The following is a 72,089-nucleotide window of genomic DNA, read 5'->3' on the forward strand; positions in this document are numbered from 1 at the left end:
GTGTATGTAACATATAGAGAGGTTACATTTACACCCATATATAGTTGTGATTTACCACCAGGAAATACATGCAGCATAAAATATATACATATAAACCAATAACAATATAAAGCATTATACAAACTGCACATATTTGGTTACTCTGTGTTCAAAATTAGAGAATTCATATTTGGAGTAATTATCACAAGGTTGTACTACTTGGAAGAAACTACATGAAGAATTTGGGGGTTTTATGCCTTGGTTTTGCCATTATATTATCTGTTTTTATATAAAGATAAATATTCCAACATGCAGTTGAAGGAGAGCCCTATATGCCCTGGAAGAATGGAAAAACAGAACCCTACAGAAAAATAATCCCATGAATTTAAATTAAAAAAAAGTTATTAAATCAACAAATTACAAAAATGGGAAGTTTAATCTGGATTTAAATTGTTGAAAATCATTACGTGGTTCATGATATCTTTAAGCCATTACATGTATGTTTTGTTTGTATGACCCTAATAATGGCAAGGACTATCATAAAGGATACATTCAGGTGCGGACCCAGCATCTCCTTTATTGTAGGGTGCAATCATATCCAAAATGGTTTCATCCAGACTACCTCATATCAGGCATATTGTACTGTCATTATAGTCATCTGTTACAACTCACATGGGGTCAGTAAAGAATATAAGACAAAATACTTACTGGTCTTTCATTTGGATCGATAAAAAATACTTTTATGATTATCTCAAATTCTCCCCAACCAGTCTCCGTAATTTCATAAGGGGGCTTGGTTACAACTAGAATTACAATAGAACAATTTTAGAATTATTGGAAATAAGTACTATACTTTGATAGCGTCAGAAGAAGCGGTGGGAATGTAATATTACCTCTTAGGGGATTTCCATAACTTTCGTGCAATTTAAATTGAATTTTCTTCACATAGGCAGACATGTCCTAAAATGTAATAAATAAAAAGATATACATTATGTATAATAAACACTGTCCTGAACATAGAGAAATTACAGTTATTTATAAGGGTTAACACATCACATAATCTTGGGGAATAAGGGATAAACCATATCTGCAGTGTAAATATGTTATATCAAATAAATCCATTGATAAATTTAGATATTAAAGTGTAAAATGTGAAGACAGAAAGTCTGATTTGATGGCTTTGCACACTCCAGGGTGAGAAGATAGGAGTGTCCCCTGTGGCAGCTTCAAAGAGCCCCTGCTGTGAGATATAGCCTGGCCTGGGATGGAGTTTGACACATGAATAGACTTTTAGGAACCACTCAGCATGGTGTCTGGATCACAGAGCCCATACTTTATATAGACAAATAGAATTCAGTTTTAAAATATGCCACTTAAAAATCAATAAAAAGTAGTGATCAACCACATATTCCTCCATAGCATGATGAAGGGCAACTCATGCCAAATTCAGAATTATGCCCCACAAAATGAGGATAAGCTCTACGATTACACTGTATCTGGGCGTGTTTGATATCAAAAGATGGACCAATTCACAGGGGATTTATAAATAATAAAATTGAATCTGTATGACGCTCCACAGAAAAGTTAGGTCACATAGTAGAATTGGTTAGTAAATCAGGCAACATGCACATGGTGATTGAAAAAAGTGTCACAGGCCACAACCCCCTGGGGATAGGAAGTGGTGTGGAAGTGTCTTTAAAAGGCTGAGACCAGGTACAGCAAATTGTCAGACTTTGGGGACATCAATTCACATTGATAGGCTGTCCATCTTTCAAGCCAATTTCCCTTGGCCAGAATATACCACTTATCTGTAAGTTATTCTCTGAATTCAATTCCTTATATTTTAAACTGTGTTAGCTTGTGTATGTTATGTCAATCTATTAATTGTTTTTTTTTTTTATATCTGAATACCCTGTACTTTTGTATATTAAATCTATAATTTAATATGTTGCGCCCTTGATACTCTAAAGAATCCATTAGCCTGTTAAGTAATAGCTTGATCAAGATAACCCATTGAATGCCAGTGTGTGTGATTTGTTGATACATTTGATTAACAAGCTGTGTGTGCTTGCATTTACATAACAGTCTGGAGGTGTGAAGAGTTAACCCTGTGTTTGCTGGTGTGGGTCTTGCTAGTCTGAGCAGCTAGAAGCCTTGTGTGCCAGTGTGGGACAGTATATTTGGTCCTATTGCCCATATTCAATAGGTGGTGGCGAACCTGAAGTGTGTGAGGTGAGAGCACGGTTTGGGGGCGTTTCAGTAGGTCTATAACCTGTGTGATAGGTAGAGAGAGAGACTGCGGGCTGGAATCGTGTGACCTCATACAGCAAACACCCCCAAAGTCACGGCAGCTGGGAGCGTGTTCGTGACAATCACACACGCATACTTTAAATTACCTTGTAGAAATTACCTTTCCATCTCATTAAGAACACTGCTTAAGTTTCCAACTATACTACACAGCAAGACATGTTATGTACATTGAGCTTTCAGTGTAAATGCATAGTAATAATTAAAACAATTTGCATTTTATATTCTGGCTGCTTTCACTCGGTATTTTCCAGTTAATAGAGCTATGCAGTTTCTTACCTACCAATAGCTGATTTTGTAATCACCTTCAGCGTTCTCCCCAAAAAATGTTGCCAGCCAGGTGGCATTAAGAAGTAGTCGGGTGGGGGCAGTTGTAATACTTTGCAATAATATTGAAAAATGTTGGAGGTTATTGTCCACAACTGCCAGGACTGGTGGTCAGTGGTCTAACACACAGTGCTGAGTGTAGTGCTCATATAGTGTTTGTTCCAATAGGAGAGACAATGGTTTATTCTATTATAAAAGGACTCTGTAAGGCTCCAAGAGACGGGTGGCAAGTGAAAACAGCCGGGTGGAGCATCCGGGAAATAGGTGCTGGGGAGAACACCGACCTTACATGTTACCTTCCAAAGCACCAGGTAACAGTGTTCTTATACAGTGTTCCTAATAACAGGGCTTTAACGGAGTTTGCACAGCACATCATTCCTTGGAGGACTTCCTGGCAGCCCTAGTAAAGGTGTTAACTCCCTATTCATCTGAGCAGAGACAGGAAAAAGAAAACCTTCAGAGTATATGGTGTAGCTCCTCCTCTTCCTGTCCCTTTCCAGCTGAGTAGGCAGTTATTTTGTGTTTCACTATGAAGCTCACCTTAATTCCTAGAACAGGATCTGGCAGGCTTCGATATCACAACCGCAGGCAGTGGGCCTGGCGCAGCAGGAGGACGGCTATCCTGACTAATGTAGTAAAAAGTAGGGTCAGGTGTATTGCTAGGAGAAAGAAGCGCAAAGAAGCGACCTTTGCGTCAAAAGGCAGCAAAAGGTCAAAGTCCTGTCACATGCGGATTCAGGCCAGGACAACTGACCAGATATGGATTAGAAGCCCTCCCCAAAAGAAGCTGACGGACACAGACCTTAGGTAAGCCCTTAGTTATATTTGTGCACACATCGGTAATAGTTATTATGCTTTTAAGTATCTTAAACCTGTAAGTAAAAAGATGCTGAAAAACCCATCCTCCGCCCCATAAAGTCTAGAGCATGTGACCATTCTCGATCTGTCGATTGTATACCTCAAACTAGGAATGAGCCATGTCCCCCATCACAGCAATTTAAATAGTTAATGGACTGGATTATTAAAGGAAGGTACTACAAGAACAAGATTACAGATGGGATTATATATGAATATATAGAACGAACTACACAAACTCATATACACTACTACTACTACTACTACACTGACATACACACACTTCTAGGGTTTTAACAAGGTACAGGAGAGAAACATTCTTCAAAGGAAGAGAAGTAATAGAATATAAGCATATGCACTGACACTGGAGGGAAGTAGGTTGAGAGGAAATTTAAGGAAAAATTACTTCACAAAAAGGGTAGTGGATGAGTGGAATAGCCTCCATCAGAGGTGGTAGAGGCTAATACAGTAGAGCAATTTAAACATGCTTGGGATAGACATAAGGATATCTTTACAAAGAACTAAAGGATAAAATAGGGTTTGAGGCTACCATAGGTTAAAAGATAGGCAGACTAGATGGGCCAAGAGGTTCTTATCTGCCGTCAAATTCTATGTTTTTATGTTACTACTACACTGACTCCCATACACCATGGGCCTGAAACTTCAATGGATGCATACTAGGCCGGATTCATTGAGGAGAGTAGGGCAAAAGGAAGGAGCAAATTTGCACCTTGGCAAAACCATGTTGCATTGGCGACGGAGGTAAATTTAAAATATGACGGCAGATTTATAGTTGGGGTAGGGCATGACCTAGATTAACTTTACATTTCAGTGTAAAAATATAGCATACTTGCCAACTCTCCCAGAATGTCCGGGAGACTCTCTTGCATTTCACATGAGTCTCACGGACTCCCGGGAGAATGTGGCAATCTCCCGCAAATCTGCCCACTTAGGTCCAAAACGCAGCGATTCACCGGGAATCGCGGCATTTGGCCCTGCCCCCTGCTGTCAAATGATGCATTTGCGGCATTACATCATAGGGGCGGGGCTCCAGAAGTGTCATTTTGGACCCGCCCCCATAACGCCCACCTCCCACGGCAGGCTCCCGGAAGCCAACTTTAGAAAGTTGGCAGGTATGAAATATAGCTATTAAGTATTTGTGCACTACATGAAAAAAAATGATATACTGCAATATAGTAAACAAAATACAAATATATGTTTTGTTATTGGTACCTCATTACGATAGGGTTTCACGTAAACAGTCCACTGGTGGGTATGTCCATCTTCTTCTCTTTTCTTGCCAAAATATCTGGCTACATTGCCATAGACTATAGGCTTCACAATTGTAATTCCCTATTATTAATAAAATAGTTTAAAAAAATAAGTCACAAAATACTAAATATTCTGAATTAAAATAATCACATTCTTATTATTGTATTATTTTTACTGCCGTAGATTTTTTGTTTCCTTTGTGATCATGAGACAAATTGGTACTTTTACATCCAAGTCTATTCAGGTACATTCAAGTTTAATATTTTTACATTACCAAAACCATATGCAGGAGGATTTCCACTAACAAGGCATCAGCATTCCACAGTATTTTAAATACCCTGGCAAGATTAATATAGCAATCAGAACCAGGGATGACCAAAAATTCAGAGTTTAATGGTATGAAGCTAGAAATTATCTGGCTGCTAATGTCTTAGTGGAGCAACAGTTAAAAATGTAGACAGGCTCCACAGGTAACCATCATAAAATATATACACCATCTACAAACAAGCGGATATTTAGAAATGTTTAGCCATGTGTTCTTAACCAGTTTAATTCCTACAATTTAAGTCTGAAAAAACAAAATACTTTTAAAGCAGTACATATTGCCTGTTTAAATATTGCAAGATTTGCTTGGCTCAGAAGACTGCGCAGTTCTACAAGTAGTACTGTCAAATGAAGAGCTTACTCTCCCGTGGATAATATAAACTTATTAAATATTAAACATTTCATGGGTAGTTTATGTCTCCTATTTGATACTGTTCTTTAAGTAATTATGATTATTTTGTATTTATAATTTTTTTTTTTACTGGGACTACAGAATCTACAGTCAGACGTCTGAAAATTCTAATTGCAACAATTTATTAAAAAAAAAAAAAAAAAAAAGTGTAAGATGTAAGCACAGTGCCGCTATTCCTAAAATATACCCAGTTATCATATTCACAATGACAGTTGCATTTTTACAGGACGTTTTAAAACACGCGTTTAAGGCAGTTTCAAAACAACTCTAAGGTGCAGTACCAGTCACCCCATTGTGATTTCTTTCCTTACATACACTGCAGATTGTAAGCCTGGCTTCAAAATTATTATTGCACCCAAAACATTGCGCCTGCCGTTGCTCTGGCACCTGTACTGTACTCTGTGATGGATTACCACCATGTGCACACGTGAATGCCGGTCACGCAAAAAGAGATTTAAAGGAGAATTGAACGCGCTATCATTAGCCTAATGCCCAAACGGTGTGCAGGCAACCTCCGGACAAAGCCCTCTGGGGTACGGAGACCCGTCCACGCCTGCATATGCAGGAGGGTCCCGGGCCCCTCACCTTAACTCTCCCTCCGGAGTCCGGGCCGAATTCAGCCATCCTCTTGAACATATTGCTGCGGGAGGCGGCCGGGGAGGGGCAGGGGCAGCTCACGGGCAAGCCAGCGCCACTCACCGCAGGGAACGACCAGACAAGGCCGAGGAGATAGCAGCCACTGCAAAGACTGTTGTGGGAATTTCAGCGGCACAGATCGTGAGAGAAATCCTGGTGCAAATCTTCCGCAGTAATCAAACCCCCTCCTATTTTATTGTGCGAATGGTACAGTCCAGCCAGATACACACTCCTCTTTGTTACAAAACCAAGCGCGCCTATAACTAAAATAAGGGGTGGTGCCACGCACGGGCGTAAGGCAAACAGACAATAATAATACCAGCAGTGCACTTGGATGAATAGCCCCTGGATTGTGTTATCTGCTATAAGTAGTTAGAAAACTATGGTTATGGCATAATAACTGTAGGCAAAATATGTAAGAACCTCAAGTTCAAGATTTCCAGTGGCAAAAACCGGGATTGTCCTTGTAAAACTGCTAGCTGGATTCTAAACCACACTGTATGACTATAGATCATCCAGGATATAATATTAAGCAACAGTATAACATCATTATATGTACTGCTTAGTTTAATTTGATTCTTCCGTTAATATATGCAACACAATACATAACCACTAGTGATTTTTGTTTTTTCAAACACAAGATATTTACAAGCTTGCGAAAATATAAATATGCAGCACAAATACCATTTCTTTACTAATTGTTATGTTTTGTGGCTTTTTACGTGCAATTACACCCTCATACTGTTAAATGCACAGTTTAGCCCACTTTGGTGGCTTAGTGGCTAGCACTTCTGTCGCACAGCACTGTGGTCCTGAGTTTGTATCCCCGACCAGGGCCTTATCTTTGTAGAGTTTCTATGTTCTCCCCGTGTTTGCGTGAGTTTCTTATGGATTCTCCGGTTTCCTCTCACACTCCAATAACATGCTAGTAGGTTAATTGGCTCCTGACAAAATTAACTCTAGTGTGTGTGTTAGGAATGTAGACTGCAAGCTCCAATGGGGCAATCTACTCTTTCAATTAATGACAAAGGTAATCTTAGTCCTGGAACAAATAAAAGAAAATACCAAACTTATACTAACTTTTTCCTCTATAAATATATACAAGAGTCTGAGTTCAAAGCTGCACCGTCACAATTTGAGGCAATTTGATGGAGTATTTCTTGCGCCATCCAAAGGTAGCACTGGCAGGAGCAGAGATGTGGAGTTGAACGGACCACTTGGTTTATGCAAGGTTTGGGCTTCGCTGCCAGGAGTCCACAGTAATAACCAATAACGAAGCACCAAGTCAGTAAGGAGCAGAAAGGTCAGGCAAGCCAGAGTCTGGTACACTACCTGTTGAGAAGCACCATATCAGAACTAAGAGAAGTCAGCACAAGCCAGCATCAAGAACCAGGAAAACCGCCAGGAATGTGGCGCAAAATAGGAACCAAGGGAATAGTCCAACTAAGCCATGATTAAAACCAGGAACACTCAAGGAACCAGTCAGGAACAGCTGGGAAAACAATCAGCAGATCAGGGATCAAGGTACAGAAACCTGATAACTGCCATTGAATAGTTCACAGAGTCAGGTTTAAATACCCTAGCTCATTTTGAATTATCCACTCCATGACATCAGCGGTCATGTGACCACAAGTCTAGTGTTCTCAGTTTCCAGCGCTGTTTTTTGATTTTTTTTCCCTTGGTTCTATATTGAGACCCCACAGGTCTTTACAGCTGCAGGCACTGATTCACTTATCCTCCCTATTGAAGCTCTATATTAAATTGCACCAGGATTTTTCTATATCCATTTTTTTCTTTCTGTGCACACAACCAGTTTAACTTTAATTAGCAAGTCGATACTGGTTAAGGTTCCAGGGTTCGTGGGCCAATTAAAGTTGTCTTTGGCTCAGCCACCCAATGTTCCTCTGAAGTAGAAGCACTGCACGATGATGCGGTCACATGTCCACCCAAAGATGTCAGGACGGTGATGCACATCATGACAGGCCTGAAGTTAGGGCTGGACTCGGGGGAATAATAGGAACCATCAATGAGGCAGGAAAAAAACATGGGTGCGATCACGAGCTGAAGACACAGGTATAAGCTTGTAACAGTTAAAAAATAGCTCAAAAGCAGGCGATGGAGATGGATTGTTGGGAAACATGTAGAAGGTGATTAAAATGCATCCATCTTGGTTGCACCGCCCACCAGAAATCACTCAGACTTTTTTTAAATCTCACTATTTCTATTATTTTCTCAACACTATTTTATTTCAATTATATATTGTACAAGCTTTGCAGTTTAGGATTATTTTAATGAATAAAAGTATACTTTGACATATTTTAATTTATTTATGTTCTAATGTTTTTTTTCTTTCTTATTATTCGTTCTTGGTTGATGTTCAGGGAGAGCACCACATATGAAAGCAGATTATGTGGATGTCACAGTTAAGAAATGTAGTGCGTTCCATTTGTGTTCCTGCATGTAGGAGCCTAGTGGCTAATAGGTAATCAGTTTTATCACTCTTTGGCCCCTCAGTGATGTCAGGTGCCTGAGTGAATCCTTAGAGGATGTAACTTAATGCTGAACCTAAGCTGTCCAAATTTGAGCTTCCAGAGTTTGAATGAGATCACGATCCTCTTTTGGCTAAACTGCGGCTATGCTAATTAATCTACCTCTGGTGATAGCATTATGAGCATCCCACAACGTGGGGAGAGAGAGATCCTCTGTAGATTTTACAGCAAAGTATTGTTTTCTATGACCTTCTATTTTTTCATAGCAAACTGCCGTTAGTTATTTATCTATTAGCTAAATGGTGGGAGATATGCAATTGGTTGGTTGAAGACATTATATGTTCACAGTAAAATACTTTGTCACATGCCAGACCTGGGGGTAAATGTATGAACATGCGGGTTCTTCAACACCCGCGTGTTCAGCGTGTTCGGCGATTTAATTTCAAGCGGCGCTGCATTGTAAAGGGAAGTTTTCCTTTACAATGCAGCGCCGCTTGAAATTTAATCGCCGAACACGCTGAACACGCGGGTTTTGAAGAACCCGCATGTTCATACATTTACCCCCTGGAGTCTGACTATTACTTACAGGATCCAGTATCTGGAACTCTCCCTCTGCTCCGCTGGTCCTGGTGCCGACTTTATCTCCCACTCTCCCGTGTTGCTTTCCCGCTCTGCTATAGCAGCAGGCATGCAGATAAATGAATAATTTATGCTTGCAGTCATATAAATACTGATATACCATCCCACCCAATTCAAATCCATATTATTTAAACTAAAGAGAATGGGAAAGGGGGAGGTGATGTAGAAAACGGGGCGGGGGGGGGGGGGGAGATGGGACTGGAGAGAACAATGGGAAGAGAGAGTGCTATAGAGAGCAAGGATGGGGTTATTCATAGGGCTGGGGTCTATCGGGGCTGGTGGAGGGGATATGTATGTTTATCAACTGGGAATGCTCCTAATTTAATGTCTAGTTGGTAGGGAATCGATCTTAATAAATGGGAATGTTTTTAATTTAAGGTTGGGGCTGGTCTGGAGGAAAAAGACTTATTTATTATACGTAAACGCTATTAATTTCATGTCAGTCTGGTTAGGAGGATAGAGGGTTTGGGGCATTATTATTAAGTGTAGGTGCTATTAATTTAATTTCAGGATTGAATGGGGAGAAATAGGCATATTTATTAAATGTGAATGCTATTAAGTAAATTCCGGGGCTGATTGGGTGTAAGGAAGCTGGTTTAGGGGGAGGAAAGCCTTGATTGTCCACTCACTGCTCAGCTTCCAGGAGGTGAACGACTATCTCTTTTCCAAACAGGACTCCAACATTCCAGGATCTGGCCAAGCATTAACTGATCTGAAGGCACAAGCAGTAGCACCAGGTAGTTAAAGCTACGATAACAGGTAAGAGAATGCAGCACAGGACTGGAGAATGATCTTGAGCTTGTAGAGGTTACACCTCCCCAGCAACATATATTCCCACTAAGATGGATGGGGGGTAGCAGGCCCGGCGCTCCCATTAGGCAAGGTTAGGCACTTGCCTAGGGCGCCGGGCTCTGGAGGGCGCCACAGAATTCTAAAATACTTTAAAACTGTGCGGCGACCGCTGACCATACCTGTCACAGCCGCCGCACAGCATTCAGATGCACAGGGAGGGGGGGGAGAGGCTATTTTTTCACCACCGCCGCCTCTCTGCTCCGTCTCCTCCCCTCCACTTACTAGTGTCAGTGAGTGGAGGGGAAGAGACGGAGCAGAGAGGCGGCGGTGGTGAGACAAGGTAAGGAGAGGAGGGCGACGATTTTTGCGGGGGGGGGGGGGGGGGCGCCGCTTTTTTAAAAATGCCTAGGGCGCCGTGGACCCTAGCACCGGCCCTGGGGGGTAGTGCCAGTATTCTATGTTGTCCTGGGCACTTAAATATCTAGTCACGGCTCTGCTTTGTATTCTCGTATCTGAAAGAGGTAGAGGTGCATCATCTTTTTCTTTAATGTGGAAGCAATGTATCCTAAAAATGATATCCCCCTATGTCTGTCCAGGTACAAATTTAGGTCGCAGGGCTTACAAATTAAGTAGATCTTCAGAGGCCTCGCAAGATTGATTTGAAGAGACGTCGGAGGCAGTCAGGCAGAGGAGAGATATCTATGGATTTCAAGATATCCTTGATTCTGATATTATTTATTTGTGCTCTGTTTTCTAAGTCTTCATTTTTATCTGTGAGAGCAGATACATCTGAGTGTATGGGGTGAGGTCCGCTTTGACAACTGCTTAGCCTATCTAATTAGTCTTATTTTTGTAACATGTATGTTTTATTTCTGATACAGCGCACTCTGGACAGAATTTCTGGACTATATGACTTAACTAGGACTAAAAAGTTGCTTTGATATCCTGTACTTGGTTGATTATTAGACTTCATACCCGTGGGTAGACCTAACCTTCGTTATTTGGTCCTGGGTTCAGACATCTCTTAGGACTTTGAAAGTTGTGCATCAAAAGTTTGTCCCATTTTATAGAGTAGCTAGTTGAGTATAGGGTACTTGCTTTTTGCTGTTGAAAGCCATAGTGTTTGGCTATAAGTTCTCACTATACTAAACTGTTGCACAGGTTTTAATGTGCCTGGAGACCTGTCCAAACATAAGCATCAAGAACTCATTCTTAAAAATGCGTTGGGTTTGCTTAAGAAACTTTAGTGAGAACACTTGCTTATAATCTCTTACTTTAACTTTGCCCTCTTATTTTTCTTTTCTCATTTATATAGTTGTGAGGGGGCTTATGCTGTTCATTCATAAATATCCAACCACTCTTCATGGTCTGGCTTCTCCTATATCTTTTGCTCTCTCATGTGATTTTTAACCTCAGTAGCTTAGTCACAGGCACCGTCAGCAGGTAATCATATGAACTTATGAGTACACGTTCGGATTCCCCTTTATACAAAATAGATGACCATGAATAGCCATTAGGTGGCAGCAAATCACTATTAGTGAGCAAACATATACTGTATATACTGCAAAGTGAGTGAGAAGTCTTTCAGATACTATAGTCCTTGCACTTTCAGCAGTATCTTGTTGAGAACGTGTAATTTATAGCATGAAGATGATGATTTAAAATATTATGCTATAGCAGAATGTGTTATTGCATAGAACTTTTAAATGAGCAAGCTGACCTTGTTTGAGGGAGTAAGACTACCTTTTTGTTTGTCAGCTGCACCACCTGGAGCACTAGGCTGAGACAACGGGCCATCTTTAGCAGTTTATCGTAGGCTTGTTACACATTGTTTTTATTTGGTTTATTGTAGGCTATATGATTAAGGAAACTCCCTGGAAGCCTTAAATTGGTGATGGCTACCACTGGAGGAGACAGTAGATTGTAGTGGTCTTGATGCAAGTCTCTGGATACGGGTATAGTATACGGTTATTCAGTCCAATTTGTTATAATTCCTGAGTACTGTGTTGTTTCTGGACCATACCCAGAGGCAGTGGGGCACAAAAAGAGCAGGAAAATATGAAGTTAGAGCATACATGCCAACTCTCCCGGAATGTCCAGGAGACTCCCGCATTTTGCGAGAGTCTCCCGGACTCCCGGGCGAGTGTGGCAATCTCCCGAATTCTGCCCACTTCACTAGGAAGTGCCCCACTTCCTAGTGAAGTGGGCAGAATTAGATCCCAAACGCTGCGATTCCCGGTGAATCGCGGCGTTTAGCCCTGCCCCCCGCTGTCAAATGACGCGATTTGCGTCATTACGTCGCGGGGGCAAAATGACGCAATTTCGGCCCCCCGCACGACCACCTGCTACAGAGAGTCTCCCGGACACCAACTTAAAAAAGTTGGTAAGTATGAGTTAGAGAAAGTGGGATAATCAATGCTGTGAGATTAAACTTTGTTTCATGAGTTCACCCTGGAGATATCCTTTCGCTTTGACTGCTTACCCATGCATTGTGCTACCTGAAGGAAAACGGGTGTTGAAAGGTAAAGCAGGGCATGTTCAAGGATCTTCTGTGTTTCTGAACACACTGTCACTGAAAAAGGGACATTTATAGCATGATATATTGTTACTTTAAAAGTTTTGACAGTAAAGTTTATTTTATGATTGAAAAAAATTAAGATTACTAGTTTATCTTTTCAGCTATAATTTTGTTCTTAGCAGCATCATTTATTTGCATATTGTCAAATATAGAACACAAATTATTGATTGTGATATTTACACTGATTATATTGACTAGTATAATGTTATCTACTATATAAATGCCTAGTGGCGTGTGTGGAAAAAAAAAACCCAAGCTGCAGCGCCACCTGCTGGGCAGAGTTATACACTGACCTATATATTTATTGAAGGAGAAGTGACAGTTGGGAGTGGTTGGTGGTTGCCGGGGGGTGACAGTGGGGAGTTTTTAACACCTTAAGTAGCTTGATGAAGGATGTGGCGATGAAGATGAAGGATGAGGTGATGGAGAAAAATGATGAGGTGGTGACATGTGGACAAAACCACGTTAAAAAAGGGCGCTTGCGTCGGGAAGTAACGCTCTTCCCCTGAGGAGGCCTGGGCTAGGCCCAAATGCATGACAAGAACCTTTTTAACACCTTAAGTAGCTTGATTTGACTAGAATGCATGAGTATCATGCACGGGTTAACTTGTATTGAATATATTTGCACATTGTATAGTTTTATAATGGCTTTTCATGCACCAGTTCTGAAGACTAGAAGGTGAGAACAGTGTGAAACATTATTTAAGGATATTCCAGCTGAGATCAATACTAAGCATATAGAAAGGATGATTTTACCAGGTTAAAACCGCTACTAATCAAAGATGCGGTGGGATATTACATGTAGGAGGGGAGCACAGTGGTTAGAGAGCAATTTTGAATAGCAGAAAATGTAAAACAGCCTAAAAAAGACCAGTAAAAAAATTTAATTTAATCGAACCTCCAAGAGTAATATTTAACATATCAAACGTGGCCCTGAAGGATTCAGAAATAAACATGTTAAAGAAGGATCTATCTTTTGCACTTACCTGTGCTCAAATAACTTCAATTTAATCATTGATCTGAACAAATGTCTTAGAAATTTGACATTGAAGAGGCATTTTATTACCACAATAAAGCAGAGGCAAATTTAAAAATTTGGGAATCAGAATAATCTTTAAAAATTAAAAATTTACCTTTCTATATGGGTTTACAGGAAAAATCCAAATTCTTCCCTATTGAATGAAAGATAAGTTATTTGGACTTATATTGTGAATTAGTGAAAAAAGAATTTGAAACACTTTGTTCAAGCCTTATATACACCCATCAGCCATAACATTAAAACCACTGAGCTTTGATTATCTTGTTACAATGGCACCTGACAAGGGGTGGGATATATTAGGCAGCAAGTCAACATTCAGTTCTTGAAGTTAATGTGTTGAAAGCAGAAAAATTTGGGCAAGTGTAAGGATCTGAGCGACTTCGACAAGTGCCAAATTGTGATGACTAGACGACTGGGTCAGAGCATCTCCAAAAAAGCAAGTGTTGTGGGGTGTTCCTGGTATGCAGTGGTTAGTACCTACGAAAAGTGGTCCAAGGAAGGACAACTGGTGTACCGGTGACAGGGTCATGGGCGCCTAAGGCTCATTGATACGTGTGGGAAGCAAAGGCTAGCCCATCTGGTCCAGTCCAACAGAATAGCTACTATAGCACAAATTGCTGAAAAAAATAATGCTGGCTATGGTGACACCAGACGCCAGAAAGGTGTCATAACACCCTGTGCACCGCAGCTTGCTGTGTATAGAGCTGCATGGTAGCAGACTGGCGAGTGCCCATCCTGACCCGTCCGCCGTTGAAAACACCTACAATGGGCTTGTGAGAGACAGAATTGGACCATGGAGCAATGGAAGAAGGTGGCCTGTTCTAATGCATCACATTTTCTTTTAAATCACGTGGCTGGCTGGATGCGTGTGCATCGTTTACCTGGAGAAGAGATGGCACCAAGATGCACTATGTGAGGAAGACAAGCCGGCGGGTGCAGTATGATGTTCTGGGCAATACTCTGCTGGGAAACCTTGAGTCCTGTGAATCATGGCAGCACGGTGGCTTAATGGTTAGCACTTCTGCCTCACAGCACTGGGGTCATGAGTTTGATTCCCGACCATCACCTTATCTATGTGGAGTTTGTATGTTCTCCCTGTGTTTGCGTGGGTTTCCTCCAGGTGCTCCGGTTTCCTCCCACACTCCTTCTGGTAGGCTAATTGCCTGCTATTGAATTGCATGTAGTCGCTCTCGGTCTGTGTTTGTGTATGTTAGGAGATTTAGATTGTAAGCTCCAATGGGGCAGAGACTGATGTGAATGAGTTCTCTGTACAGCGCTGCGGAATTATTGGCACTATATATATAAATAAATAAATAGATGATGTTACTTTGACATGTACCACCTACTTAAACATTGTTGCAGACCAAGTACACTCTTTCATGGCAACTGAATTCCCTGATGTCAGTGGCCTCTTTCAGAAGGGTAATGTGCCCTGCCACACTGCAAAAATTGTTGAGGAATGATTTGAGCAACATGACAGAGTTCAAGATGTTGACTCCAAATCCCCCAGATCGCATTCCAATCAAGCATGGAGATGCACTAGCATTTAATACATTTATTAATATACTCCATGAGAACGATTATAATCGAATTGCTCTCTAGAAACTGGTCAAATTGATACTTGTACTTTTCTGAAAATTATAGATAGTAATAGTATCTAGACCCGTGATGGCTAACCTATGACACGCGTGTCACTCGTGACACGCGGAGGCAGTTTGACTGACACGCCAGGCGATTCAGTCAAACTGCCTGTTTTAAACATACCAAATATTTTTTCTGTACAGCAGCCGTGGACGCTTGTTTGACAGCGCCGCGGCTGCTGTACATCTCCCCGTCGGCAAAATGGAGCTGCTGCGCACGCGCGGTCGCAGCAGCTCCTCCCTTGTGTATATCTCCCGGCATTACTTCAATGGCGCGCTTCCCTGGAGCACGGTAGGGCTTGTAAAGGATATTTATAATATTTAATAGTAAAATAGCCTCAGATACTGGCCACCAGCAATGTTATGTAGTGTTTTTATTTGTAGACAAAAGACTCCATTTCTGGTGAGCCTGCAGGGTATGCAGAGCTGTCTGATTATATATAAATATTGTATTATAGGATAAAAAAAAACTTTTTTAATCCTATAATACAATATTTATATATAATCAGACAGCTCTGCATACCCTGCAGGCTCACCAGAAATGGAGTCTTTTGTCTACAAATAAAAACACTACATAACATTGCTGGTGGCCAGTATCTGGTTTCACCCTGTAGCCCAATGATAATATATATATATATATATATATATATATATATATATATATATATATATATATATATATATATATATATATAATTTGTCATTGGGCTACAGGGTGAAACCAGATACTGGCCACAAGCAATCTTATGTATTGTATAGTGTTGTTTTATATTTATATTTTTATTAAATTATATATATATATATATATATATATATATATATATATATATATATATATTATTTTTTTTTTAAGTGACACGCGACCCGAGGAAGGCTACACTTTTTTCTGATTTTTGACACACCAAGCCGAAAAGGTTAGCCATCACTGATCTAGACTATTCCAGCTGTCATTTAAGGAACTAGAAAAGCAACATTCGTTTCTCTCAGTTCACACGCAACTTAAAAACTGCTCAACAAAGCAAATGTATGACAAGTTTTTAAAAAGAATCATGTTACAGAAAGTGGTTTACCACAATCGGTTATAGATACTATTATTGTTTATTTATATAGACCCTATCATATTACGCAGCGCTGTACAGAGGATATTGAGTTATTCCCATCAGTCCCTGTCCCATTGGAGCTTACAATATAAAGTCCTCAACACACACATACTGTACATACACAGACAAAGGTCCATTTTTGTCCAGTATGTTTTTGGACTGTGGAAGGAAACTGGAGCACTCACAGGAACCCCACACAAATACAGGGAGAATATACAAACTTCGAACAGATAGGGTCCTGGTCGGAAAACACGTGACCCTAGCACTGTGAGGTAGTTGCCCATAGTAGTTTGGAAAAGCTAGAACGTAATTCTCTCTTGAAATATAATAATAGAAAGCCAATGGATAGAGAGGACAAAAGTGTTTTTTTTGTGTTTTTATCACTCACTATAGCAAAGCAGACAATAATATTAAGAAATGACTAGACAAATACAGGTGTTTATTGTAATCGACTAAAGTGGTAAAATCTTATGCTGTCCTTAGTTTACTAGAAATAAAAGAAAATTGGTATGATGAAAAGTTTCTAAGGAGAACAAAAGGACTTTATCCCTGTGGTATAAAGTATGTAAGTTCTGTAACATAGATCTTTCAGACTATCCCCTAGCCCGGCGGTTTCCAAAGTGTGCGCCGCGGCTCCCAGGGGTGCCGCAACGCTGTCACTGGGGTGCCGAGGGCCAGCCATAAAAAAAGAAAGAACACAGAAACTTACCAATCCGTCGGGCGCCGGGACCCTGCAGCCTCCTCTCTCCCGCAGCAGCTGTCACTGAATATCGACGTCAGTAATAAGCTGCGGGAGAGAGGAGGCTGCTGGGTCCCGGCGCCCGACGGATTGGTAAGTTTCTGTGTTCTTTCTTTTTTTTATGGCTGGCACGAGGCAGAGGAGTGAGAGGGATCGCGACAGCGGGGCAGAGGAGCGGGACAGAAAGCAGAGGATGGTGACAGCGGGGCAGAGGATGGTGACAGCGGGGCAGAGGATGGGGACAGAGAGCAGAGGATGGGGACAGAGAGCAGAAGATGGGGACAGAGAGCAGAGGAGGGGGACAGAGAGCAGAGGAGGGGGACAGAGAGCAGAGGATGGGGACAGAGAGCAGAGGATGGGGACAGAGGGCAGAGGAGGGGGACAGAGAGCAGAGGAGGGGGACAGAGCAGAGGATGGGGACAGAGAGCAGAGGAGGGGGACAGAGGGCAGAGGAGGGGGACAGAGAGCAGAGGAGGGGGACAGAGAGCAGAGGAGAGGGACAGAGAGCAAAGGAGGGGGAGAGAGGAGACTGCTGGGTCCCGGCGCCCGACGGATTGGTAAGTTTCTGTGTTCTTTCTTTTTTTTATGGCTGGCACGAGGCAGAGGAGTGAGAGGGATCGCGACAGCGGGGCAGAGGAGCGGGACAGAAAGCAGAGGATAGTGACAGCGGGGCAGAGGATGGTGACAGCGGGGCAGAGGATGGTGACAGAGAGCAGAGGATGGGGACAGAGCAGAGGATGGGGACAGAGAGCAGAGGAGGGGGACAGAGAGCAGAGGATGGGGACAGAGAGCAGAGGATGGGGACAGAGGGCAGAGGAGAGGGACAGAGAGCAAAGGAGGGGGACAGAGAGCAGAGGAGGGGGACAGCGGGGCAGAGGAGGGGGACAGAGAGCAGGGGAGGGGGACAGAGAGCAGAGGAGGGGGACAGCGAGCAGAGGAGGGGGACAGCGGGGCAGAGGAGGGGGACAGCGGGGCAGAGGAGGGGGACAGCGGGGCAGAGGAGGGGGACAGAGAGCAGAGGAGGGGGACAGAGAGCAGAGGATGGGGACAGAGAGCAGAGGATGGTGACAGAGGGGCAGAGGATGGGGACAGAGAGCAGAGGATGGGGACAGAGAGCAGAGGATGGGGACAGCGGGGCAGAGAAGGGGCACAGCGGGGCAGAGGAGGGGCACAGCGGGGCAGAGGAGGGGGACAGTGGAGGGGGACACAGCGTGAGAGGGGCAGTGGAGGGGAGACATCGTGAGAGAGGGCAGAGGAGGGGGGACATCGTGAGAGAGGGCAGAGGAGGGGGGACATTGTGAGAGAGGGCAGAGGAGGGGGGACAGTGTGACAGAGCAGAGGAGGGGGGACAGCGTGACAGAGGGCGAAGTGTGAGAGGGCAGTGTGTCTGGATGCAGAGGGGGCAGTGTGTTTGGATGCAGAGGGGGCAGAGTGCCTGAGGGCAGAGTGTCTGGATGCAGAGGGGGCATTTTTGCATACAACTAAATAAAGGAGGGGTGCCTTGAAAAAATTTGGAGAATCTAAGGGTGCCGCAAACTGCAAAAGTTTGGGAACCACTGCCCTAGCCTGTGTAGCTTGAAATTGAAAACCCACCTGTTTATAAAAGACTACCAGTCCTCCACTTGGCCATTTCACCATGTATTATACCTCACCCTCTTTCATCTTCCATCTCTCCCACTCTCGATTCTTCCCCTCAGATCCCCTTACATGGGCTCACCCCCATGTGTCAACTGTTTGTCTGATCCTTTACCTTTAGATTGTAAGCTCTAGTGAGCAGGGCCCTCCTCCCTCCTATTCTCATTACCTATAACTTTTGCTCATCCGCTACACTGCGCACCTCCTCCTTGGGCTCTGCCCATTGACTCTATTCTTCCATTGTTTTTGCACCTCTTTCTGTTAGTTACATCCACGCTACTGGACATAGGTTTCAGCCTGCTGAACATACCCCTTGCACCCCAGTAGCTGTGTTGAAAGTTGTAGTGTTATTTGGTTACTGTATTGTACTGTAATACCATATACTCTTGTTTGCTCTCTGTACAGCGCTGCAGACCTCATGTTGAACCTATGTTCTCTTATGAATTATAATACAGCTTTGTAGTATATATGCTGGAATGTGAATGAGGACAAATATAAGGGGAGAGCTGGCAAATTTTAGCCCAGGGGGCAAGACTTGATTGAGCAGCCTATTTGGAACCTATATATATATATAAAGGAAAAAAAAATGCAAGTGGCCCTCTGACCCAGCCCAAGGAAGCCCTCTATGGGACCAACCGGGGGAAATATGCCCCCAGCCCAGCCTGCACATGACTAAAATGCATAGGCAAAAATATAAGACCCTGAATATTAGAGTACTGAAACAAGAAATAAAACAATAAAATAGAAAAATCACGCTCTATTTTGGAAAAATCCGAATCCTTTCTCTGCCATCGGTTATTAACCGTACATGGCAAGTTTACCTTATGGAGTATATGACTAGTATTCTCCGACACACCCCTGTCCAATTTGACAAGGTCTGGAGTCCTTGGACCGAGCACCACGGAGCCTCCTCCCCTCTTGCATTTTAAGGCATTTGAGCCTCAACTATCAATCCTAAACCTTGTCATGGTTCACCATCTTCTCCATACTTTTCTTTTCTTCACTTTGGATAGTGATTTCCCCTGTCCCTCTTACTCCTATTCTTCCCTCTCTCTTTCCTCTCCCTCCTACTCCACTTAAATTTATCTTTGCTTCTTTATATCGATAACAATATGTTGTTTATATTTCATGGAAACTTCATTGCAGCTTTCTTCCACTTGTATTGCCTGTTTCCTTTTTTGTTTGTATTGTAAAACTCAATAAAATATCTTTTAAAAAATAAATAAAAAAAAAATAGAAAAATCACAGTGTCCTCTGACAGTTTACCAGTTTAATCCAGATGGACTTATAGTTATAGAATTAGTTCAATTGGATAAAGTGGTGGTGGGGGATAGATTACTGAGATTGGCACAAAGAGAGACATACTGGATAATTAATATGAATAAACTACTCAAAAGTCTTGACTGATGGATGTGATATTACCCCATTTCTATAAAGCCTAACATTTTACTAATTACTAATTATATGAGTATTTATTGTGTGAGGTCATTATAAAAAATGGATTGTCAGAGCTTTATTTGAAATAAAAGTAAAATAGTCTCATAATCAATGTACTGGGTGGTTGTCACCTGATTCTGCAAGCAATAATGAGAAATGTTTTAGATACCATAACACCCAGAAATGTGCCCATAAATAAAAATGAATAATAATATCACGTGAGGCTCCATTGGGACGTCGCTCAGAATTTAGTTCCCCCTTTATGTTGGATTGAGCTCATAGGTAGTAGAATAAGGAGGGTGTCCTCTATACTAGACATTTTCGTTAATTTCCGTCAATCTTCTGAACTCCTGAGTCGTGGTGCAACAAATTCTAATTAAATTGTTTTAAACAAGAAGCCGAATTGGCTCAGTGGCAAGTGAGAGGGATTTTAGCCCTTGGGAGTTTTCAGAAACTCTCAGGTTCACCCATGAGTGTTCCATACGGCTATTGGAGTGATCTATGTTTAGTGTGGCTATTCTCCCTTGTAGTAAACCGGGAGAATAGTACCAGTAAGACTGGAAGCTCTGTGATAATAGTTGTATTACCATTTCTCATTTAGTCAATTCTAGTCACAAGTGGGATTTGCCCTTAGCACTGAATGAGTTCAAATGGCAGAGAAACTTACCTAAAAGTCCCTCACAGCTAGATATGCAGGTGTGAGCATGTCATCAAGCCTCACCCACTCCCATCCACTAGAGACAATTCTGACAACTAAATGTTCCTTATCTCCTCAATCCTGGCACCCACTGGCTCAGGAGGACCCTTATTTGTGGCTTCTGAGAAGTTATTCTTTGGTGATCATGAAAGAAATACCCCTACACTTCAGAAATCATTAAAAAATACAGGGTTGGGGAGTCCATTCTTATAGGCACTCAAATATCTGCTGATCCTCTAATTTTATTACTGCCATGCTATCAAAGCAATAAGCCAAATGAACGACATGTTAATACAATGATAGGATTAAAAGTTTCCATACAATCTGGGAGCCATGCGATTCCTGCAATGGCTCCCCATTACTAGGAATCATTGAAAGGCTTGTGTTACACTCTGTTTTTGATACACCAATATATATTGCTCCTCTCTGTTCCCATCTAGGGGGCTCCAAAAAGAACAGTAAGTACCCATCCTCTTCCCACCTATCTCTTCTTCCCCATCATTACTCAACCCACAATTTCTAAAAGAAAATACGACAGTTTAAAATTACTTCTAGTACCACTGTTTAGTTTTCTCATCCTATGTGTGCAGCAATACTTTATTTTTTAAAATTATTTCCATATTCCATATATTGACTGCCCTTACTGTAAAGAACCCCTTCCTTTGCTGGTTGTGAAATTTCCTCTCCTCTAACCTTAGGGAGTGACCACGTGTCCTGTGTACAGTCCTTGGGGTAAAAAGTTCCCATGAAAGTTCTCTGTATTGACCCTTAATGTATTTGTACATAGTAATCATATCTCCCCTTAGACGCCTCTTTTCTAAAGTAAACATGCCTAAACTGGCTAACCTTTCCTCATAACTTAATGACTCCATACCCTTTATCAATTTTGTTGCCCTTCTCTGAACCCTTTCTAGTTCCAAATTATCTTTTTTATAGAGTGGTGCCCAGAACTGTACTCCGTATTCAAGATGTTTGTACACCCTATTTTATAAATAAAAAGATCACAAAAAAAGGAAAAACTAGATTGCGTTCTATAACAAGAATATATTTATATAGTTATCACTTTAATATTATTATTTGACAAATACAAAGAGAAAGTAAAGTCACTTAGATCTTTTGTCTAGAGCTTGTTACCAAAGCTGCTATAGGCACATAATGTACATGAGGTTAATGATAACAGCTATGATATAGTAAAACATATGTTTATTGAGCAGCTTAGCTTCAGTGTGTGTGTGTGTGTGTGTGTGTGTGTGTGTGTGTGTGTGTGGTTAGTTTGTTATAGTGAAAAAATATCAAATCGGCTAAGCAAATGCTATGAAATGTACAAGATTACAACATATCTGGACTATCAAGTCTGCAATCTTTAGTCCACTTGGACAAGTCTTGTTTTCCTTTGCAGTTGTTTCTCCATCCAACCCTGTAGAAGACAAAAATAAGTATTCTTTATGCAACTTGATTGTGATATAGATATAGATATATAGATAGATATATATATATATATATATATATATATATATATATATATATATATATATATATATATATATATATAAATATTCCCACAATGTCTCTAACAGTCTTCCTCTTAGGACATTAGAGGGAACTTGATATTGGCAGGTCTCTATTTCTTTTTTGTTTTGTTTTAAATAACCCCATCCACTGCAGGAGAAAGGACTTCCTTCTTATACAGAATCAAACGTCAAAGAAGCTCAGGGAAGTTTTGTTTTCTTAACACATCTCACATAATTCCATTCAAAACGAAATTTTTAGTTTTTGGTTGAACTTAGCTGTTAGGTGAAACTGAAAGTAATATATTGCAATGTAGTTTAGTTCTTCTAGTCAGGTATAAATGGTCTTTGTTAGAAATCTCCAATTGGAGTGTATTTTTTTAATATTTCTGTGCACTGAGTCCTCGCCATATGACAGCAGGATTTTGAAGTTACAAGGTTCAGACACATAGGGATTGTCACCTGTCTAAAACACCAACTATAACCGAATATAGTCCTACATTTTTATCTGCAAATCGCAGGCAAGCTGCTTGATCAGGTAGAGACATGCCGAGTTCAACAGATGACTGATTTATTTTACTACTTGGACATTTGTCTGATCCAGTGTTTATCCTTTACTGTGTGTCTGAATTCACCAGGACTATGTTAATTAGTTTATGTGACAAAATCATTGTACAACCAGAATAATTTAGTCAAGAATTAGGAAACAATCAGAAAAAAATATATTAATTAAGACTAGATAAAGGCTCCACCCAAATATCAGGGCTCGGTGAATAAAGTTGGTCCTCCGATGCATGTTGGCATGTCTGAAGGTATGATGAATAGTGAGCCACATAAGCATACAACAAAAGGAGAGATAGAAAACACACACAAACTACAATGAACACCCGGCCATTCATCAATGAGGTCTGACAGTGAATCAGAAGAAATAAGCTGTGATTTGCATTGTATAGAATGTACAGCCGATTAATAGATCTGGGTTGATGATCAATTAATTCTGCCATGTTATGTTGTTGGGGTAGGACTGGGAACACTCATTTTTTTTTTTTTTATTGAAAGCCCGGGAACAGTGCTTTCGTGCCCTAATAAACGGAAAAAAGTGCGAAACTTAAAAAACGTGTACTAGGGTGCGGTCCATGGCCCTCCTCAAAAAAAGGATAGGCCCTAGTCCCCGACCCCCGGATCCATAAGGACCCTTAGGGGGCAAGGGTCTTCAGACCCCCCTTCGCTGCGAAGCTAAGGTGGGTCCCTTTGGCCCTGGGATCCACCGAGGCTTCACCCAGGGCTCGACAACTAGCTCACCCCCGGGAGGGTGAGCCAACGATGGGGTTTCAGGGGGGTAGGAGCCATAAGGCCACACAACCCCCCCTAGATCTTAGGGGACGCAGAGCCCAGAAAGGGCCTACCCGCACCCCTAAAAATCCGTGAAACAATCAACATAAAAGTGAAAGTGACAAACAAGGAGTGTCATAAATAAAAATAATAAAGTGCCGAGTGGTTACGGCCCCAGCCTCATGGCTGGGCTATTATAAAAATTTTCTTGCCCAGCCATAAGGCCGAGGCAAAGAATAAAAAGGCGGTGCGTATAGAAAGTGGTCTAAAGTGCTCGGTGCCAACATAATCACATTATATCTATTTCAAGGTGCTGCTGACGTGTGATTTTTTGGCACCCCCAGATCGCCACTCTGGGGGCACAATAGTCCCGGGCTTTCAACGCAGCTCACCCAGCCCCTGGCCAGAGGACCAAGTGCAGCTCTGCCACAACTGCACTTGATCTTAGCCAAAAGGCCGAGAAGCGACTGGGAACACTCATATTCCACTAGCAAATGTTACTGCCAAATACAAAAGCATTATAGGAAGACCTCTGCAACTAGTGAATATATATGAATGGGTGGTTTATATTGTAGTGAGATTGAGGTGAGAAATTGGTAGCTGTATCGTATGATATAATTTGGGGATGTACTGGCAAACTGCCCAGCTTTTTATGCAGAAAAGAAAGAACTATGTAAATTGAGTTTTTAGCATCTAATACTTACCATGCATTCATCCCATTAGGATCACTGACAACGCGCTTTGCACATCTCACAGAATTAGTAATATCATCGGATAGTAGTTCTGTTAAAAAAGTACGTAATAATAATATAATTACTTTATGATAAATAATAATTACGTTTGGTATGATTCTCAAGCTTATACCCAATAATAATGTCCTTTATTTCATATACCATGTTCTCTGTGCACTCTTAGAGTGGTTGCTCTTTTGTTTCTGCATTTTCATAGCCACAGATTCAGTATTTATTGAGAGTTATTGCCCCATAGTGCAAATGAAAATGTAAATGAATACTCAAGAGGAAGTAGGCTATCAATTCACCAGTTCCTTATCGGTGAAAGACAGGCCTCATGATTTTACTCAGGCAGTACCTCCATGTTGTCCTAGCAAACTAATAGATTACATACTAGTGTACTTGGGCCGCAAACACGGCCCAAGTACACTAAAGGTGTGTTCACATAAATGCAGCTCATGTAGACCTGCAGAAATATGTATGTACACCTGTTAGGGGGCGTATGTTTTGCACCTGCTATAGGGCAGATGCTAGTACGCCCTAATGATGATGACTTATCGTACACCAGACTTATGCTGGTGATGCAGAGGCATCTCGAGATGCTTATGGTTCTGCATATGGGCAGAAATACAGTTATTTTCCGTGCTATATTTTAAGAGTATGTTACTCAAGTTTTGCTTAAAGCTCTGCAACAGCCCCAGTGTGTGATATTATTATATACAGATACATAAAATATTTGTTGTCAAATTTTTTAAAATGTTTAATATTTAGAAAACTCAATAAGAAATTCAAATCTGTATGAATTTCCTCACAGCAGACAGAGTATGGTGTTAAACACAAAAAAGATTAGGTGCGAAACAATTACTGGCTAAATAATGATAGCTTGTTCCTCCTATTATTTTATTTTTTATTTAAAAAGAGATTTTTAGGATAATTATTTTTAAATAGAATTAGGATAAAGAAAATATTAATTTTAATTTGCAAAAAGTTTTATTCACTAATTTTACCTTTTCTTAATATTCTGAGCATGGCATCAGAATCAATAGAAAACCGTTTGGCCAACTCTGTACACACCAAAAAGCCCTGCTCCTGGGCTGCTGTTATTGGCTGGGCTGCAGGAGCTGGGTGTGGCTGTTCTCCCAGTTTGAGGCTGCACAGGGAGAGCTTGGGGCGGAGACCAGAAGATTGTATACATAGAGACAGGTGATATGTTCTCTCATGTGTGGTATGGTGATATTGACACGGTGTCAGCACCATGGGATGCTATGTATAATTATAGGGTACTTATGGGGGCACTATGCATACTGCAGGGTACTTATGGGGAACTGAGCATACTGCCTGGTACTTATTGGGGGCACTGCGTGTAGGGCAAGATATTCATTGGGGATACTGCGCATATGGCAGGGTACTTACGTGGGCACTATGCCTATGGCAAGGTACTTACAGGGGCACTGTCTCTACAGCAGGGTAATTACGATGCACTCTGCATACTGCAGGGTACTTATGGGGCACTGCAAGGTACTGTGGGGGCATGGAGCACACTGCAGGGTATTATGTGGGTATTGTGCATACTACAGGGTACACATTGTTTTTATAGGAGTGGTAATCAAGGACTGCACTTTGCACTTTTGACTCAAGGGAGTCTGACTCCACGGACCCAACACAGTGTGGCCACACCCCCATTGTAGGTGTGCCGCATAGCGGCAATGCACAATCTCTGTTCTAAACCTCTATGGAGGGAGCTGCAAAAAGTGACTGTACAAAGTCTCAAAATTCATCTTGGTGGCCATGTGTATAGAAGGGTAATAAGTTATCAGTTATTATATACACCTACATCTGTATATCAGTGTTTCTTAAACCTGGTACTCAGGACCCTTAACAGTGCATGTTTTCCATATCTCCCTGCTTTAGCATAGGTGTATTCAGTACAAACTGACACATTGTAACAGACCCACAGGTGGTATAACCTGGAAAACCTGCACTGTTGGGTGTCCTGGGGATTGGGTTTGAGAAACACTGCTCTATAAAACCATGGGGTAGATAAGAATATATTATTTCTAGCATTTCTTATTTGTTATATTTATGGATTGTATAGATACACTATACTTTTTTGTCTATCTTAATAGATTGTTGATCATATAATACACTCAACATTTTAATTACTATTGGTTAATCCTATATAACTTAATATTACTTATGATACTTGATATCACCATAGAGACACTGATTGGTGTATCTCCCAGATTTAAATAACATGAGATACAATAATTTTCTGAGCAAGATCAAAGTGATTTGTCCCTTTATCTGGTGATTGCTTTCAAGCTCTCCACAGTCCCAATTCCATTTGATGTTTTTTTATTCTTTATATTAAAATGTTGTATTCCTTTTTTATCTAACTATTTATTTTCAATTAAATGTCACTTAAATATTACACAATTTAACACCATTTAATATATTAGTTATCTTGTTTTTGTCTTCATAGTGAAGTGAACCTAATTTTAAAGGAAACACAATTTTACGAGATTCTTTTGTAGGAGAGGTGTGTATCTACTGTCTTTGCTTTAGATATTTCACAGTACATACCAGAGGGCAGCTCCATAGAACAGAGAAGAACATATTCAAACACCCTATGCATTGGTCTACATTGTGTATAATTTATATAAACAAAAGAGGTATCTTACCATTGCAGTTGATATTGCAAGCATTGTGAGATCTGGGGGTCTTGTAATCATTACACCACCACCGACTGTTTATTTGAAGAATGCCATAATCAGTGCTGTTGTCACCCCTGTTAAAGTTTGTGCGATCTGTGATAAAAGAGCTCTCGTAGAATGCTGTACAAACCCCTGTAAAGAGTTTAGTGGGTTTTTTTTTTTATTAAATACAATATTAAATAGAAAACATTTTGTTATGATTGTATTAATCATTTTGATCAATTACTACATGCTTAGGATATATCTAAATGAGTAATTACCAGAGCTACATTTAGGGTAACCCTTAAGACATTAGACCTAAACTACTTAGAAAGCTATAAATCGCTACATGACAGAGCAAACCTTTATACCAGGGTTTCCCAAACCCAGTCCTCAGGGCTCTATAACAGTGCAGGTTTTCCGGATCACATGTGACATAATTAGGACCACCTGTGGATCTGTTACAATGTGTCAGTCAGTAATGAATACACCTGTGCTCCAGCAAGGAGATATGGAAAACCTGCACTGTTAGGGAGCCTGAAGACTGGGTTTGGGAAACCCATACTATAAGGAGATGGTGATCAAGTTTGACTTATTTGTTAAACATATTTGTATTCATTTTAAACCCTTAAAATATATACAGGCAAGTTAATTTCCTCAGAACTCTTTGTATAAGATCCTGTATAGTCTGGCTGGCTGGGTTGTGGGACAGGGGGCCATATGCCCCCCGGAAAAGTCCAATACTGGGCAACCTTGGACTTTGTCACCTGCATCTTCAATTTTGTTTTCTTTAACATGATCCTAATTGGCGGCTGAGCCGTCTGTCCCCCATACCCTCCATGCTTTTGAGTCTATTAAGAGATATTATATTTATGGACTTTACCTTTTTCAGTCTTCCACAAGGAGTTTTCAGTCCATAAATCTTAACAAAAATGTAGGTGCTTGGTGATTTGCTACCAAATCATCCTGTGTAAATCAGTGATGTTTACTCTGCCTCTTTACTCTATATTATATGTAAACTCTTCTACAATGGATGCTCCTTATGGCAGTCTATTTTACAATTAAAAATACTAGGCTGTGTTTGTATTGTTAGTGAAGTGCAGACTGCATTATGTACGGAGAGAGTAACAATACCAAGATCCCCGGGGTCTACCTGCCTCAGTGTCCGTGCTCCTCTTCAGCGTGGTGACTGTCATAGCTGATAGATACCATGGTACATATGCAGGAGCGCCTGCAGCATGTCCTGACTTGCTAACTAGGCTGCAGTAAGTACACAGGGGCATGGAGGAAGTATAGGGTACGTACTTTTATTTTCTTTTATTACATAGATCGTCCCGCAAGAATTAAATATTAACAAATAAATCTTGGATGGAGATACCCTTTAAATATATCTGCACTGAATAATTATTGGGCTTTCCCTGTCAATATCAATAAATCAAACTGAATTGTTGTATGTTAGTGTTAAATAAATACTGCACTTGTATATTCTACTTATATTTACTACAAAGTGTGTGTATGGAAAGTTATTTATGTCTGAACAACGAATTCTAACCAATTAATTCTGAATAAACCCTTAAACTCTGCTGTACAAAAGTACTTACAGTTTGGCAGAGAGTAACCTCTGAATCCGTCAAGTCCCAATATTTTCATGGTCCTTGCAAGTTCACATCTTTCATATTTCTTGCCATTTGCAAATGCAAGTAGGAGCAGAAGTCCTCCACAGATTAACACTGCAGACTTGTTCATAGCTGAGGCGGAGGACAGAGTGTGGGGACTAGTTAGACACAGTGTATGTATGAGACGTCTAAATCTCCACCTCTGAAATAACTTCCTTTTTACTGCAAACAATGAACTGATAAAAGTGGCAGGAATATTACCAAATCGTCAAAAGGGAGTTGCCAAGTTCTTGAAAACTGAGTGACATTAGGGAAATAACCACATGATTATGGTGGAATTTCTGGAAATACAAATTTCACGAGATTTTACATACTTTGGTTTTCTTGAAATGGAAGGCATTTGGTCATAACTTATTTTTTTTATCCACTTCTCAAAATGATTTACATTTTTCACTTGTATTAGATTAATAAATCTTTCAACATAACACAAATTCAGTGCTTTGCTGTTAAAGTATAATCTCTAGTTCATCTCTACAGGGAGAATTCTCCTACTTCCTGGTTTGTGAATGTGCTGATCTTCCAGAGTGACACTGAAGGTCAAATACCTGCCACCTGTTCTGAATTTCAGTGTGAAAAGGCTGGTTCTGCTTTTCCTACTTATTTTCCAATGGCAATAAACAAAAATGAATTCATTAATTGGTATGTAAAGTAAACCCCATCAATTAAGTAAGATCAGGTTGGCAGGGATGCAAAGAGTTAAAATACCTCAGAGAATGACTGAATGGCAGTACAGAAATGCCAATAAAGGGTTGGCTCTTCAGATCTCATGAACTCAAAAGTGAACAGACCCAGTGACTAGGTGACCCAGAACTGTAAGAGAGCCCAGACCTTTCCCATTTAACACCACGCTGCAATTACGACCAAAAGAATAGGTAAAGAGCTTAGGTGAGGGTCTTGCTATATATTCCAATGAACATGGTATATGCTATTGCTGTTTATGGTTAAATACTGGAAGTGGCAGGGTTGTTACAAATATTAATCCATGAAAGTATCAAATCTAGCTATGGATTGTATTGCACTTCTGCCTCACAGCACTGGGGTCATGAGTTTGATTCCTGTCCATGGCCTAATCTGTGTGGAGTTTGTATGCTTTCCATGAGTTTCCTCTGGGTGCTCCGGTTTCCTCCCAGACTCCAAAAACATAGTATGTTGATTGGCCGCTATCAAATGGACAAATTTATTTATATAGCGCCACTAACTCCACAGCGCTGTACAGAGATTAGTCCCTGCCCCGATAGGGCTTACAGTGTAAATTCCCTAATAAAACACACACAGGCTAGGGTCAATTTTGATAGCAGCCAATTGACCTACTGGTATATTTTTGGATTGTGGTCAGGAATCAAATTCATGACCCTAGTGCTGTGAGGCAGAAGTGCTAACCACTAAGCCACCATTTTCTGCACCATATTTGTTACACGCCTTAACAGGAATTAAATTGTGACTGGTCAAGAAAGGGTAAAAAGTAATCATAATTAGTGAAAATCAATTTTGCATTTAATCATACTGGGGCTCATGTAGCATTGGATGTTTTTTTTTTGCATAATGTACGCATGGACCATATTTTACCTGGGACTGTGTCAGGTAAGGCTATATACACACTACAGTGTTTTCAGCCAATTATGAGCCAAACACCCGGTACACAAGTTTTCGGCCCAGTATTGCATTAGTGTGTACGCTCCAACGATGAATAAGGATTGTTCCAAAGGACATTACATTGATTAATTTGATTTTTAAACCAGACTAAAAATCTCATTCATCAATGGAACTATGTTGTTCCAATACTGCAGTGTGTATGCACTCACACTCAAGATCTTTATAGAGTTTACATAGTCATGAGCTTTTTAGTCCATGGTTATAACACATGAAGATCACAGAGCTGAAGGTAAATATAGTGTGTACACATGAATCGGCATCCTGATCGGGACTTTTTTCTTTTCAGTCGTTGGTAAAATTGTTATAGATAACACATCGGGTGAAAATTTCTGTAGTGTGTACTCAGCCTAAGATATTTCTTAACTGTGTCTGCAAAAGTTGTTAATTATAGCAGAACTATTCTTCGAGAGCCTAGCTTGATTATTAAATGTAATTTTCTCTATAAGTTTACTTGCAATGGAAAGTTAAAGGGTTACCACAACTAGTACTTTACTGGTTGTGCTGCCAAAACAGCCTGTCAAGGCATGGCCACATATTGCCAACATTTCTGTCATGTGCAAGCTAATTTCTAGGCATATAGAACTGCAAGTATGTGTTTGTGAATTAATTCCTAGTAAGAGCTTGATATGGCTCAGAGGAGCTGTGTACAGACAGGGGTTAAAACCTTAAACTGAATCTAAACTAATGTGTCCATTTGATTATGTTAAACTCCTCTGCTCTCCCCAGAGGGTGGTTGTAGATATGAGAGCCCAGATCCATAGTTATAGACCTTGTATCAATTTATGGCGGGTCGCAAAAGTTGAAGCCTTTGGAAATATCTCTTTCAGGCAGTTATATGCAACACACATCTGGGATGTCTCAGACATTTTGACTGCTTAGACAGGCAGCTGGGTTATAGGTTAATGACAAGCTGCGACATAGAAGAATATCATATCATATTTTCTCCAATATCATATTTACAGGAGACATGTGTGGTATGAAGATGAAGGGAATCTTATGACCTGTTGGGTGAAGGTAAAGTCATATTTGTAAGTCATTCAGGTGAGAAGTTAGGAAAGGATAAATAAAACCCGATTTGAAAAGGAGTTTTCAACAGGAGTCATAAAAACCTTAATTTGCATTTACACAGACTTTCTAGTTCTAACATCACAGGAAGTGGAGCTGTGGACTTAAAACTGTTCTGAAACTCTAAGGGCTAGATTTACTAAGCTGCGGGTTTGAAAAAGTGGGGATGTTGCCTATAGCAACCAATCAGATTCTAGCTGTCATTTTGTAGAAAGTACTAAATAAATGAAAGCTAGAATCTGATTGGTTGCTATAGGCAACATCCCCACTTTTTCAAACCCGCAGCTTAGTAAATCTAGCCCTAAGAAGTGGTCCACTTTTGGGGACTCAATCTGATATTGAAGTGTCCCATTTTCTGCTTCTCCCAGCAACAGAAAGTTGATCATATCTGAGTTTTATCTATTCTGGGTTTTATCTTTTTTAAAGAAAGCATTGCATTATACTTTTATATGTCATTTGTCAATTGTGTTATCTTAAGCATTGTGGATTTATTTTCCATATTAAATTACATTTAAGCTCTGACTTCTGTGTTCTTACTAGAGAAGCTCAGGCTCGGTTCCCCGAGAACCGAACACTCACGAACTTAGCAGATCCGAGAACCCGGCTCGGTACTTTTGCGTGCCCTCGGAATTGAGAACGAGGCAAAATGTCATTGTTACATCGTTGGATCTCGGTTCTTGTGATTTTTGGATTCTATAAGTACGGCCCTCCATGGCGATCCAGCGCCATTTCACAGAGGGACACAGAAGGAGTAGCACTGTTCTTGTTAGTCTGTAGAGCAGTTGGGCAGCGTCATAGGTAGAATAGAAAGAGAAGGGCGTAGCAGTGTTCTTCAAAGTCTACAGTGACATTCAGGAGAGCTCCATTACGAATTGTCATTTCTGAAATAGAATTAATAGGTCTGGCAGGCTTGGTCTTCTAAATCTGCAGTCCCATAACGTACAGTGTTATATAGGTAACACACAAAGAGGAGAGCTCCATTGATAGTTGTCATTGCTGAAATACAAATACTAGGGCTGGAAGGCTTGGTGTAATGGAAGCTGTCTTGGCTATTTTTTTCTTGTTTGCAATAGGTGTGGTGCAACAATTTTCTGCTGTTTTTTCAAGCAGGTCATCCATATTGGTTGAGACACTTAACTGTTCCACGACAGCTAGACTCCGTAATTACGTCATGGGGCACACCCTCTTGTGACACATCCCTGCCAATCACTGTCTTGTGGTCTTTGTTTTTTAAATCTTCAGCGTTACAAGCATGAGGACTACCAAATTAACAAAACAGAAGCTTGTTATTTTAGTAAAATATATGGATAGGTACCCTGCTAGCAAGGTACATATCAGCAATTCTAACAAGAGGAGGGTTGTATGGCATAAAATCTACACAACTCTAGGACTTGATCTCTTCATCCGCCAACTTCAAAGACAGCCGTAGGTGGTTAGGCGCATGAGCATGAAGAAAGAGAGGTATGTAAAACATTCTTTAATTATTACTATAAATGTTGACCCTCAGATATCTTAAAATTTAACACACAAAACTGTTGTGACTTGCAATTGTCTTGAAAAAGAATGTGAATATAATATGATTTGAAAATGTACAATTTAGCATTAGAAATGATTAACAATTAAATTTACATTATTTCAGATTTCAACACTGGATGATACAACTGTCCAATAACCACAAAGAGACCACACAATGAAAGGTGGTGTTTGCTTTTCACTTGATTCTCCAATAAGGAAGTGTGACTATCCATTCTTAAAAGGAGACTTTCAGGATTTTTTCAACACATTTGTCTCACATATGTAGTTTATAAGACTTTGGATCTGTATGTTTTCATGTATTTAATTTATATTACTTAGTTTTTTTCTAATGCTGATGTTTTAATAAATGTATGTAGTTTGAAATATTTTATTAGCACATTTGACAACTCACAATACTCCAGCCATTAACATTGAGGTCATCCTTTTACCACACAGTGTTCCACGGTTTCAACCGGTTAAGTTTATCACACTTGTTCTGACTTCCCAAATGTTTTCATTTTGATAATGAAAATGTTTCATTCAGAAGCATTGTTTTTCTAGATCTCAGTCCTTCATAGATCTGGGGGTAAATGTATTAACATGCGGGCTCTTAAACACCCGCGAGTTCAGCGTCTTTGGCGATTAAATTTAAAGCGGCGGGAAGTTTCCCTTTACAATGCAGCGCCGCTTTAAATTTAATCGCCGAAGACGCTGAACTCGCGGGTGTTTAAGAGCCCGCATGTTAATACATTTACCCCCTGGATTAAAAGATCTGGATTTAATTTGAATTAAAATAAACAAATTACTGTTTTAGTAAATTTTTGCAAAAAAATAAAAGGGTGGCTTTTAAAGATTGAGAAACAGCATTCCCATTATCTACTTCAGAAAAACTGAATTTTTGTGTTTGTTACTTGGAACAGTAGTAATGGTGTTTTATGGTTTTTATTTTTATGGTCTTGTGAAATCACTTTGTTTTGTTTATTTTTGTTATAGCCAGTGATTTTACTAAACATTTCCTGTTCTTAGAACCCATATTGCACAGACATTGTGCAAACAAAATCCTATTCTGTTTCTAAGAACAACACATATAATAAATGTTCGCACAGAACAAGGGGAAAAACACTGCAAAGCTGAATTATTATTACTGGTTCTAACTTCCTTAAGACGTCCGCCAGACATGTCCTGCATAATTCGCAGTACATCGCATCATTTTGCCTGACCATGGTGAAATAGCGCAATTATGTAATTTTATTGCGGGGGTTGGGCCAAAATTATGCAATTCACAGTGCCCCACTTCCCTCTGCATTTGCACTTGATCTCCCAGAGGGAAGAAAGAAAATTATGATTTTTTGCTGTATAAATGCTGAAAAATACTGAATTCATGAATAAACCCAGAATTGCAAGCAATTATTAGGAGAGCACAACCAAAACAACAAATAATTGGAATTTAATTGACATCTTTATTAGTCAAACAAAGCTGGCTAGAGCAAATAAGAAACAAGAGCATGTTCTGTAAAGTAAAACAAACATAGGAGTGAGGCTATTTCAGCCGTACAATTATATAGATATATGTGTTTATGGGATATGGGACGTTCTAATGGTTTTTCATGTAAGGTATGTAATAATAGACAGTAATTAACATTAGGGGGACAATTGTATACCCCATCTAAAACATTTGAAGTGGATGTGATAAATGCAAGAAACTCACACAGATATAGGAAGAATTAAATTCTCATGAAGATGATTCTGTGGATACTATAATAATATATATATACTAGCATTTAGAATATATAAACCAATATACCAGATATGTGGGGACTAAAAGAATCATACATGAACATGGTATAAATTGGATACTTTATTCATACAATATTACAGTCACAAACGAAAATTATTCACATTTAAACCCTGGCATGCTGGCTCCACCTAGGGGTTGATATATTTAACTCAGTTATTTTTATTTACATTCACTGTCTATGTTTTAACAATATTTCACCACATGGACTAAGGAAATGTGAAATTATTTAGGATAGTTTTCTATCAATTTGTATTTTAATCTAAAATTAAGGTTTTTAAATAATTAAAAAGTTATTTATATAAGACTGGAGTGCCTTCTTATAGTACCAAATCTTTCTCTCTTCTGTTTTCTAGAACATATAACTGTAGCAAGGTGCTGTCAGGGGTGATTCGGCAGGAGCTTAGTGTAGGCAATTATGAATGGAGACTGATGGGAGCACCATCCGCTCATCAACGGCCCCATCTAAGCTGGATTATGCACTGTATTAAGTATCCACATGGACCAATAGCCCTAACGGTGCATCAGTTTTCATTAGGTTAGGGCAGATGTTTGTGGAGAGGGACACAAATGGTTAATTATCTGGGACCCAAAGTCACAGGTGGGGGGGGGGATAGGGAAAGTCATTAAAGCAACAAAAAAAGTTGATGCCTAGACAAGCTCTTTGTGTCGAATAGCTCTTCGGGAGTCTGTCCGACATTGTGGGACCCACAAGGCTATAGCTATAGAAAGAGCAAGGTGTCATGTGTTGGTCACGGCTCTAGGACATGGCTGAAAAATACATTCAGAAGGTGTTGACAAGTACAAAATTTACAAGCAAATATTACTTCACAAAGAGTAGATGACTGGTAAGTTTAGTGAGGTGGGAAATGGGGCAGTAGTTGGAGAGAGAGAGGAAGGGCCAAGAGAGGGTTTCTTTAGAATAGAGGAGATAAGAGCATGTTTGAAGGTGGCGAGAAGACACCACTGGTAAAGGAAAGGTTTATGAGGTGAGCAAAGTGTCGGTAAGCATTAGGGGAGGGAGGCAGAGGAGCTTGGAGAACAGGTTCGAAAGGGCAAGTTTAAGAAAGGGAAGAAGAGAGGAGGGTCAGAATCCTCGTCTCAGTTAACAGAAATAGGGAACAGAGAGTGGCAGGGTGGGTGGGGGAGGGGAGTGGATCTGGCAAGAGATTTCATGGTGGATAGTGTAAATTTGTTAATAAAATAAGTGGTAATGTCAAGAGCAGTGAGTGAAAGGGTGGGGGAGGACAGATAAGCAAACGGACAGTGGTGAAGAGGAGGCGACAGTTGATAGGCAAGATGGATATGAGGGAGTTGAAGTAGGTTTATTTAGTGAGAGAGGGCAGTGTAGAAGGATACATTTAGAGTGGATGTAGTCAGTGTCACAGCAGGATTTCCTTTATGCAGAGAGCATTTATGGAGTAAGTGAGTCTGTCAGAGTTGAGGTTTAGAGTGGCAGAGACAAATTGGGTTGGCTAGGGCTGTATCATCAAAGGCATCAGAGAGTGTGGTGTTTTAGAGAGAAACAGCAGTGCTGAGGCAGGATTGGGAAGAAATGAGGCTGTTAAAGTGTTGCTGGGTGCACGTGTCTTTGGATGGAGGAAGGTGGGCATGGGATAGAAAGCGTACAGATAAAAGGAGATTGAAGGACTGGAAAGAACACCTGAATGGAGTGTACTTCAAAAGAGGAGAAGAAGATGATTCTAGGGGGATGACACTATAGGTGCAGTCAGGAAACAGCAGGAATGCTGCACCACGGCCATGATGGTCATTAGGGCTAGGAGTGAGGAAGAAAGAGAGATTGTCATAGGTGAGTGAAGCAGTAAAAGTGCTGTCCGAGGAGGAGGGTTGAGTACGGTTTAACTATGTCCATATATCCAACAAAGAGGATGCCTGCAAAAAAAATTTGATTTCACCAAAAAACTATAACAATCCATTCAGACTTGCCTCCAAACCAACCCTGCAGACTTCTGATCGCACTATCATGCTGACAGCTAGTCATACAAATACACAGGTGTCCGGCAGTACACTTTCACCTCACTGCGACCTCAATCAATTTAATTTAAATCAGCAATATTAAAGACTTAACCTGCGGGGTCCAGACATTGCTGATTTAAATTAACATTGATGGAGGTCACAGTGATGTTAAGTGCGTATTGTCGCTAACCAATAACGATTGTCGAACCTCGATTTGTGTTTCCAACGCACAAAGATTTATTTGCAAAAAGTAGTATAATATGTTCAAGCGAAGTGATAATAAATACAGCCGTTACTTATCGCAGGCGCTCTGGATCCAGTGTGCAGTCATTCAATCCTGAAGTCTGGGGACAAGATGTCTGAACACTAGATGTGAAGCTGCTGCTTATATGCACACAGAAATACAGTAATACAATGAAGATGGTATAGCTTGCTTCTATTGGTCCAGGTTTCAGAAAGGTCCAAGGGGTTGTCAATCATTGGCTAGTTCATCCTAAGGAATCCAAAGGAGGGGGTCATCTCTCCAGGGGGTATGCTCGGCTCTTCCCGCCAAGATTCCTTAGTCTTAAGAAGTCCATAATTCCCTATCATTCATAACTTGCGTATGCACTCTGCGATTCCTTTGCAGAGTGAACCAAACAGTGTCAAATGTTAAGAGGTTTATTATGATACCACATATGATATGATTCCTTCAACCTGTTCCATATATTTCACTAATATGCATATAACTTTAATATAAAACATAAATACTACTATATTTCGACATAACTGACTATGTGTTGCAACTACCATTAATGTGTACTATTTTACAAGTATGCGTGTTTGTGCGAATGTATGGTAAAAGACCAAATACTGTTGCTGCCACGTGTAGTAGCTGCGTACGCCCTTTCACGCCGTAGCGTGCCCTTGTACGCCGTAGCGTACCGTACGCATCTTTTCAGACAAAGACAACCAAGTTTGCTCGATTTTAATTGAAATGACTTTATCCAATTTGCTGACTTCGACAGCTCCACCCTTTGATAGTGTAACAAACTATCACCCAATCACCGTTTCAAGTTCAGGATTATACAATACTTCTTCACAGACGATGATCTCGGTATCTGGTACCACCCTTTCAGTCTCTTTCTCAGTGTTACTCCTATGAGACCTTTTTCCACACTTCAACACAGTAGGAACACATTTGACAAATAAACCAATTGCTAAGATGACACCCAGTATAAGGAGAAGGAGCTTACCTACACTAGCAACCATTTCCTGTATCCATTCCGCCAGACCAGAGAACCATTTCACAGGGTTCAACCATGAGAACCAACCTGCCACCTTTTCCCCGACCTCATATAACGAAGAATTATGGCTCTTTCGAAATTCCCATTTCAGCTGCAAAATTTCATCCATCTTCCGGTCTATAACCTCTTTAGGGTCATCCGTATTATTAGTAATGTACGTGCAACATTTGACACCGAACTGGGTGGCCAGTGTCACACAGTACCCACCAGTAATAGAGGTGAGATAATTTAGTACCAGTCTATGTTGCACCAACTCCTTCTTGTACGCTTGTAGCTCCCTTCCAGTATACCTGAAAGTGTCATCATACATCTCGGTGATATTATCTATTAATTTAGCTAGGTCTTGGATATATTTAAAGTTTAATGTTCCCAGAGCGGTCCTGGTGAGATCTAGAGCAACCATAACTTGAAAACCAGCAGTTTCACTAATCAATTTTGTAGCTATGGGTTCCTCACCAGGAATCATATTTCTCTTGCCACGGTGTTCATACTGTGTGTGTATGTATGTATGTATGTATGGTGGTGATGTAGTCTTGTGAATACCAACCATTTCTTCATGAGTAATAGTCATGATTTCAGGAACCAGTTTAGCTAAGAAACACGAGCCCTTGGAACTCGGAGTCACCCAGGAATAAGCTTTCCTTCCACAAACAAAATACACATCATCAGGGAGAACATAAGGAACAGTATGCCCATTAATTATATCACACAGACTTTTGATAAAACTACCCATGCCTTGTGTCTCCATTTGCTCTAGACACGTGTCGGCATGGATGACATTTTTACAATTATCTATAGAGACTTTTCCAATGGATACCTTCTTATATTTGGTTATACGCCCTAATTTGTGACTTCCATCAACATTCCTGCCTATTGGTGACCTTGTGAGTCTCCCTCTAAAATGAGTGTGGCGAGCCATTGTCTGATCTGATAGGTCAGCCTCCCAATTCTCCAGGCGCTTTGCATGAGATATATTTAGGCACAGCAAAGATCTGCCTATGGAGTATTGTCGAAGCGTCAGACTAGGGGACCTAGTGTAATTGTACCTCCCGTCTATGGGCCTCCCACCCCTCAATTCGAGTACTTCGGATATGTTTAGGGGGAATAGCACTAGTCCTATATTATGCTGCCCTTGCGGCACGTGAGAGCACACCCAACACTCGGTTTGGTTTAGCACCTTACCCACCAGGGAGTGATAATCCTCCAAAGGATGCCCGCCTATATTCAGAGTACTGGGGGACTGGCATCGTTGGATGCATCTCTCTTCAACTAGGGAGTCGCAGAACTTGCAGATACAATACTCATCAGACAATAGCCCCTCACACTGCCTCCGAGCTCCTGAGCTAGCAGACCTTTTCATAACCCCTGGACCAAGCTTGATAATGGGCTGCTCTGAGTATTCTAATAACTTTTCCTCTGCCTCCATCTCATCCGTATCACTACTAGAACTCTCCTCCGTCCTCCATCCTCCTTCACAAAAATAGAATGTCCTAGAAAGAGTAAAAACAAGGAAAATCCTGGAACAAAAGAAAAACAAAAACCGCCACTCCATCGCTGGACAGATAGTTCTGGGGCAACGTCTCTGGTTCAGGTGTCTCGACTGCAGGCTTTAGGTCTCCCGGAACAGACTCACAAGTGACAGATCTATGTCGTCGGTCTCAGTTTTCACTTTCTCCGGATTATGGACTCTCCTGCAGTGGGTGGAATGGACCCAAGTGTCTCTCTCTGCAACCTTCAGTGATGTAGTACTGGTCAGCAGCACTTGGTACGGGCCTTCCCAACGGTCTGTTAAACAACCTGAACGTAAGAAATTGCGGATCATAACATAGTCTCCAGGTTCAACATCATGACAGTTCGTTTATGGCATACCAGGTGACAGCATTTTTAGTTTTTGTTGTTGTTGCTTTAGCTGTCTACTCATTCTTATAAGATATTGTACAGTCACTTCATTATTACACTTCAAGTCGTCTTGTGGACTCACGATCAAATGAGGTTGTCGTCCGAACAGTATCTCAAAGGGGGACAGATTAAGAGGAGGTCTAGGAGTGGTCCGAATGCTATGGAGGACCACTGGCAAAGCCTCCGGCCATGCCAACCCAGTTTCAGCCATTACCTTACCAAGCTTGTTCTTTATAGTACCATTTACTCTCTCCACCTTACCACTGGCTTATGGTCGGTACGGGGTGTGAAATCTGCTACCGATTCCCATGAGTTTACACATATTTTGGAAGATATTGTCACGGGCACTAGGAGTCTTTGCCCAGGATATCACCAGATGATGGACTTACCAGAGTAATATAGCTGGTACTATGGTTCTCTGGTAGCAGGGTGACAACGGAACAGGAGAAACAGCAGTTGGTGAGAGAATGCTCAAGGAAAGTCTATGACTAGCAGCAACTGGTAATGAGTAGATGAATGTACACGAGGAACCAGATGGACAAGGAAACGTGAGGAGAGTCAGTGGTCTGCGTATAGCAAGTTGTACCACTGCTATAGTGAGGAGGAATGTCCAGGAGTAGCGAGGAGGTAGTGAGAGTCAGCGGTCTGCGTATAGCAAGTTGTACCGCTGTCTATAGTGAAGGAATGGAATCCAGGTAAAAGTAGGTAATGGGGAAGTCAGTGGTCTGCGTATAGCAAGTTGTACCACTGCTTATGTGAGAGGATACTTGAAACTGGTGTCACAGGGAACAGGAGTCAGTGGTCTGCGTCAGCAAGTTGTACCACTGATATATATATGTGAGGAGGGGCACGAGGAGATGAATGTAAAGCAGAGTATACACGGGCACCCAGAACTTGATCCCACGATGATATCCACAATACAACGATAACTGACAAGCACTGCTTGAAGTATACAAAGTCACAATAGCTATCCAGGCAATAGGAAACAAAGTCAATGGTAACAATAGCTTCAGTGGATAGGAGGCTCCGGAGGAGAACACAACTCAGTCCAGATGGATATGCAATACAAAAGCAAAGTCAATGGAAAGTATGCATACCGCGGTTCAGGAGAGCAGGCTGTCAGAGAGACGTGCAGGGATACCTGAACGGCTGAAGGCCGGCAGGAGGAGAGACCACTGGAGGGTGGAAGCGGTAATCAGGTTAGTGCAGCGCACGGCAGGTAATCCAGAATCAACGAAGCAATACTCAGGAAGCAGTAGTAAGTGAAACTGGAAACATGATGAACACGGGAGAGTTGAGGCTGTCTGGTATCCAGCAGTAGTGGTGGAGGCAGCGGAGAGAAGGCACGCTGAACACGGGAGAGTAGAGGCGGTCTGGAACCCTGTAATAGTAACGGAGGCAGCGGAGAGCTGACATGATAAACACAGGAGAGTTGAGACGATCAGGAACTCTGTAGTAGTAACGGAGGCAACGGAGAGCTGACACGATAAACACAGGAGAGTTGAGGCGATCAGGAACTCTGTAGTAGTAACGGAGGCAGCAGATAGGAATCAGCTGAGTGCAGGCACTATGAACACAGGAGAGTTGAAACGAACAGGAGTCCGGTAGTAATAGCAGATAGGAATCAGCTGAGTGCAGGCACGATGAACACAGGAGAGTTGAAGTGGTCTGGAAACCACAATAGCAGTAAACAGGAATCAGCAGGAGCTGAATACACGAGGAACACAGGAACACCTTCAGAGGCTCATGGGGAATGAGACTCCAAGATCAGGCAACCAGGTAATGATCACAGGTGGTTTAAATAGGGAGGGTTGCCTGATCATCCAATCAATTAAAAGCAACAGGTACTGAAGGTTTGATAAGGGCTGCACATGCACAGACCCTCAGGATGGCGGACGGCCACGGTTCCTGAACACACGGGAAATGGCACTCACAGTCCGGTGAGTGACAGATATCACCAGTAAAGTGGGTACCCCTATCACTTTCAATGATTCTAGGGATACCGAACCTACATACAAAATCTTGTACAATTTTCTTTGCAGTGAACACAGCAGTATTAGTGGCTGCCGGATATGCTTCTACCCAACCGGAAAACACATCAATACAAACTAACACATACTTTAGATTCCTGCACGGTGGTAATTGGATATAGTCAATTTGTATTACCTGAAAAGGTCCGTCTGTAGGAGGGATGTGGGATGGCTCAGTTGGAATAGTTTTCCCCACATTTTTCCTCAAGCAAGTAAGACATGACATTGCCTTCTTACCAGCCTGAGAGGAAAATCCGGGAGCACACCAGTATGCTCTCACCAGTTTGCACATACCTTCTTTACCCAGGTGAGTCAGGCCGTGTGCTGCTTCAGCCAGGCTTGGATAGTACGTTCGGGGAGCTACAGGCTTACCTTGTCCATCCCTCCAGAGTCCTGAGGACTCTTGACCACATCCCTTCGCCTTCCAGACCGCCTTTTCCTGCAGGGAACACAAATCTTGTATTTCAATTAATTTCTGCATATCTAATGTCTGAAAAACCATCATAGTCTCGGTCGATACAGTCATAGGTTGCCCTACTGCCCATTTAGCAGCTTCGTCTGCCCTGTTGCCCAATGACACTGGGTCTTCTTCAAAGGTATGGGCTTTGCACTTTATGACGCTACTGTTCAGGGTAACTGTATCGCTGTCAGAAGTCCTTTTATGTGTTGTGAGTGTGCCACTGGCGTACCTGCTGCTGTCGTAAAGTTTCTAAGACGCCAAAGGGCCCCAAAATCGTGCACTACCCCGAAGGCGTACCTAGAGTCAGTATATATATTGGCTGATTTACCCTCTGCCAATTCACACGCTCTCCTTAGTGCTACTAGTTCCGCCACCTGAGCTGAGTGAGGTGGGCCAAGGGGTTAAGCTTCTACCACATCCTGAACGTCTACCACAGCGTAACCAGTACATAGCTCTCCCGTCTCTGTCTGTCTATGACAACTTCTATCTGTATAAAACGTAAAATCTACATTTTCTAAGGGGGTGTCACGTATGTCGGGCCTTGCAGTAAAGGTCTGATTCAGGTGTTCCATACAGTCATGTGTGTCAGTATTCTTGCCTAACTCATCATCAACCAGGGTCTCCTCACCTCCCACCCTTTGTGTCTCTCGAGACACATATGGAAGGTATGTAGCTGGATTTAAGGTGCTACATCGTTTGATGGTGATGTTTGAGGGTGCCATCAGGGCTAGTTCCCACTTTGTGAATCTAGCTGAAGAAACATGTCTGGGCTGAGTTTAACAGAGCTGATACAGAGCATGGGGTGTATAGACAGTGGAATTATGTCTTAATACTACATCCTCGCTCTTACTTACCAGAAGAGCCGTTGCTGCTACACTTCTGAGACATGTTGGGAGTGATCTTGCCACATTGTCTAATTGTGCACTGTAGTATGCTACTGGTCTGCTAGCGTCACCATGTTTCTGTGCGAGGACACCTGCTGCACAACCATCAGCTTCCGTACAGAATAGCTCAAAAGGCTTTTCATAATCAGGTATTCCCAATGCAGGTGCTCTAGTCAGACTATCTTTAAGATTTAAGAATGCTTGTTCTGACTCTTTTGTGTGTACAACACGTTCTGGTTTTGACAAAGAGACTAGCTCCTGCAATGGTAATGCCAAAATAGAAAAACCTGGGATCCAGGATCTACAGTATCCACACATCCCCAGGAAAGTACAAATCTGCTTCTGGCTCTGCGACAGAGTCATGTGTTGTATGGCCTCAATCCTGTCAGTTGTCAGGTGTCTTAGCCCCTTAGTGAGGCAGTGTCCTAAGTATTTGACCTTAGTCTGACATGACTGTAATTTATCCTTTGCCACCTTGTGCCCTCTTTGTGAAAGATGAAGCAACAACAATTTAGTATCATGTAAACATGACATAAAAGAATCAGAGCACAACAACAAATCGTCCACATATTGAATTAGAACAGACCCATTGTGGGGTTGAAAGGATTGCAAACAGTCATGTAAGGCTTGGGAGAAAATACTGGGGCTGTCAATGAACCCCTGGGGTAGTCTGGTCCATGTGTATTGCACTCCCCGGTAGGAGAATGCAAAAAGGTATTGGCAGTCAGGGTGAAGAGGGACTGAGAAGAAAGCAGAACATAAATCAATGACAGTAAAATGACTAGCAGACGGTGGAATCTGCATGAGGATGACAGCTGGATTCGGGACTACGGAGAATTGGCTCTCAACAACTTTGTTAATTCCCCTTAAGTCCTGGACTAATCTATAGCCCCTCCCCCCACTCTTCTTCACAGGGAAAATGGGACTATTTGCTGTACTGGCTGTACGAATTAAAATCCCTTGTTGTAACAGCCTCTCAAAAAACAGGATATACCCCTAGTTCCACCTCCGGTTTTAATGGATACTGTGGAATTTTTGGAGCTATCCTACCACTTTTTAGATTGACCATGACAGGGGCTACGTTTGCCATCAGTCCAGTGTCCTGTCCATCTCTGGTCCATAGTGAACCTGGTATTTCCAGCAACATCCCCTTTACTTGAGATGGACTGTGTTCTATAACAGTAGAGTGTAACATTAACCTTTGAGGGGTGTCTAATATGTCCTGTACCTCATGAGCGACCTTCTCGGGTATATCTAGGAACACACCTTCTGAAGTACAGTATATGACACATCCCATTTTACATAACAAATCTCTCCCTAGCAAGTTAGTAGGAGCCGCCGCAGCCAAGAGAAACGAATGCTTGGTATGCAGGGGCCTGATAGTAACTTCAGCAGGTTTAGTTAGTGGATAATGTAACACTCCTCCCGTTACTCCCATAGCTGGAATAGTTTTACTGGTCACCTGTAGACTGAGAGGAGAGGTTATCACAGATCGGGCCGCCCCTATATCTACAAGAAAGGTTTTTTTCCTACCAGCTATGTCAACTATCATTGTTGGTTCTTCACTCTGACTCTCAGTTAACCTCACTGGCTGTAGATTACAGGTATGAACTGACCCCTAGCGCTGACTATCATTTTCCCGCGCAACATTTGCTGTTATAATATGTGTGGGTAGATGTGAGTCTTCTATTCTATGTGAGTCCTTCCTTGGAGGATATCTATGTGTCCCACCTCTTGGGTTGTATCTGTCTTTTTTACAATCCCTCCTAACGTGTCCTTCTTCATTACAATTGAAACATCTGATCACTCTATGTTTATTATTATGTGGGTTGTATGCTGGTGGTCGTGTATGCATCCCTCTAGAGCCTGTATACTCACCGTCATTAACCTATCACTTTTCTCCTCCTTCTTTCTGAAAAGGCTTTTGTTATGCTCCACAGCAGACTCCCTAATAGAATCTACTGTGATGCCTCTCCAATTAGGTAATGTGGTTTGTACTCTGTCTTTTAAATTTTCTCAAGGCCATCCATTAATACTCCTACAGCTACTTCCCTATGATGTGGGTCTTCCCCTATGTTTGATATCCCAGTGAACCGTGTTATCGCTGCTATAGCTCTAATGAAGTAATCTGCTGCTGTCTCACTATCTTTCTGCTTGATGGTGAAAATTTTACTCCAATTCGTTACTACCGGAAAATAGATGGCTAAATGTTTAACAATTTGTTCTATATTTTCTTGGTTAATCTCATCGGTCAAGGTGTCATCTTCATCCAACACACAATCTTTAATAAATTTTTGTATGTCAGTATGGGGAGGAAGACACGCCCTCAACACTACATGCCAATCCTTATCGGTTGGTTCGTGTGCATTTCCTAAGTCTTTAACAAATTTCTGACACTTTGCCACCTCTTTTCTGGGATCTGGGAATTCAGTCATAATGGAACGTAATTCTGTACTAGTCCAGGGACAATGCATTGTAACATTTCTTAAAGGAACTACACCATCCTTATCCGGTTTCCCATTGGGAACTGATATTGTGCGGACTGGGTACGCACCCACTGGTTCACTGTTTTCAGAAGTCACTACCGGATCTGCTGGTTCAAGATTTAGAACGCTATCACTCCTAGTGATCACACTACTTTCACCTATCTCAGCCATTGCTCCTTTCCCATACTTACGCTGAACCTCTAGCATATTAACAGTATGAGCAATGGCCGAAATCACCGTGGGTTCATCTTCAGATACACTTGATAACTGGCTTAAAACAAGATACAATTTAGCAATTTCTCTTTTTTCGTTTTTAATAACGGCTGTACTTACCCCTCCCGCCACATAAGGTGGCGGGGGTGCGCTTGCGCTGAGTACGCCACGCTTCTCAACGGGTACTTCCGCCCTGCGCGCGCTTTTCGCCACGCCTACTTCCGCTGTGCATTCGCTGCTCTGCCACGTGTTACCTTCCATTTGCCACAATTTTAAACAATCATTATGTCTATTTCTCTTTTTCGTTGACTTAATCAACCATACTTTATCTTTTACAGTATTTAGTACCTCTGCATTAAAACTTCCTATTGTTGGAAAAGGCCTATCACAATCTTTGGTCATTTTGACCCACGTGTCGCAATACGCAGTTGCGTATGCACCATATTTCTTACACATGAGAAATCTTGCTGAACCAATAGGACCTTCCTTAGGCAGTACCCTGGCCATCTCTAGCGTATGCTTAGCACCCATGTTGAACAACACCAATCTATGCAGAACACTTTCAACAATTTGCTACAAACACTCTACCGCTAGAGATCTCTTACTGGCCGTGGACGTATTTGCTCAAGCCGCGTCCACTCGCTTCCTCTTGTACTAAACAAGGACCCCTAACACAGACAATATCACTGTGGGACCCAAGGGCTATCAGCTCCTCGATACTGTCACGGGCACTAGGAGTCTTTACCCAGGTATCACCAGATGATGGACTTACCAGAGCAGTACAGGTGGTAATATGGTACTCTGGTAGCGGGGTGATCACGGAACAGGAAACAGCAGATGGTAAGAGAATGCTCGTGGAAAGTCTATGACTAGCAGCACTGGTAATATATAGATAACTGTACACGAGGAACTGGATGGACAAGGTAACGTGAGGGTAGTCAGTGGTCTGCGGGTAGCAAGTTGTACCACTGCTATAGTGAGGAGGAATGTCCAGAAGTAACGAGGAGGTGATGAGAGTCAGCGGTCTGCATATAGCAAGTTGTACCGCTGTCTAGGTGAGGGAATGGAATCCAGGTGAAGGTATCCGGGAAGTCAGTGGTCTGCGTTAGCAAGTTGTACCACTGCTATGTGAAAGGATACAGGAAACTGGTGACTCAGGAAACAGGGAACAGTGGTCTGCCACTAGCAAGTTGTACCACTGAGATATATATGTGAGGAGGAGCACGGGGAGATAAATGCAATGCAGAGTATACACGGGCACACTGAACTTGATCCCACGATGATATGCACAAAATAGTAATAACTGAGCAGCACTGCACAAATATACAAAGTCACAAGAACTATCCAGGCTAAAGGTAACACAGTCAAATGATGGCAAGCGAATAGGAATCAGCTGGTGCAGTCACGATGAAACTCGGGAGAGTTGAGATAAGCAGGATACTGTAGATACACGGAGGCAGCGGATAGGAATCAGCTGGTGCAGTCACGATAAAACTCGGGAGAGTTGAGATAAGCAGGATACTGTAAATACACGGAGGCAGCGGATAGGAATCAGCTGGTGTAGTCACGATGAAACACAGGAGAGTTGAAGTGGACTGTAAACTGTAGAAGCACAGAGGCAGCGGATAGGAATCAGCTGGTGCAGTCACGATGAAACACAGGAGAGTTGAAGTGGTCTGGAAACCACAAACGAACAACAGGAATCAGCAGGAGCTGAATACACGAGGAAACACAGGAACACCTTCAGAGGCTCATGGGGAATGAGACTCCAAGATCAGGCAACGAGGTATAGAACACAGGTGCTTTAAATAGGGAGTGTTGCCTGATCAGCCAATTAACTAAAAGGAACATGTACTGAAGGATTGAAAGGGCTGCACATGCGCAGACCCTCAGGATGGTGGACGGCCACGGTTCCTGAATACACGAGAAGTAGCACTCACAGTCCGGTGAGTGACAGTACCCCCCCTTTTAAAGGTGGGCACAGAACACCTGGAACCAGGTTTGTCCGGAAACTTGGAATAAAACTTCTTAAGAAGAGCTGGAGCGTTGAGATCTTCAGCTTTGATCCATGAACGCTCCTCAGGACCAAAGCCCTTCCAATGAACAAGGAAACGAAGAACTCCTCGTGAAATTTTTGCATCCAATATGTGGGTAATCTCAAAGTCTTCCTCCTGATGAATTTGAACTGGCCGAGGTGCTGAAGGAGGGACCGAGAAACGGTTGATGATGAGAGGTTTGAGAAAGGACACATGGAAGGCGTTGGAAATACGAAGATTCTAAGGAAGTAGAAGTTTGAAACAAACTGGATTTATCACTTGAATGATCCTATACGGACCAATAAAACGAGGAGCAAATTTCATAGATGGGACCTTCAAACGAATATTTTTGGTAGATAACCAGACACGATCTCCAATTTTCAGTGGTGGAATAGCCCGCCTCTTTCTATCTGCAAAAGACTTATATTTGGCAGATGTCTTCTTTAAACAGGTTTTGACCTGAGACCAAATATTTTTGAAAGTTTGACAAACAGTCTCTACAGCAGGAACTTGGGTGGGAGGGAGGTCAGGAAATTCCGGAAAAGACGGATGGTGACCGTAAACCACAAAGAATGGAGTTTTAGAAGATGACTCATGGTACATGTTGTTATGAGCGAATTCAGCCCAAGGAAGCAATTCTACCCAGTTGTCTTGATTGGCTGATGAGAACATCCTTATAAAAGTCTCAAGATCTTGATTGACCCTCTCAGTTTGTCCGTTTGATTGAGGATGGTAGGAAGATGAGAGTGCTAATCGTATGCCCAAGGTCTTACAAAGGGCCCGCCAGAATCTGGAAACGAATTGTACACCTCTATCTGACACAATCTCAGATGGACATCCATGAATACGAAAGATTTCTTTGATGAAATGCTCAGCCAGAGTAGAAGAGGAAGGTAAACCAGACAAGGGAACGAAATGCGCCATCTTCGAAAATCTGTCCACCACTACCCAAATAGTATTGCAGTTTTTACTAGGAGGAAGATCAGTAACAAAGTCCATACTAATATGAGTCCATGGCTTGGACGGAATGGGTAGTGGTTGAAGCAAACCCGCTGGAGTTCTGCGGGGGGTCTTGAACTGAGAACACAATTCACAAGCGGCTACAAACTCTTTGACATCTCTCCTCATAGAAGGCCACCAGTAACTTCGAGAGAGAATCTCAAAGGTCTTGCGTTCACCAGAGTGTCCAGAAAAACGAGAAGAGTGGAACCACGAAAGGATTTTCCTCCTAAGAGTAGGAGGCACGAGAGTTTTCCCAAATGGTAGCACCTTAGTGGAAGCAGCAGCCAGCGAAACACATTTGGGGTCTAGTATAGAATGGTTGGAAACCTCTTCAACGTCAGAGGACGTCACAAAGGCTCGAGATAGAGCGTCGGCTTTTTTGTTCTTTGCAGCTGGTTTGAAGGTTATGATTAACTCGAAACGAGAAAAGAAAAGAGACCATCTTGCTTGACGAGGGTTCAAACATTGAGCAGACTGTAGATATGACAAGTTCTTATGATCCGTGAAAATTGTCACAGGATGACGAGCTCCCTCCAACAAGTATCTCCACTCCTCTAATGCTACTTTAATAGCCAGCAACTCCTTGTCCCTGATGGTGTAATTCTTCTCCGCAGGCAGAAGACCCCGAGAGTAAAAGGCACAAGGATGGAATTTTTGTTGCTCCGATCTTTGGGAGAGAATGGCTCCTAAACCAACATTAGAGGCGTCTACTTCTAGGAAGAAGGGAAGCGTCACATCAGGCTGTCGAAGAATGGGAGCAGAGGAGAAGGACTCTTTAAGAAACTGAAAGGCTTGAAGAGCCTCAGATGACCATTGCTTAGTATTGGCCCCTTTACGAGTCAGGGCCACAATAGGAGATGAAATCGAAGAGAAATCTTGAATGAAGCGTCTATAGTAATTGGCAAAACCTAAGAAACGCTGAATGGCACGAAGAGTAGTTGGCTGAGGCCAATGTAACACAGCATTCACCTTTTCTGGATCCATTTGCAGACCAACTCCGGAGACAATATAACCCAAAAATGGAACAAAGTCGATACAATCAACCAGCCTTTCCAATATAATTCCTCCTAGCTGCTTCACCAATTCGCACTAACGGTTGTCGTGCGGTTAGATCGCACTGCCTACCAATACTGATTATTAGCAAACCTTGCGATCTATTGGTAGCGCTTTGCGAAAAACCCGGTTTTCGCCTTCGGTATACCTGCCCTGTATACCGTCCGTCAGTTGGGCAACCCGCCTCGTCAGACAGCAACTGAGCACAATGAATAATAAACAGTGTATCTACGTTACAAAATCACACACTATACACCTTTTCTGCGCAGAAAATCAAAAGTTCCCAACAACAGTAATAATGTCTCAGAGGCTTTCACAAGTAATTATACTATGCACATATAATAACAAGATAATTGTTTAACCACGTGGCAAATCTACCGGAAGTTCGCGTACGCACAGCAGGAAATACACATGCGCTAAGCAATGCAATACAGTTAAAACGCACAATGACAGTAAAAAGAAACAGTTTTCTCTTTTGTCCCTAGGTTCTAGTTAGCGTGCCTTAGACAATGCAAAACGGACATTCGGTTTCACAACAGAGTAAAATTCAGGTTTTTCACATTGCGTTCTTACCCGTATATGACACGTCTCCACCCATTGTTGCGGAACCGAAATCCGTTGGTCTTGCGTATCATCGGCAACGAAACCTCCAAAGCTCACGAGCCCCCAAATTGTTAAGTGCGTATTGTCGCTAACTAATAACGATTGTCGAACCTCGCTTTGTGTTTCCAACGCACAAAGATTTATTCGCAAAAAGTAGTATAATATGTTCAAGCGAAGTGATAAATACAGCCGTTACTTATCGCAGGCGCTCTGGATCCAGTGTGCAGTCATTCAATCCTGAAGTCTGGGGACAAGATGTCTGAACACTAGATGTGAAGCTGCTGCTTATATGCACACAGAAATACAGTAATACAATGAAGATGGTATAGCTTGCTTCTCTTGGTCCAGGTTTCAGGAAGGTCCAAGGGGTTGTCAATCATTGGCTAGTTCATTCTAAAGAATCCAAAGGAGGGGGTCATCTCTCCAGGGGGTATGCTCGGCTCTTCCCGCCAAGATTCCTTAGTCTTAAGTAGTCCATAATTCCCTATAATTCATAACTTGCGTATGCACTCTTCGATTCCTTCGCAGAGTGAACCAAACAGTGTCAAATGTTAAGAGGTTTATTATGATACCACATATGATATGATTCCTTCAACCTGTTCCATATATTTCACTAATATGCATATAACTTTAATATAAAACATAAATACTAATATATTTCGACATAACTGACAATGTGTTGCAACTACCATTAATGTGTACTATTTTACAAGTATGCGTGTTTGTGCGAATGTATGGTAAAAGACCAAATACTGTTGCTGCCACGTGTAGTAGCTGCATACGCCCTTTCACGCCGTAGCGTACCGTACGCATCTTTTCAGACAAAGACAACCAAGTTTGCTCGATTTTAATTGAAATGACTTTATCCAATTTGCTGACTTCGACAGTGATATGAAAGTGTACTGTCGGACATCTGTGTATTTGCATGAGTAGCTGTCAACATGACGGTGCGATCGGAAGTCTGCAGGGTCGGTTTGAGTTTAATACCTAACTCCTCACAAAAAGCCCTCCTAACTTGATAAATGAATTGAACACCATAGTCTGAAATGATCTCCTGGGAACAGCCAGCTAATCCTTAAAGTGGGACAAAATGTTCCATTTTGGAAAAGCGGTCAACTGTTACCCAGACTGTGTTAAACCACTTGTTATTAGGAAGATTAGTTATGAAGTCCATGGAGATTCTGGACCAAGGCTCATCAGGGATAGGTGATGGCTGGAGAGTGCCCACGGGAGACTGCCGGTGAATTTTATGCTGGGGACAAATAGTACAAGACATGAAAAAGATACAGTTGATAATAAATATCAGCTGAATAAAGTAGTATGTGAGGCACTCCTGTCTAGAAAAATTATCACTGTAAAATCTACTTTATTAGTAATTGTTATTAAAAAGATTTATGTTAAATATCCAAATGTCGTATAGATTGGCGAATATAAAAAATAGAAGTGAAAAAGATTGAAATGAAGTGTTTAAAGAATTAAAAATGACCCATAGGGAGATACGGTTGTCCTTGGTAAGTATTAGGCTTGTATTAGAATTAAATACGTGAGAACTGATGTGTTCCCTATTCACCTTTATTATTAGTATAAGGACCCCTGACAATTGATATCTTGTGACTAATTACAATAGCGGTTCATAATACTTGCAGCTGCCCTTGTTATTATAAAAGGGTTATTTTAACCTCATATAAATTAGGTGCTTTTGAATATACGCCCACATATATAATTTGGAATATTCTCATATATTCTGGAAATGTCCCATATGTTGCGGGCGGAGTTAATATAGATGGTAGTGCTAAAGTTAATATTGTTATTTCATTAGGGCAAGAATCCCCAAAAAAGGGGGTTGATAGATCTAAACAATTATTCCACACATAATAACATAACCATTTATTATTAACCTCATATGTATAAAGATGGAATCATATACATCTTATATGGTGTGTCCTAGGTTTATTCCACATCCTTTATCCAGGAGAAGTATTTACACCAGGCTTGTTATATAATTGATAGTAGGTATTTTATGTAGTTGTTTTCACATGAACACTGTGTGTAAAACCAAAGATGCCTATATGATATATATAGGGGTGTCCTCAAATGAAGGCAATCTCTCTATAAGGTAGCTCAGCTATGGGAACTCCACATATAAGTAATAGTGGAGGTAATGGTGGATGCTTTTCAATATCTATTATCTCACATGGGCCCTGTGTACTAGAGAGAAATGCCTGTAAATGCCATGGCAATAATAGTATCCACAAATGAGGGCAATTTCTCTGAATATTAGCCCAATAGTGAGATTCCCACGCGTGTGGAATGGTCAAAATTGCCCGCTATGACTGTTCCAGTAATCCGGATTGTACAACTACCCCAATCTATAATAATTCTCCTAATGAATACCCGCTTTCAACCTGAGGCTAACAGCTATGATAGTTATTAACTATGAACCTTGTTTGCAAAGCACGATCGCGGAGAGGTCCCGCTGACTGACTCCCTATTTCCGGGTCTGTGACGTCATACGTCACGTTACCCGACGTACGTTTCGCCGATAGGCTTACTCATGGGGAATTACCCGTCTAGGATAGGACTGGAACTTTTATGTTCCAGACAGCCAATGATATTATTTCATCAATGATTGACATCTGTGGTGGCCATTCATATGGACACAGACCTTATTACTTGTAGGAAAATAGCTACCTTGTCCTAATAGGACATGAATCTACATTTTGTAATATAGGTTTGTGATTCCGAGGATAATATATATGCGTATGATTGTCAATATGTATATAATTAAGGATACCTTATGTACAAGTACCTTATATATCAGCATATGTAGAAAGTTGATTATAATGAAAGAGGGGCATTAAATAATATTCATTAGACATAATAAAGATATCTATATACAGGATATGTAGTACAAAAATGTGATTCTAAAAAATGATAAATCGGAAGGGAGGTGAGACGTTTGTGATAATAATAAAACCTTAACTAAGTGATAACTGAAGTTAAGGAAGGGGATATACCCTAAGACTCTGGTGACAGAGATAAAGTGACACGTGCAATTAAATGTGGTACCCAGTGATGGAGTAAGCATGAATTGTTAACAATTGATTATTATTAATCAAAATATTTTTAAATTTGTGTTATTATAAATGTGCTTTCGTTTTTATTTTTATTTTTTTATTTTTATTTATATTTTGTTTTTATTTATATATTCACATACTATATATCCTTTTGGACTCCTTTGATCCTTTGTATATTTGAAAAAAGGATAAAAAATAATAAAATAAATAAAATAAAAATTGTTTTATTAGAAAGGGTTCTTCTTATCATTATCCTTATTCTTAGCTATTGATATATAATCATATTTCAGGTCACAATTAATATAACACAATATAGTGAATCAAGTGTATTAAACTTCAATTGACGAATATTTAATAAAAAATAAATTTATATTGTGAGTGTCTTTATTCATTCTAAAATGATCAAAAAAATGTTTTTATTTGAATATATCAAATGTACATTATATCAGTGAAAAAATTGCAGATATCCTAATGATCTGAAGCGTGTATATATGAAAAATATTGCGTATATATAATATGTATTTAAGAAATATGTACACAGTTCAATATGCCCATTCTTTCCAACCGAACAGCCAAAATTCGGTCATGAAGACAATTTTACTCATATCTTGTATATCCATATATTACCTATATAGTCACAGACTTGTGAATTCAAAATGAGAGCTATAGCTTAAAGTGGTTAAAAACCTATGTATTCTCATTATAACTCACTTTATGTATCCACCACTTAAGTATGTTTAGGAGTGGTATTATTGATACAATAAATTTTTTATAAAAAACTAGAATAATTAATATTTTCATTTAACCCATATGGAATCAGGGAGTGGAGTAGGAAAATCCACCTGCTTTCTTTTTGAAGCAATATATTCATGATGTCACCTCCCCTTATTCCCATGGAAATTTTCTCTATCCCAAATACACTTAATTCATCCGATTTTCCTCCGTGTGTTTGTAGGAAATGTCGTGCTACAGAGGTAAGTGGTTTCAAACGTTGTTTATCTATGGGAGCATTCCTAATATTCCCTAAGTGTTCTAAAATCCGTTGTTTCAGAGGTCGGCTTGTCATACCTACATAGATTTTATTGCAGGTACATTTCAATACATAAATAACTCCTTTTGTATTGCAATTAATGAAACTATTAATTGTGTGTTTTTGTCCATATCTATCATGTATTTCCGTGGTTTTAACCATTACGGAGCATGCCTTACACGATCCACACTTGTGTGAGCCTCTTACAGTCATCATTTGTTTTCTTGGATTAAAATGACTTTGTGTAAGTCTGTCCCCTAAGTTGGGTGCTCGTCTCCAACTAAAATTGACCTTCTCATCCAATACTTTAGACAATTTGTCATCTGACATAAGTATAGGCCAATGTCGTTGTACAATAGTTTTGATCTGTTTCCATTGCTGACAGAAATCGCCTACAAAACGAATTTTATTGTCTAGTTCTAATTTTTTCTTAGGATAGATCAGATTTGCACGATCTGTAAATCTGGTGGTATTAATAGCTTTCTTAATAGACCTCTTACTGTACCCTCCTTGTATCAACCTGGTACTTAATTCCTCTGAACGATTTTGATAGTCCTCTGGATTTGAGCAGTTACGTTTTAATCAGAGAAATTCACCTTTCGGTATGTTTTTTATAACTGATGGAAAGTGTGAGCTATTATTATGAAGAACACTATTGGTTGCAGTTTTCTTCCTATAGAGATCTGTTTCTATTTGACCGTCCTCTGATTTTTTGATGGTGATATCCAAAAAATTAATTTGATTTTTATCCATTTCATATGTCAACCTAAGGTTATTTTCATTGGTGTTAAGGATCTGGATAAAATTCCTAAATAGTTATTTTTCCCCTGCCATAGGATGAGAATATCATCAATATAGCGCATCCATACCATTACTTTATCTGTACACTGGGACAGATTTTCATGGAAGACGACATCTCTTTCCCATTGTCCCAAATACAGATTCGCAAACGTCGGGGCACACGCAGCCCCCATTGCCGTGCCACGTATCTGCAAGTAAAATTGGTTTTCAAAAACAAAGAAATTCCTCTTCAAAATAAATTTCAAGAGATCTACGATAAAGGTTCCAAACTCTAAATTTTTATTGCTCTGTAAGAAGAATTCTACTGCTCTGATGCCCATATCATGTCTTATGCTCGTATAAAGGGACTCCACGTCACACGTAATAAGCCATACATTCTCATCTAAAGTTACTCCGTCTAATAATTTGAGAATATCCATGGTGTCCCTTACATATGAGGGTAATGACATGACATACTCTCTCAGGTGAGTATCTACAAAAATGCTGGCCTGCTCGGTCAAACTGCAGATCCCTGAGACTATAGGTCTTCCTGGCGGTGTTCGTGCATTTTTGTGAATTTTGGGTAATAAATATATAGTTGCCACTTTAGGATGATCAACCCGTAGGAAATTCCGTTCTGTATTAGTGATGACTCCTTCATCAAAGGCTTTCTGGATGAGTCTATCATATGATAGTTTAAATTCATCCATTGGATTCCCAAGTAAACGTTTGTAACATTTTATATCTTTCAATTGTTTGTACATCTGTTTTGTACATGAGAATAGGCCAAATTACCACGTTACCCCCTTTATCAGAATTTTTGATAACCACTTCTTCCCATGAACGTATCTCTTTAAGTGCCTTCCTCTCATCCTTAGAAAGGTTATCAAATTTATTGTATTAGGTTTGATTTTTAACTGATCCAAATCTTGTGACACCATATATTCAAAGGTTTTAATTTGTGGACATATCAAATCCTTGGGAAAAAATGTAGATTTCTTCCGACAGGTAGGTCTCCCATGGGATTCCTCATGGGTTATATTTCCTTGTTCCAAATTTAATTCCTCTAGGATATCAAGGGCTTCTAGGTCACCAGAATCAAATTCTGCACCAAGATCATCCTGACTAGATCTATCTAAATTTGTATCCCTCATAGGAGTTACTCTCTCTGTATCATCAAAAAATTTGGTAAGTTTAAGTTTCCTTGTAAAAAGATTTAAGTCTCTTTCCCAAGAGAAACGGTCAAAATTGTTGGTAGGAGAAAAGGATAATCCTCTACTTAATAGGTTAGCATGTGATGTAGACAGAGTTAAATTAGATAGATTAATAATTTGTAAAGCTTGCTCTTCACAACTCTGTCTTATTTCATCCTGCTGAGGAGATATTTCCCCATCTATCTGCCCCTCCGTTGTTTCCTGTTGGTAGAATAATGGTCTTTCCAGATTCTTGGTTGTCTTTCTCGTAGATTTCAACTTACCTCTCCTAATCCGCTTAGACTTGACCCACCTTCCCCCAGGGGTCTCAGAGCTTCCCCTAAAAAAGGAGAGGAGGACATCTTGTGTGAACCCCTTCCTTTGCTATATGATCTATTTTCACCCTCATTTTCTGAGGATTCAATCTCAGAGGATTCATAGTTCCTCATTCTCTCCAGTTTATCCTTAGAATGGATAGTTCTCTTCCATCTAAAGATATTGCCTGTGGCATAATCTTTTTTATCACGTATGAATTTGAACTTTTTCCTCTCAACAGTTTCTTTCTCCGCGATCTCTTTCTTGTGTTTCTCATACATTTTCTGAAAGGACTCCAAGGTTTCATAGTCCTTAAGTTTAAGACTATCTCATCTATCTCTTTTGAGTAGGAGTCTAATACAATTAGATCGTGTTTTAATGTAATTCGCATGAGATCTGTTGAGCATTTGAGGAGAGAAGTCTCCCATTCTAATTGTAATTCTGAAGTAGCTAGTTCATACGTGGGGTGTAGCTTAGGTCTTAAACCTCTGGGGGTAATTGATTGTTTCAAATAATTTTGTGTAGTTGTCATATTCTACCAAGTTCTGGATTGTTTTTGAAGGAGAGTCTTGAGTTTATTGAGATCATCCATCCATGTGTTATCTGTATCACATGTATCATAATCCCCTACATCTGGGAAAAATGATAAATCGGAAGGGAGGTGAGACGTTTGTGATATCACAAACGTCTCACCTCCCTTCCGATTTATCATTTTTTAGAATCACATTTTTGTACTACATATCCTGTATATAGATATCTTTATTATGTCTAATGAATATTATTTAATGCCCCTCTTTCATTAAAATCAACTTTCTACATATGCTGATATATAAGGTACTTGTACATAAGGTAGCCTTAATTATATACATATTGACAATTATACGCATATATATTATCCCCGGAATCACAAACCTATGTTTCAAAATGTAGATTCATGTCCTATTAGGACAAGGTAGCTATTTTCCTACAAGTAATAAGGTCTGTGTCCATATGAATGGCCACCACAGATGTCAATCATTGATGAAATAATATCATTGGCTGTCTGGAACATAAAAGTTCCAGTCCTATCCTAGACGGGTAATTCCCCATGAGTAAGCCTATCGGCGAAACGTACGTCGGGTAACGTGACGTATGACGTCACAGACCCGGAAATAGGGAGTCGGTCAGCGGGACCTCTCCGCGATCGTGCTTTGCAAACAAGGTTCATAGTTAATAACTATCATAGCTGTTAGTCTCAGGTTGAAAGCGGGTATTCATTAGGAGAATTATTATAGATTTGGATAGTTGTCCGGATTACTGGAACAGTCATAGCGGGCAATTTTGACCATTCCACACGCGTGGGAATCTCACTATTGGGCTACTATTCAGAGAAATTGCCCTCATTTGTGGATACTATTATTGCCATGACATTTACAGGCATTTCTCTCTAGTACACAGGGCCCATGTGAGATAATAGATATTGAAAAGCATCCACCATTACCTCCACAATTACTTATATGTGGAGTTCCCATAGCTGAGCTACCTTATAGAGAGATTGCCTTCATTTGAGGACACCCCTATATATATCATATAGGCATCTTTGGTTTTACACACAGTGTTCATGTGAAAACAACTACATAAAATACCTACTATCAATTATATAACAAGCCTGGTGTAAATACTTCTCCTGGATAAAGGATGTGGAATAAACCTAGGACACACCATATAAGATGTATATGATTCCATCTTTATGCACATGAGGTTAATAATAAATGGCTATGTTATTATGTGTGGAATAATTGTTTAGATCTATCAACCCCCTTTTTTGGGGATTCTTGCCCTAATGAAATAACAATATTAACTTTACCACTACCATCTATATTAACTCCGCCCGCAACATATGGGACATTTCCAGAATATATGAGAATATTCCAAATTATATATGTGGGCGTATATTCAAAAGCACCTAATTTATATAAGGCTAAAATAACCCTTTTATAATAACAAGGGCAGCTGCAAGTATTATGAACCGCTATTGTAATTACACACAAGATATCAATTGTCAGGGGTCCTTATACTAATAATAAAGGTGAATAGAGAACACATCAGTTCTCACGTATTTAATTCTAATACAAGCCTAATACTTACCAAGGACAACCGTATCTCCCTATGGGTCATTTTTAATTCTTTAAACACTACATTTCAATCTTTTTCACTTCTATTTTTTATATTCGCCAATCTATACGACATTTGGATATTTAACATAAATCTTTTTAATAACAATTACTAATAAAGTTGATTTTACAGTGATAATTTTTCTAGACAGGAGTGCCTCACATACTACTTTATTCAGCTGATATTTATTATCAACTGTATCTTTTTCATGTCTTGACTTGTCTAGTTATGAGAGCACCCCCTCAAATTATATGCTACATTTTTCTAGATATAATTGAGGCTTGTCTATACCTTTGAGCGGATTGGTCCACCCCCCCCCCCCTTTCTTGTTTGACAAATAGTACAAGCCTGGACATATTCTTGGACATCCTAATGAAGAGCGGGACACTAGTCATGCCTGGAGATCAAAGAGAGGGTCATTTTGACTTCTGCATGTCCCACTAAATTTGAGCTATGGGCCAAATCAAGCACCTTAGGGTGGAATTTGGGGTCTAAGAAGGAACGACCCTCTGGTGGAGTTTTAGGAGGAATACTGGTGAAAGTTAGGGTACTGGCCGGATACAGGATTAGTTTTGGGTCTCGAGAGATCTGAAAATCTGAGATATCAAAACAAAGACAAAGAGCATCTGCTCTTTGATTCTTAGAACCTGCTCTATAGGTTAGGATCAGGTTAAGGCATGAAAAGAAGTGTCCACATTGCCTGTTGTGGGTTGATACAATGGGTTGTCTGAAGGTAGATTAAATTATTGTGGTCAGTGAATATGATGATAGGATGTGTAGCGCCTTCAAGAAGGTAATGAATATTTTTGAGTGCTGATTTAATTTAGAACAATTCCTTATTATCAATGCCATAATTGTTTTCGGCATTTGAGAGCCTTTTAGAGAAAAAAAACAGTCATGAAAACTTCCAGCGTAAACTTTTTGAGACAGGACTGCACCAATCAGTACAAGAAGGCATCAACTTCAAGGTAGAATAGCTGGGTGATGTCTGGTTGTAAAAGGACAGGTCTAGAAAAAAATAGAATTTTGAAAGCGGAAATTGCCTCGTGGCCAGAGCTTGTTACTGCTATTACTGAAGAGAAATCAGATAAATTGACAGTAATAATTATCAAATCCCACAAATTGCTGAATAGCATTGAGATCAGAAAGTTAAGGCCAATTGAGACTGACACCACTTTCTCCAGATCCATTTGAAGACCTTGACCTGATACAAGGTATCCTAGGAACAGGACTTTCTCTTTCTCAAAGAGGCTTTTTCTAATTTACAATAAAGATAAATGGACCAGAGGCGAGTGAGAACCTCCCTGACCTGGCTACAGTGGGAATCCAAATCCTTAGGAAAAATAAAAATGTTGTCCGAGTAAATGACCAGTGAGTGATACACTGGATTTCAAAAAATCTTGCTTATAAACCACTGGAAGATTGCCAGGGTGTTGCGGAGACCAAATGGCATGACAATTCATAGTGACCATCATGTGTGTTGAAGGCAACCTTCCACTTATCCCCTTGATGGATTCTGATGAGGTTATAAGTGACACATAGATCTAATTTAGGACCCACAGATACATTCAAAGAGTTCAGGGAAAAGCGACAAGGGGTAACAATTTTTATAGTGATAACATTAAACCAGTGATAATCTAACAAATGTTACAATCAGCACCTTCGAGGCAGTGTAATTTGTATTTTCACTCGAGGGAGTTCCAGATTGAGCTTATTTTGAAACTGTACACATTTCACCATCATGTTACCAGTTCATCAGACAGTCTCCAGGAGTTTGCCAGTCACTCCTCTGGTGTCTGAGGGTTGACCACCTCAATATGGGGCAACCCTTCACCTTTGGAAATAGACCAAATTGACTATGGATGCCAGGCTGGGGAAGTCACATGTAGGATCTTTAAAGGAGCAGAATGCTACACCCATCGTGCCACTGTTTTCCTTAGGGGTGGAGAACTGGGATAGTTTTCCACAACAAGCTAGGCCCTTCACCCCGAGATGATTGTATACTGTTTGAACACTGTAGAGCACTTCTGCTCTGGGACAGGAGATCCACAGGCATTGCTGATTGAGACTATGCCGTTGGACATCTGTGTGATTTACCTCTAATAGCAACGCTTCCATGGGTATTCTCAAAAGGTATTAAGGAGAGGGTGCTCAGATGTGACTGGTGGCACTGGATTGGCAGAGAAAGTTGTGGTACACGGATACTTTCATTGTGGTTTATGGTCTGTTGTGATATCTGCCTCTAAGACCAGGGGGTATATATACTAAACTGCGGGTTTGAAAAAGTGGATATTGCCTATAGCATCCAATCAGATTCTAGCTGTCATTTTGTAGAATGTACTAAATAAATAACTAGAATCTGATTGGTTGCTATAGGCAAAATCTCTCATGTTTTCAAACCCACAGTTTAGTAAATATATCCCCAGACCAGTCAGGTTTCTTTCTATACCCGAGTTACCTTGGCTGGCTTTCTCTGCATGGCTCTTGAAACCAATATCCTTTATGCCAAGTGGTTCCTAGTCAACGTTTTTCATACCATGGACAGGGCTAAGCAGCCCTTTTAGCCAGGAATTATATTGGGGCCTGGGAGAACTATATCTACATGTGTGAACAGAAGGGATTTCATCTTCAGTTTGGTTTTCCATTTACTTCTTTTCTTGATGGCAGGTTTGAGACTTGGTTCTTGAAGGTGTGTCTTATTGGTTTTCCTTGGTGATTTTAGCCATTAGTTCAGGGTAAGTCTACAGATGAAGGATGTGATTCATGGTCAATAGGACTTCTTGGTTCTCTATGATGTCCACAAGAGAAGCTGGCCAGCATCTATGCAGATAAATGCAAGGTAATTCTCCAGGCAAAACCAAAAAATTGAAAGCATGAGATTGTAGGGTGCTTCTTGGGCATCTCAGCATTGGGCCTCTGATGTGCATCTGTGTTGTGCCGGCACCTGATCTTTGTACACATTTCCTAAGTTCTACCATCCGAAGATGCCAACCTTGGAGGGAAGGTGCTGTGCACTGAATTTTGAATTTCACAAACTACCTAGAGACTGCTTGTATATGTCCCCAGCGCATCCAGTGTCCCCACAAGATAAAAGGGAAAATTGAACTTTTGTAATTGCATTGTTAGGCAATTTAATGCTAGATAGGTAGGAGATAAGTTCAAACAACTGTGAGTTTATTTGAATATGTTGAAAACATCCAGAGTAAATCGATGATCATACACAGATCAAACACAGCTTTGCATTGATTAATAAGCACAGAACAAAGTCTCTAGTAATGGCAATCTCTGTTGTAAATTAAAGCTCTCCAGAGACACTGGTAGTCTGTAGTGCTTCACACAGAATAATTAAAAGGTCATAATTCTAGCACACACAAAACTCATAAAAATGCAATCTTGGTAAAGGACAATATCCAATACTCCTAATCACCTGAAAGCAGTAAAACTCCAAGGGTAACTGAGACTAGCACAGAGCCCCCTCAGTGCAGTATCAGGAGGCATAGTGATATAGAAAGAATTTCCTTTCTAGTCAGCAAATGTGAATATATGTATATGCAGTTCTTCCGAACACTTCCTGCGGATAGGACCACTTCCCTGGGTAAATGTTTTGAGATGAAGCAATCTTAACTTTTTTTTTTTCCCTGCTGTGAATATTCTGAGATAACCCTGCTAGATGAAGATATGTGTTGAACTGCTTTCCACGCCACTCTCATTTCCAAGACATTTTCTCTTTCTATGACCAATTACGTTGCTCTACTTGTATCTGGATGTGAGCCACCAGCCTGTGTTATTGGCACCTGTTGAAATTATTACCCACTCTGACTCAAAGTGACACTTCTTTTTTACTTTGGGCTTAGCCATCACATGAGAGACAGTCTGGTGGCCTTTGACAGGGTGATGGATTCACAGAAAGACTTCTCTGAATCATGCCATTTTCTTATAAGTTCCACTGAAGATCTCACAAGTGCCATTTCTCTGACATCCTTGGGGGACACCGGAACCTTGGGGTATGGAGTAGGGACAGGCGAACACTGGCACTTTAACTTTAGTTAAACAAAGCTCTGGCTCCTCCCCCCCTATACCCCACCTCCTGCTAGAGGCCAGTCTAGTTTAAGTGCCCGGTGAAAAGGCTGTGTGCTGCTCAGCAGCCCTCTTCTGTTACTTTTATTATTTTATGGCAGGAATATGCAGTATGCAGCGTGCGGCAAGCGCTTAATGGAGGGGGGGGGGGAATCGGAGGTGCTGTGAGAGGTGCCTCTGTTGCCAGCCTCCTTCTCCCAACGTTTTCATACCCTCCTAGGAGCCGGGCACATTCGACTCAGGCTGTGTCCGATCTTCTGATCTGACAGTCAGATAGACTACAGACACTGCGTGAGGAGGGGTGGCAGAAGGTAAGTGAACCCTCTCCCAGCACAGTGCTGAGAGAGGGAAAGAAAATTGCAGTTTGTCCTTGAGCAGACTGCTTTTTACTAGAAGCAGTCATTCTATGACAGGGTCAGGCAAGGGTCACTAAGATAGTGAAGGCACTAGGGTTGTTGATTGTTACCAATTCAGTGATGGGCCCTGGGAGAATCTATTACTCTTCCTCCATGGTAGTCTCTCACTATTATGTGTGCAGACACCAGAATAAACAGCCATTTTATAGCTCCCCTTTTCTGTCCTGAGTCCTGATAGAAAGGTTTGGGGATTGTTATTTTCAAAAGTTTCTTTTTACTCTGTGGGGCTTTTATTGGCTGTATTTCAGGCTCACTTTCTGTTCAGTATTGTGGGCTGCTTGTTATTTAAATTGTGTTTTGTTACACTGTTTTATTTGTGTTTTGTCCCATCTGTTAACATGTCAGAAGGGGAAAAACCATGCGTGGTAAAGCTGGTTTTACATCAATGTTGAGATTCACCTGGGCTGTCTGTCACATAAAGTTACCATCATGTCAGTCAGGCGCGCAGGCTCTGTGCACAGCCTGCCGACTTTCAAAGAGCATACCGTGTAATACAGCAGCTGCTGCTTTACATATGGCAACACATGCCTGGGTTCGGTCTCTCTCCAATACAGTGACTGAACTTGCTCAGTTGGTGCTGTCACAGGCTGTGGTCGCTCCATCTTCTGATTTTGCTTGCACTGTAGCAACTGACATGGGTTCTAGTTTGCCAAGTCAAGGTTTGACTGTTCTCCCTGGTGGAGTGTGTACAGCCTGCTTGGGTACAGGGAATTGCATCCTCTGTACAGGGTTTGGTTTAGGTTTCTTCCTCTTAGAGAGGATGTTACAATCTGCAACACCGTCTTCCTCACATAAGCGTAGGAGGATGGCGCCACAACTTCAGGAAAATAAGCCAGATTTTGACTGTAGTTCCCAGAATGACGGCAATTTAGCGGTGAATTCTGACATGGATGCTCCTTCGGTTGTGGAGGAGATTCATTCAGTTCGCCAGAGTGTGGAGGAATTAATACAAGCTGTGTGTCAGGTACTTCACTTTCCTAAGTTAGAGGTTCCTCGTGTTGCACAAGCTCCTCTTTTTACACGGGGAAAAAAAAAAGAGAGAAAAAAAAAATCTCTTTTTCCTGGCTTCTTCCCTATTGGAAGATTTGTTGTCAGAGCCTTGGACCTCCCCAGATAACAAGTTCTAAGTATTTTGGTGACTGCAGTCGGTTTATCCTTTTCCTACTGAAGTTTTTGCTAAATGGTAGACGCTACCACGTGGGGATGCTGCAGTTACAATGTTAGCCAAGTTAACTACTATTCCTTGTCCTAACATAGCCACTCTTTAAGGATGGTACAGACCATTAGGTTAAGGCCGTCCTTAAATTCATTTTCGTGGCAGCATGTGCCTCTTTTAGGCCTGCTTTGGCATCTGTGTGGGTTAACAAAGCAGTAGAACGCTGGTCAAAACACCATTTTCAGGGTTTTTTGGCAGGCAGGCCTTCCTCTGAACTGCTTCCATTAGTGGAGCAAATTCAGAGGGCGATAGATTATTTACGAGAGGCAGCTACAGACGTGGGACTGATTGGTGCACGTATTTCTGCCTCTGCAGTTTCAGCTTGTCGTATTCTCTGCCTTAAGTCCTGGAAGGTTGATGGGGAGTGATGAAAAGGTTCTTGACACCATACCATTTTCTGGGGGTCTTTTGTTTGGACCCCAGCTTGACTCCATTATCAGTCAAGCTACAGGCGGAAAGGGCATTTTTCTCCCAGTTAATGCTCCCAAACAAAGATTATCCAAATTCCAGTCCTTTCAGTCCTCAGGAAGGTTTCGGGGTTAATATTCCTCAGGCCAATCTTCTACAGGCCAGTCATCTGCCCCTAGAGGTGGTTTGCAGCGGGGACGTCAGGCCTGGTCTGGGCGACGTCCAGACGTCCAGCTGCAAAGCCTACAGACAAACAGTCTGCATGACGGGTTTTTTGCTCCTCCGCTGTCGTCGGTGGTAGGAGCCTGTCTTCCGCGGTTCAGGGATCGGTGGTGACAGTCCACTACCGATGTCTGAATTTGGGGAGTGGTGAACCAGGGTTACAAGATCGATCTGCTCAGTCTTCCTCCCAGACGGTTCTTCGCCACAGGGCTTCCGTCTTGTCAGAGGAAACGATTGGCTTCTTTCGTCCGGAGTGATTATTCCGGTTCCTCATTCGATACCCGTCTGAGACGGGTGTTCTTTCCTCAGGACAAGGTCCTAGCCTTGCAGAGGATGGTGAAATCCCTGTTGGTGGCAGGGAGACCTTCCATTCATTTTGCAATGAGACTTCTGGGCAAGATGGTATCGTCATTCGAAGCGTTCCAGTTTGCTCAGTTCCAAGCACGACAGTTTCAATTGGATCTCCTGTCGCAATGGAACAAATCCCATCGGAATCTGGCGAGTCAGGTTTTTCGCCTGTCTCCGCAGACGCATCAGTCGCTGATCTGGTGGCTACAGAGGCAGAATCTCACCAGGGGACTCTTGTTCTCAATTTGGAATTGGATTCTGATAACAACAGATGCCAGCCTTCGGGGTTGGGGGGCTGTCTGTCTTCAGGCTCGGTTTCAGGGGCTTTGGACTCAGAAGGAATCCAAACTTCCAATAAATGTCTTAGAACTGCTCGCAGTGTTTCATGCTCTAAGAAGTGCGCAACACTTGCTGCAGGGAAAGCCAGTAAAGATTCAATCGGACAATGTCACAGCAGTGGCATATCTCAACCATCAGGGCGGCACCAGGAGTCCCTTGGCCATGAGGGAGACTCACAGGATATTTCTGTGAGCCGAAGCTCACGTTTCGGCACTCGTGGCCATCTTCATTCCCGGAATAGAAAATTGGGAAGCAGACTTCCTAAGCAGGCAGACTCTGCATCCAAGAGTATGGTCTCTCCATCTGGAGGTGTTTCAACAGTTAGTGGTGAAATGGGGTCAACCGGATGTCGTCATGATGGCATCTCGGTTGAATCACAGGGTTTCCCGCTATTGTTCCCGTGCAAGAGATCCCGGGGCAGTCGTGGTAGACGCTATGTTCGTCCCTTGGAGGTACCGCTTAGTGTACCTTTTTCCTCCGTTAGCCATGCCTCCACAAGTACTGAAAAAGGTGGAGGGTGTTCCAGTGCTTCTAGTGACGCCGGATTGGCCGTGCAGGGCCTGATACAGTGACGTACTCTTCATGGCAGGAGGTCGGTCGTGGCGGTTGCCAATATGCCCAGACCTAGTAACCCAGGGTCCTTTTAGTCATCAAAGTTTGCAACCTTTGGCTTAAACGGCGTGGCTGTTGATGCCAGGATCCTAAGAGCTAAGGGTTTTTCGGATCAGGTGGTGCAGACCATGCTCCGTGCTCGAAAACCGGCTTCGGCAAAAATATATCATCGTGTCTGGAGGACATATATTAGTTGGTGCGAAAAGAAGGGATATCCTACGTCTTCTTTTCGGCTGGCCAGGTTACTGAGATTCTTGCAGGCTGGCTTGGATGCAGGTTTGCGTCTTAGTTCTCTTAAGGGTCAGGTGTCAGCTCTTTCGATCTTCTTTCAAAGAAAACTTGCTGTCATACCTGATGTGCAAACTTTCATTCAAGGTGTTCTCCATGTTCAACCTCCTTATATTCCTCTGGTTCCACCATGGGATTTGAATTTGGTGTCGAGGGCTTTACAGCATCCACCGTTTGAGCCCTTGAAAACGGTGGATTTCAAATTTCTAACGTTGAAAACGGTTTTTCTTTTGCCCATTTCTACGGCACGCAGTTTCAGAGCTTGCTGCTTTGTATTGCAAGCCTCCTCTGCTAGTTTTTCATGAGGATAGGGCAGTTCTTCGAACCCAGCCCTATTTCCTTCCTAAAGTTGTATTTAAGTTTCATTTGAATCAGGACATTGTTATTCCGGCTCTATCTGATTCCTCATCTTCTGATAACGATGAGTCTATTCATTATCTTGATGTTGTTCGTGCCTTGCGAATTTATGTTAAAAGATCTCAGAAATTAAGCAAAACTGAGGATCTTTTCATTCTTTTTGATGCTCACAAAAGAGGCTGGCCAGCTTCTAAAGTGACCATTGCTAGGTGGATTACGGCTGTTATCCATCAGGCTTACAATGGGGCTGGGGAGCCTGTCCCAGATAATCTACGGGCACATTCTACAAGATCTGTGCTTCCTGGGCGGCCCGCCACGGTGCCTCCAGTGAACAATTGTGTAAAGCGGCCACGTGGTCTTCTGGATACTTTCACAAAGTTTTACAGATTTATATGTTTGCCTCTAGGGATGCAAGTTTTGGGAGAAAGGTGCTTCGGGCTGTTTCTTCTGAGCGTTACCTCCCGTGAGACAGCTTTGGGATGCCCCCAAGGTCCCGGTATCCCACGAGGATGTCAGAGAAAATGGGATTTTTATACTTACGTAAAATCCGTCTCTTAATCCATTGGGGAACACCGGGGGCCCACCCTTAACGCTCTGGTTTCTCCTTCTGTTTGATATGTTGTCTGGTAGTTAAGACAATGATGTGTTTTTAAGTTTATTCTTTTTGCTTTGGTTCCTCTCTATCTCCCTTTCTGTGAGGTTAAACATAGACCTGCCTCTAGCAGGAGGTGGGGTATAGAGGGGGTGGAGCCAGAGCTTTGTTTAACTAAAGTTAAAGTGCCAGTGTTCGCCTGTCCCTACTCTATACCCCAAGGTCCCGGTGTCCCCCAATGGATTAAGAGAAACGGATTTTACGTAAATATAACAATCCAATTTTTGCCCACAGGATGACTCCTAAGGTGGATGAAAACATTCTGAACAACTAAAGCCCTTTCCTTATTGAAACTGGGGGTAAATGTATTAACCTCCGATTCAGCGACTTTGCTAGCGACTATTGGTAACTTGGTAGAATCTAAGGTTAATTAATTTGCCCGAGTCTACAGATGACATGTTAGGTACTGGATCTTGATACAACTTTACTATGACAGTGATCATTTGAAGTAGGGAACTCCCCTTTTTCATTTGAGGGTACCCCAGAAAATAATGATTAAGGGGCACCCCATTAAAAAGCGGAGACTAATAGCACATTTTGTGCCCTCTATCCCATTTCCTGGATCTTCATTATTTTTTGTAGGCATTGGGCGACCAGGTGGAGCTTAATAACCCATTACATGACATCATGATGGCATCACTAAGTTACACACCATCCCCCAGTAGCATGAAATAGCTGAGGGGGATATGCAAGTATAATTTTAACTTCTTTGAACTTCTTAGGTGATAAGGGGGTATCCTTACTAACAAAAGGGTTAAATCATATGCAGGAAAATATGTGATTCAGTGCAATGGAATATAGCTATAATGGATGCATATTTTTAACTGAGACATTAACTTATAAATATTTTATAGCTGTCAAATACACAAATCATTGAATAAGGAATTTTATACCCGAGTTATACTAATAATTATTTTAATTTTGCGTGACCTTTCTGTATTTTTAGCTACCAAAATTATGTTTACAATTCCTGACTGCAAGGTGTAGACCAGTTTGCAACTAGCTGGGCCTTCCCATACACTATATCTGAACAGGTCTGCTCCTCAACCCCACAATCAACAAGTAACAGGTTTTGTGTGGAGGTCAACTACCCAGAGCCCTAAAGCTTCCATACCTATAATGCAGGCAAAATGCAACACTGTTGTAAACATCAACTCTAATATTCTAATAATAATGCAAATCAGAAATGCTTATCCCATTAGCTGTTGAGAGGAAGTGCAGTGTTATGCATAATATGCACTATAACTTCTCAGAATTTCTTAAATACTGAAAGTTTTTCTGCACAACAAAAAATATATTTTACTGTAAGAAAAGTTGTCTCATGCATCAGAGACCAGCACTGTGCTTTGTAATTATTGAATGCTGCTATCTTCTGTTATTCTCACCCTATTGTGTTTGCTGGGACACGACTTTTACAAAACAGGGCAGTAAATGGGAAAAATAAGTTTGCCAGGCAGCTTAAGAACTTTCATTAAAATAGTGTTTAAAAACACAATTAACGCTCACCATCTCTGGCTGCCTCCCTCCAAGCTCTTGACTCGGCCCGTAGGGACACTTTACTTAGGGTCCATTTCTTCCGCATTAAAGTAGAGATTCTGTAGGCAAACCTACCTTCCTCCTCGGGCCAGGAGATCCTGGGTGGACTTCAGCTGTTTTCTAGATATCGCGGCTGCTACACTGGCCAACCATCGCTTGTTCCGCAGTTATAATGCTGTTTCTCACAGCTTTACGGAGCAAACATCCTTTACCACTGGGGAATCCCTACTGAACTCCTTGCAGTATGAGACTAACGTTGTAATCCTCATACCAGAGAAGGGCTTTTCTATCCTCCGAGAATGGAACATTCCAGTGGAGGAGTCTTGTGCGCTCTCTGTTCCTGGGTCCACGAGGAATGGTCGAGGGCTCCTACCTGACGACCTCCTTCTCTTCCCGATAAGTCATTTTTGACGGTCAGTATTATGCTCTCTTTCTGTCTGTGGACACTATGACCTGTTTTCCCAACTTAGTACATTGTTTTACTTAGCCAGGTTCTGGCTATACCTTGCCCTTCCTCTCTTCCCTGAGGCACATAATCGTCTGGTTTGTTCAGCTTTTCTTTCACATGCCTCCGGGAGACAGGTATGGTGCTTGTTGCCTAGTATGCTTTTTTTTGTTCTCTCTTCTATAGCAATGTTTTATATGCAAATCTTTATAATGCTGTTTCTCACTAGGCAGCTTTGTTCTGATGTTGCTGCTTGTATGTTGTATAATCTATGTTACTGTTGCAATTCTATGTCACATATTTGTAACCCCCTTTCGATATTCTGGGGTCAGGTCACCCAAGTCCAGACCCACACCCCCACACTTGTTCCACTTTATTTCTCCTGCTGCAAAAGCCTTAGTTTCCACATGAAATAATAATAATAATCTATTATTGTATTCAGTTGTTAGCTTCTTTCCTGGTGTTTCCCCCATCTTAGACCCCCCGCCCACTCCCCACAGCAAGACTATCCCTAGGTGCCTGTATTCTGATCCTCAGGTCTTGCGCATAGTTGTTTCTCACTCACTCCAACCTCAGTCATGGTACAGTAAATGCCAAATCCTAATAAACGTAGAATAGCTCTTAAAATACTTTAACACCCATAAAGCTGACATGATCGCTGTTCAGGAGACTCACTTCTCCCTATACTCTCCTCCTCAATTTCACAATAAATGTTACCCCACTTTTTATCCAGCATGTGGTCTCTTTAAATGTAATTGTGAAGCTATTTTGATTAGTGTAGTGTGCCCTTTTAAGTTGGAGAAGGTAGCTGATAAAAATGGCCATTATCTCATTCTAGTAGGAACCTTGGGTAAGCACGCAATCATCCTAGTCTCTCTTTATGCTCCAAACTCCCAGCAGATCCCTTTTTTAAGACGCATCTTCCAAACTGCCCAGCAGATTAGGAAAATGGGTGGTTTTTCACATGGGAGAATTTACGTTGCCCCGGATCGTAAATTTGATCTACTCTTCCCGTTGCTTACATGTGCCCCCCTTCCGCATCCCTGGCCCAGTATTTTCCCCATCTGCTTGCTGAATTCGATTTATACGATGTTTGGAGAGTGAAACATCCTGGAGAACAAGACTATACATTCTTTTCCTCAGTGCACAACTCCTTCTCTCGTATAGACCTTCTACTTTCTGATGAATGGTCTCTTCGGCGAGCCTCTAACATTTCGACTTTGCTCATTACATGGTCTGACCATGCCCCGTTAACTTGGTGTTTGGAGGCTCCTGCTAAAGATCCCCCTACCCCTCCCACCCCTGGTGCAGAGCCAAACACGTTTTATTAGACGACATTGGTAAACAAGTCCTAAGGGAGAATTTGGACAGTTACTTGCAGACTAACACCCCAAAGGAAACATCAAAATACACACTAGTGCTCTTTGATGGCAGTCTTGAGGGGAGCGGCTATACAGGCTGCAGCTAGAATTAAACGCACCCAATTAGAGGTGCTAGAATCTTATGAAAAGCAATTATTGCTTTGGAGAAATGGCACAAGCTCAATCCCTCTGACTTTGTCTGATCTCCGCAAAAAAAAAAAAAAAAAAGACCTCTATTATGTTGTTGCAGGTTAACAATGCCATAGCCAGGCCAAATCAGAAGTTCTATACTCTGGGGAATAGGACAAGTAAACTCCTGTCTTGTAAACTTAGAGGGAAGAGTGCTATTAATCGTATTAAAGCACTTGCTGGCGCCCATGGTACCCATATTTTTAACCCAGCAGACATTGCTAATCAGTTTGCTGCTTTATACTATTAACTTTATAATCTTCGCTTGAACTACTCCCAG

General features: G+C 41.3%; 2 protein-coding genes across 2 annotated transcripts in view; both read right to left on the reverse strand.

The window, feature by feature from the left end:
- Nucleotides 1-6,167, reverse strand: part of YEATS4 (YEATS domain containing 4) — an 8,469-nt gene extending 2,302 nt beyond the window's left edge. The window contains exons 1-4 of the mRNA XM_075209500.1: nt 6,062-6,167; nt 4,702-4,821; nt 873-939; nt 688-782 (exon numbers count right to left, since the gene is read on the reverse strand). Coding sequence (XP_075065601.1) covers nt 688-782; nt 873-939; nt 4,702-4,821; nt 6,062-6,112 — 333 coding nt within the window. The 5' untranslated portion in view covers nt 6,113-6,167. The remainder of the gene's footprint in view (nt 1-687; nt 783-872; nt 940-4,701; nt 4,822-6,061) is intronic.
- Nucleotides 6,168-21,926: 15,759 nt separating this feature from the next.
- Nucleotides 21,927-28,948, reverse strand: LYZ (lysozyme). Its single transcript, XM_075209501.1, has 4 exons — nt 28,763-28,948; nt 27,150-27,314; nt 24,442-24,520; nt 21,927-22,314 (listed from the first exon to the last, which is right to left on the reverse strand). The coding sequence occupies exons 1-4, from the start codon at nt 28,905-28,907 to the stop codon at nt 22,227-22,229; spliced, it is 477 nt and encodes a 158-aa protein (XP_075065602.1). The 5' UTR covers nt 28,908-28,948; the 3' UTR covers nt 21,927-22,226.
- Nucleotides 28,949-72,089: the final 43,141 nt, after the last annotated feature.

Source organism: Mixophyes fleayi, chromosome 4, assembly GCF_038048845.1.
Source record: "Mixophyes fleayi isolate aMixFle1 chromosome 4, aMixFle1.hap1, whole genome shotgun sequence".
NCBI lineage: Eukaryota > Metazoa > Chordata > Amphibia > Anura > Limnodynastidae > Mixophyes > Mixophyes fleayi.

Bases quoted from the DNA above. Each gene is read 5' to 3' on its own strand.
- LYZ (XM_075209501.1), bottom strand. From the start codon at position 28,907: ATGAACAAGTCTGCAGTGTTAATCTGTGGAGGACTTCTGCTCCTACTT. The intron at 27,315-28,762 runs GTAAGTACTTTT...AACTCTTTACAG, and splicing joins AGGTTACTCTCTGCCAAACT to GGGTTTGTACAGCATTCTAC. The intron at 22,315-24,441 runs GTAAGTATTAGA...TGTCTTCTACAG, and splicing joins CCTAATGGGATGAATGCATG to GGTTGGATGGAGAAACAACT.